Here is a 72,089-nt window from a genome sequence, read left to right on the forward strand (position 1 = left end):
CTTGAGCCTGGATTATTTTCCTTTACAGTTGTCTTGGTTATGTAACTAAGTGCCAAACGTTTGCTACTCATTGGTGCTTTTCTTTTTATACACAGTTAGTTTTTATTGGGATTTTACATATTTATTTTTAAGTTACTACGAAGTTATTATAGGAGAAAGGAAAACTCTTTTTGATGCTAATTTTTACTCATGTCTCAGTGTTTGGAACTTTGAGGCATAAAGTCACTGAATCAGTCTTAAGTGAAGTTGTCTGTCTGCCAGTGGAATTCAGGCTTAGCCTACGAAGAGGAGAGAATGTTGCTTTCATTTCCCAAACATATAATGCATCTTAGATAGAGAAAGTTAATAAAATCAGTTATGCAACGTGGAACTTTTCTGAATTTATCTTCAACATGTGTGAGCCTGTTTGCATGGGTTATTGAATGAATTTAGTGCTATCCATCATGTTAAAAGTTAGGGCTTCAGGATTTATTATTGTCTAAGAATGTCTTGGCTCGTCTTTTTCCATAATAACTTTTTATCAGTATGATTTCTATGTCCTGAAATCTATCTTAGCTGATGAAAATAGTTACACTAATTTTTTTTTAATGAGCAAATTCGTGTGTTAGTTTTCTTTTTTTTTCTTTTTGATATCATGACAATTTTATGAAATGTTACCAAGTTGGCTTAAAGTTTAGAAAATAAATGCTTTTATTGTTTTGGAATGTAAAGAAGAATAATGTCAAAAAGTCAGAAATTATTTTTAACCCGAAAATGTAAATTAATAAGACACAATTTGTAAAGAAATGGGCAGAATTGGGTTTAACTTGTGATATATTTTTACTGGATAACCTCCATGGGCCTGAAAATCCCTTTAGTTTCATTTTAATGGTTCTAGCCCGCGCCGTGTCAGTGTGTTAAAACAGACGATGGACACAATTCCCCTGTGATATTTAAGATGGGTTACTGTGCTTTTGCTGACAGGGTACTTCCTAAGAGTGATTTCTTTCCTGTGCACTGAGTCTCTGCCACCAACACAGACTCTTCTGCAGAGAGAGGTTCTAAACACATCACCCTTGTGGAAGTAATGAAATTCTGATGCTTCTAAGCTTAATGAAAAACATCAGTGCGTGTTCCATTTTTATGCTTCATGTTTTTATTCATTTGGTTCCTAATTTTTCAAGCTATAGATGTAATCCCCTTTTCCACAGCCAAAATACAATTGAGTCTTTAAAAGGTTTGGGGACCATAGACACTGTCAGTGTCACAGTGAGCAAAGATGGCCTGCCACTACTGAATCCATCCAAAGCCCTGACTTGTATTTTTCTTTTTATGTTTTGCTGGAATCTTTTATTTGTAGTGTTAATGGCAGTCACCAGTGCTCTTTGTCCTGTATTAGTTGGATATGATATGAAATTAATTTCGTAATTTTCTGGGTAGTTTTTTTCTGATTTTGATTTTGACATTGCTAGAGAACCCAGAGCCTTATGTATTCTGGGCTACTGAATTTCACTTTCAGCTCTAAATTACATTTTCTCCTCCTTCTCTAAACTACACTTTGTTGTGTTTTTTTTTCTGTTTATTGTTTGTTTGTTTTGAGATAGGGACTCATTGTGTATCCCTGGCTGGTCTGGAGTTCACTGTGTAGACCAGAGTGGTCTTGAATTCATAGAGGTCTCCACCTCTGGAGTCCTGGGATTAAAGGCCTGAGCCACTACATCCAGCCTCCTAAATAATTTATAAAAAGAACATAGATATTCTTTCTTGGAATAAAGTGTGTGTTCAGTGTGACTGATTTTCTTATTCTGTGTTCCTGGAATGTACCTTGTAAAAAATGGCAATTTTAGAATATACCTTTGTGCTATTTATATCTTCTTCCTGGAGATCATCTTTATCTCTCATACTTCTGCTTCTTCAACCTGATGACTGATATAAAAATTTTCTCCTTTTATAGAGTAAGGGGTAGAAGGATGCATGACTTTTCTGTTGCATAGCACTACTATAATTCCAATAAAAGATCATCTCATGGAATAAGCTAAAAGTTGGATTAGAAGAGTGGAAAACTTGCTCCAGTTCATGTAACTATTAACATGTCCTGGACCTCCTGAATAGCTGCGGTGGTATCAGACGAAACAGTAAGGAGAGTAGTTTGGAGCATCCATTCAAATTCACTTCATCAGATCCAGGTCCCCTGTGACATTGGACTTACTAAACTGTAGAGAAAATCTTCAAAGAAATGCTGAGTCGGTAACTGGCGAACTCCAGGGTGGTATCACTGACCTGTATTGCAGCAACAATGCCATGGGGATTCTAAGACAGTTTTATCCTTGATTCTATATTTGCTACTGTAGCCTAACTGACTTTTCTAGAAAAATCTAGACCTCTGTGTTGCAAAGTCTTAGGGATGGTCATGATACCTGTAACAATAACTACATTTTCTATTTTAAAAATTAAGACAATGGTCTTTCAAAAGGCAAATATATTTACAAAACCAAAGATGAACTGTGTTTAAAATGAAGATGGTCTGACAAAAATCAAGGTGAACAATGGTTCTATGGGTATGTATAGAGACCATAACGGAGACAGTGTGAAGAAATGATGTAGTAAAAGTAAGGATGGTTTAGGAAACAAAGGCTGTGTTGAACAGACTGTGTGATGATCGAGTACTCCTTGCGGTCAGTCATAGTTTCGATCTACCCCACTTTACAAATGTGAGGCTAAATGAGAATGAGTAAGTACAGGAACTGCATCTTGAAAACAGGTCAGCAAGGACCATTGAGGATAGAGTACTCCAAGGAAAATCAGGGCTATGCTCACAATGTGAACAGGAGAGCTCAGTTTTCCTGATATGTCAGGCTGAGGAAAATGAACATGTTCTGTATTGTAGAACCAAGAGGGCATGACCTCATCTCTTTTTGTCCCAAGTTATTTGATGGTTGCACACAAGGGTGAAGAAATGAAGCATTGAATTAATAATAATAAACAAACAAATGTGCTCTGAGATAATTTAACTCTTCGTTGACCTCTAGGCAATACTTGGTTTCACAATGGCCTCCCTTGCTGCAGCAAATGCAGAATTTGGCTTCGACTTATTCAGAGAGATGGATAGCAGTCAAGGAAATGGAAATGTATTCTTCTCTTCCCTGAGCATCTTCACTGCCCTAACCCTAATCCGTCTGGGTGCTCGAGGTGACTGTGCACGTCAAATTGACAAGGTCAGTGTTGGATTTTCCAATCATTCATAGGAGTAAACTGTCTTCTCCAAGAGAATAGTTCATGCTAAACACGGAGCTTCACCTCCAGGCCTTGGTTTTCAGTTGGGAAAAAGAAGAAACAGATCTCGGATGCTTTTACTTAACACTGCTTCTGAAAGTTCTTTACTTTGATAGTAGCAGCAGCATCACTTGGACAGCTTGGCGGGGATGTAAGTTCTTAGGCTGAACCACAAACTCTAAGTGGGGGCGTGGGTCAGCTATCTGGGTTTTAGCAAGCTCTCTAATGTTTGAGAGCCATTGAATGAGTATGTCGAGGTACCATTGAACTTGACAGAGCATTCCAGTTTTGTTTTGTTTTGTTTTGTTTTGTTTTGTTTTGTTTTGTTTTGTTTGTGGTGCTGGATATGGAACCTCTATACTTGCTTGACAGGTGTTCAACCACAGTCTGATGTCCTAGTTTAAACACTGGTTACCTGGACACAAATGACAGTGATATACACCAGATAATAGGAGGCTACCTAAACAGTGTTTGCAACCACCACCTTCTTTACGACCTTCAGAAAGTGCTTATTAACAAACCCTTGTACAGCTCTGAAGCACAATGGTCAAGGTTTATGTCCCATATGTTTATGTTTCCCTAGGAAATCATCATAAAAGTCCAGCCACTCAACAGCAGCTGCCATGCCAGGTCCAGCTGTTTCCACAGGCTCAGAAGCCACCCCTTTTTGATCCCATTTGTACCTACTGTTTTAACTCAGTACTGTTGAAGATTGTTTGCATATGCCATTTAAACTGCAATGATTCTTATCTTTCTCTACATAACTCAATGAGTCTGATGCTAGTGGGCATTTTTTTGAAATCTTTGTCTTGTGTGTGTTCATGTATGCAATACTGGTTCACACAAGCCATGGTGTGCATGTGGAGGCAGAAGATAACTTGACGTACTGGTCCTTACTTCCCACTTCTTTGAGTTGTCTCTTGCTTATTCCCACCATATCATGCCAGGTCAGCTGGCTGAGCTTCCTCACATTCTCCTGCCTCCACTTCCCAGCATGCTGGAGAAGTGCTGGCTCTATAGACTAGGAAGTCTCTGCACCCCAGTTTTACATGGGTTCTGGGGATTTACGTTCAAGTTCTCATGTTTGTGTGGCAAGAGCTTTATCCAGTGAGCCGTCTCCTTAGCCCAGCATTGCTGCTGTCTGTCACAGCAGAAACACCTTCAGTCAAACCTGTAGTGTCAGGCAATCTTTGCCCCAAACCCTAAAACGTATTTGCTTTCTGACACACTGTGTTGAGATGGACAGTCTTGGCTCATGGGAGGGCTCTGCTGCTCTTTAAAGAGGCCAGGCTTTTTACAGGACTAAAGTCAAGAATCAGCACACTTGAGGTTTTGTGGTTTAAATGCTCTGAAGGCTGCTGCCGTTCTATAAGAAAAAGAGAAAAGTATAATCATTTACAGAGTTGTGTATCTTGCCTCATGCTTTTCACTTAGCTCTGATCTTGTTGACCTTTCCTATCTATCCCAACACAGAAAAGCAGACATTTCTCTTCCCCTTTGCCTGATGTTGCTTTTTCCTCTCACAAGTTGCGTTAATATCCATTATGCTAGATTTGTATCTACCATAACCCACGAATTTCGGTTATACTATTATTTACAAGTTGTGTTTTCTAAGATGCAGTTGAGGTTTCCCAAAAGCATTTAAAATAGTCATTGTAGTATATATTCTGTTCTATGCCATGTAAGAAGAATGGCCGTTTCTTGATTGGCGTGAGCACTCAGGTGGGAGCTGAGGGAAAACGTATCCACCATTCCCTCTTTATCTAAAGCTTAATTTAGGGATTCAAAAACTCACAAGGCAGAGTTTTCAGTCCTAGCTGAATTAACTCGGTAACTAGTTATTAAAACTAAAAAAATCTCTGATTTCCCTTTATGTTCACAAGAGGCCATGGCAGCATAAACTAGTATTTCAGGTGGAAAAACAATGATTCCGATGGAAAACTGAAGGAATAGACTATGATAAAGACTTTGGAAATTCAATATTTCTCTTTATTTATCATTTTGCCCCCCTAGCCAGGGTAGAAATACTGTTGAACCAACAAATTCCTATGTTCAGATAAAAAGGCTGGGTATCCAGTCAGAATTACAGTGCTCTGTTTTCCACATGCTAACTATATCTGTCAGATCAACTATCAGTGCAAAAATGCAAATAACCACATTAAACATAGTCAATTGCTAAACTCTGTTTAAAAAATTAAGAGGAATATCTTCTGAAAGTTATAATTTTTTATAATTTAGCTTCATGTCATAAGTTTATTAGTAGCAATTTGAGTCCTGACATTTCACCATGGAATTTTATATTTTTCTTACACTTGCATATTTTCAAATAACAGTCTTCTCACACTGGCTTAAGTGACTATAATATATATATATATATATATATATATATATATATATATATATATATATATATATATACTTCACATTATTGATTAGCGTCTTTTTATAAGTAGTGATTGTAAAACCAATTAAAGCTCTAAAGAGCACAAATGAGTCAAATGATGTTTTACAATTTATACTTACATAAGTCTAAGAAACCATTTGCAGTGTTCTCAAAGAAGCATCATGGCATAACCAAATGTCACTCCTGGTGTATCCTTCACATTCTGATGGTTAAACTCTTTTCCTTTGACTGTTTGGAAGAGCAGAGAGCTACCCCTTCCAGCTTCAGACTTCTCCTTTTAGGAAAAAGAGATCCAAATGGATCCCTCAAGTTCAAGGTCAGTAGACACAAACTGGATTCTGGTTCTGTCTCTCTCCTTAGCCTGAGATGACCAGCAACTTTTCCTGTTCACTGAAAAGCACATGAATGATATTCCCACACCAATGGTACAAAGTCATAAGAACTAAACATTAATACTGAAACAGCTATAAGTTATAAGACTCATGCTTTTGTTTCCTCCTTAGAAGTAGCAAAAACAAACCATTCCATGGTGCAAGAAGTCTACTGAAAACAGACAGGTTGTATTTTAAAGGTCCAGAGTACCCTGGCATATTCTGTCTTTAAATTCACTTTTCCCACCAGTTGTAACAGGCAACTATTGTATTTTCTATGTCACTGAAAATTCATGTGTTTGGCCAAGTCTGAATGAGAAAGGAATCTGATGCTGTTCATCTTCACAGCACAGCTCCGGGGAGAAAACAATACCAGAGTTAATATGTATTATGAAGCTGCCATCTTGGTGTCTGCAGAGACACAACTTGCAAACTTCAAATAACTATTGATCTGTGTATCAAACCTGATTTGTTGATTTTGCTCTATCTACAACGTACCTCATGTTGCCATTCCAGATTAAGAGCAGGTTCCAATTGTCTATAGTCTGTTACAATGAAGGTTGCTAGAGTTTTTCTAAGGCTTTATACTTATTTCTGAGTTGTTCCACTTTCACCTAGTCAGTAGGTTAATTAAGAGTCTGATGATGAAAGCTTCCTAGAGACACTGACTAACACTGGCTGTTTTAGTTAAATTTCCCTCTCCAGCTTCAGAATAGCCTTCCCCAGCCTGAGAAACATGGACTTTTGTTGTTGTTTCTTATGGAAACACAATCAAGAGTCCAGGAGTCATGAGCTGAGTCTGTAGGAATGATCCACCACGTCCTAACTGTTATCTAACTTTTATATTAGCTATTGAAGGAGCAGAAGTAAAATGAGTCCAAAGCTGCCTCTGTGCTGTCCATCTATAGTCCCATAACCAGTTACCATGTGAACAGGACATTGTCCCACTTCTGAGGAGAGGGAATATTTTGCATCTAGGATGTCTAGACCTGAAGCTATAAAGACTTGGGTACAGTAGCAGTTGTTAAAAAGGTCTATGAGAGCCACACTGGGAAAGAAAAGAAATATAATCCTGATTAAGTTCAAACAGTTGTTAAGATCATAAACTATCACTCAAATTATGACTGAGTTTCAGATTTAATGTTTCTTAGATATTCGATGGCTGTTTCTCACTTTCATGTAATAATGCCTAGATAATTAATGCTATCCCTGCTCCCTACTTGAATAAATATATTTTTCAGGTATTTTTTTATTATTTTCAATATTTATATAAGTTGGATAGTTAATTATTAAGATGTTTTTCTAGAAAGTACAAAAATAGTTTAAAGCTTCTTTCATCTTCTTTCATCACGGAAGTTAACTCTAATTTCAGTTCATGGTACATATCCCAATGGGCAGTCGGTATCTTACCCAGCCCAACATTACAGCTCTCCCTGTCCTGGGAGCTGACAAACAAACACAGACAGCAAGTCTCAGTTTAGTATTTTATCTCATCAGGATTTCTCTTTGGTAAAGTAATTAATAATAATAATAATTCAACTTTAAAGTAAAAATTTTACCAAGAAACAATTGTTTCATATGTATATATTCATATATATTCATGAAACACAATATGATGTATATCTATGTGTATATTATAGAAAGATTATCAGACTAACATATTCATCACTTCAATAACTTGTGTTGCTTTTGTTTACTAGAGCCTTTCTACTTAGCACCAGTGGAGACAAACATTTTCTGATAAACTTCTATGGTCTATCCCTTGCGAGTCAAGCCCTCACCATAGCACCTTATCAAACCTATAGATTTAAGACAAGAAAGCCCTAAGAACTAACTGCTGAAAGAATTGTCTAAGGATCTGTGGCTCACAGGCCCCACAGGCTTTATTTAACACTGAGAATCCTTTATAACTGAGCACACGATGTATGATCACTCACCATTGAAACAAATTTCTCTTTGTGAGGATTTAAAGATGATCATAAGTGCATTGTAATCTACAGCGTTTTTTAAAACTTGACATCATAACAAACTTTTAACTGGGCAGAAGACATTATTTTTTCCAGCTTTGTTCAATTATAAGTACAACATAGTTTTATTCCAAATAAATCTACTTGATATTAAAATTTCTAAACTTGAGATATATAAGAATTTATAAAATTCTGTAGACATAATCTTGAATTATAGGGAGAAAGTCTGAGACTCCCCTTCTTCTGCCAGAAGCTACCAAAATGTGTCCTAGTCAAGATTCCATAATAACCCAGAAGTCAAGTTGTGGGGGGAATGGGGGCAGTAGGGATGATGGGCTTTAATAAAAGCTTTGTAGATGAAGCAGTCATAACCACATGTATACTGTCACAAAGCAATCCTCTATCCATCAAAAATGTTATTTATCAAATCAGAATCACATTTGATGTAAAATGCATTATTAAACTTGGTCAACACAAATGAATAACTGAAATAAATCTTTGTAGTATATGCATGGTGCAAGAGAACATGTAGCTATGAAGAATTAAAAAAAAAAATGTGAGCCCAAACATGGGTTTCTGCACTGAAGAGGAACTTATTAGGTAAAACAAGGCATATATTTAAGTAATTTTAAGTTTAGTAATACTAATAACTTGAGAATTGGCGGAAAGTCTATGTGTTGAGAATCTTATAAGACAGGGAAGAGCAGAAAATGATGAGGGGAAGGAATGATTCAATGTTCAATTGGTGATGATACTTTGGGGACATGGCAAATGAAAGTAAATTTTAGTATTACTTTATAAAGTAAAAATTTGAAGACAGAGATTACAGTTGATAGAAAATGCTAATGGATTTCATGGCTCCAAAATTCATTTAAAAAAGAGGAGGGAAGCCAGAAACTGGTAGGCCAGATTTACAGAAATACTACACAGACTCATGAATGGTGACCTAGTGAGTACTGACCCAAATGCTCCAAGGAACCCCCACGCTATTCCAAAGTAAGGCTTAGACGTTCCACGGGTCCCGGAAAAGTAAGGCTTAGACGTTCCACGGGTCCTGGGAAAGTAAGGCTTAGGTGTTCCACGGGTCCCGGAAAAGTAAGGCTTAGGTGTTCCACGGGTCCCGGAAAAGTAAGGCTTAGGTGTTCCACGGGTCCCGGAAAGGCGTATTTTGTATTGCGCGATTCTTGTAGTGAGCACTGGGGTAGCGCTTCAGTGGAATGCATTGAAAACTATTGAGTTTCACTCTGTGCACCTGTGTCAGGAACTTTCTGTTGCTGTGACAAGGCACCAGAAAACACTGGCCTTTAAGAATCAGGGTGTATTTAGGCTCACAGTTTTAGAGGTTTCCACCCATGGTTGCTCGGCTGTCACTCACCTCACTGCAGCGAGAGACCAAACTGAGAAAGCTGTCTCTTGCAACAATTTCCTTTCCCAAGAATCCACGAAACCAGGAATCCAGAACTAGGTAAGCCACTGAGGAAGGTCAACCCTCTAATACTTCAACCCCTTTCGAAATTTCCGCCTCAGGTCAAAGCACTGGAGACTAAGACTGCAACACATGAACTCTGGGGACTTTTAAGGCAAAATACGGCAATAACAAAAATAAGTGCAGTGAATGCCAATGGACATATTTGTGGGAAACAACATCACTGTGCTTTTTACTGAATTAATACAAATCCCTAAGTAAGTTAGTGTGTGGATCAGGAAGAAAATGTCATAAAGATGAAAACTAGTAGCCGTTTCTCTGTCTCACCCATTGACATTCATTTGGAGTCATGAGAAGAGTAAGCTCTCAGACACTGGTGAAATTGAAGGGACACCTGATGCGCATTTTTGGAAATAAGTTTTTATTTCAAAGCCTCTTGCTAACTGATCCCTCCACATGTCCTAATTCTGACAATATTTTGCATCATGTTTGCAGGCACTTTACTTTAATACCCCATCAAGACAAGGAGACTCCTCTAACAACCAGGTAAAGAGGACATGTTCCTTAAAGAAACAATTAGAAATTAAATTGAAGAAAAACCCTATCTTTTGAATATGTTTTAGTGCTTTCTATCTCATTAAAACAAAAAAATCCATTTTAAACTCCCAAATTTCAAATAAAATTACATAAATTATCAAATATAATTTTGATAATTTAATTATTAAATTACCAATTTTTTTGCTTACCAGGTTGTAGTAAAATATTGATGATCAGCCTTTATCTTCTGTCCTTTACAGTTAAGTGACATTGGAAAATTAATTTATTTAATTAATTAATAAATAAATAGAGCCAATCCTTAGCTAATTAATTAACTAATATGGATCTTGAGCTAATTGATAGTTTCTTATTGATAACTTTATTGCACTAAATTTTTCAGTTTGATCGCAGTTGAGGAAGGGTAAAAGCACTGAGATGTGTGAAGTTTTGCTTGCTGCTTCTGTAGCAATAATTTCCCATTCTTACATAGAATAATACACTTGATTTATTTCATGTGTAAGAGATATTATGCATTTTTGCAGTATGAGATTAAATTTCTGTCCCTCTGTTTGATAACAGCCAGGACTGCAGCATCAATTGAAAAGCGTTCTTGCTGACATAAACTCATCTCATAAGGATTATGAACTCAGCATTGCCAATGGACTTTTTGCAGAAAAAGTGTTTGACTTTCATAAGGTGGGTAAAACTGCTTGTCTCAGAAGGTTGCATCCACTCTAGACCTGAATCTTGTTCCATCTACTATATGAATAATGCCTTCTACCTTCCTATGAGACAGGAAAAAAAGTTATTTTATTTATTTATTTTTTTGCTGCTACTGTGGTCTTCAAAATATTACCTTTCGATCTAGTGTACCCACATACTCAGGGTGGCCTAACTGATGGACTTCAGATTTAGAGGCCATTGGCAGTAGCAGTGATGTTGAGTGGTAATGGGAAGTGCTATGGGGGATATGTGGGGGAGTCCATGGCCTCAGAGACGAACCACTTGAGACAATGCATCATTCCCAGTGAGTTGTCTCTCCTCACCATTTTTTTCAGCTATGCTCCTCATTTTTCCGTCTAGTTGTTTGTTCTCAATGAGATTGTACAAGAGGAAAAAAAAAAAAAAGAGATTGTACAAGAGTTCTTCCCAAGGAGGTGTAGCCAGATGAGGCAGCCTTTACAGACTGGACAGAGGAGAAGCTCAGACTCAACAAGAGTTAGAAATAGGTCAGTTGACTAATATTTCTTAATGACATTGGTAATCAGCGCACCATCACAGCATCCTGCTTACTGAAGGCCAAGAGGTCCAGACTGCATTCTCTAAGCTACTGCACTCATGACGCTTTGAAACCTTCGTTGAGTGACCACCAGAAGCTGGCCATTTGGTTAGGACTACTAAGCAACCAAGTGTCTGTATTTCTCTGGGACTTTATCCCCCTTCTACTTATCCACTTCTCAAACAACCATTCATAAAACCCTGTTAGTGAAATCACCAGGCTAATCACCTGCAACTTTGCCAACTCTGTGTTCCACCCAATCATTACTGTTCCCTCCAATTGTCACCCACTCAAATTCTTTGCCCCTCCCTAGCACCGCTCCCAAATCCTTTGGGATCCTGCCAATAAGGAAGTATTAGGCCACTTTTTGTTTTGCCACCATCTGAAGAGTTTTTTTTATGAAGTTTTAAGAGAGACATTCTGTGTGTATCGTATTTAATTTTCCTATTCTCGCACAAATTGCTACCTTATTCCTAAGGGAATGCTAAATCATTACACTTGGAGTTGGTTTGTCTACTGTGCTGTTATATACAGCAGATCCTCATGTTCTTCCTTTTCCTGACACTCATGGAATGAAAACACACTGCAGTAAGAAGTACAGAAAGCACAGCAAAGGCAAGATTTGATCAAGAACATGGACAACAGAGAGATAACTCTTTTCAATCAAAATGTAATTATGTCACATACCTCCTTCAGTTTCCTCCATTTGGCCCCTCCCAGGTCCCCTCCCTGCAACCCTCTTCCATCTTCCCCACTCTCGAGTTGATACCCTCTTTCTCTTTGATTGTTAGAGTTACACAGGTACACATATACACATATGTTGTTTGTGTGTATATGGTTTCAGGGCTGACCTCTATGCATTGGACAACCAATAAGGGGGATAATCCGTGAGAGAGGCTCATTTTCCTCTTCTCAGAAACCATTAATTGCTTATAGTTCTTTGTCTAGGGGTGAGACCCTTCAGAATTTCCCCCTTTCCAAGTTAACATACCCATTAATATTGCCATTGTTCCAATCTTTTTATGTAGCCATTTCTAAGAGACTATTTCACAAAATACTTCTTGGTATTTTGGCTCTTACAGTCTTTCCACCCATTCTTTCTAGATGTTCCCTAAGCCATGATATAGGAGCTGTTACTTAGATGTTTCTCTTGGGCCAGGGCTTCCATGACCTTTTGAGCTCTGTATTAATCCAGTTGTTTCTGTGATGATCTTCATTTGCTGTAAAGAAAAGCTTCTTTCATGATAGTTGGTAGTTACACTTATTGTATTATAAGGATAGCGTTTATAATGTAGTTTGGAATTATTTTGATGAGAGTTGGTAGTTACACTTATTGTGGGTGTAAGGATAATGTTGACAATGTAGTTTGGAATTATGCTGGCCTAGCAAAGTGGTGGTAATAGATTCTTTTCTAATGTCCATGAACTCACTAGCCCTGGGAAGCTGGCTATGTTTTCACTAGTGGGCATGATTTCACTCCTGCTGAGGGGTAATTAAGTCTAAGTAGGAAGCTCTTGGCTGCCATCAGCGTATGAGTGCCACGTATTGCACCTTTGTTGCCTTGCTGGTCACTAGCTTCGCTCATAGTTGTTGCAGCCTTGTCAGACTGTTTAATTTTTTTCCCTTCCTTTGGCAACTTGAATAGTATTTTCTGGATTGATGAAGCTTAGACTGTAGGAAAGAGGCCTTCCATTCCGATCTAGCTCAAATCATCCGAGTCCTGTGTCCTAAGTTTGGGGTGTCTTCAGCAGTAGCAACCCACCCTCAACCCCGAAAGACGAGCAAGGACTACATAAATCTTTAAAAAAATAACAAATTTAATTATCAGCTCAAAGATAGATAATTTCTAAATTTTCATTTATTAATATTCTTTTTATTGACATTTGAATATGGATAAAATATTTATCTGGTAAAAAAATATAAATTATCTGTATAAAGAATGTGGAATTTTAAAATATCAAATCATTACCCTGATTCTTTGCCTTCCTAATTTTTCCTATGTCTTGGGTCAGATTTCTGTAAACGACATTCCACATTCCCTCAAGTATTCTATGATTTAGATATCTTCAGTATTACTGTGGATTGGGACCTTCTACCCCAGTTGATGATCTTCCCACATGTCTCTGTATAGGTTCTCAACTTTCTCTCCATGCTGTTTTAGTAATTTAATCACCAAATCATACTTGAAACTCAAGAACATGCAAAGCTATCTCCCTTCTGAAATTTACAATATTAGGTTGCTATCTTCTGATTACAGAATTCCATGCTTCTTATTCTATTAACACTTCCATTAATTCTTCAGCTCTTGAAGTATTCAATCATTTGACTTTTCCCCTTTCTCAAATGTATTCATGGTTATAACTCACTCCTCATGGATCCGTTCTTTAACCAATCTTTAAACACTGTCATGTTCTCCAAGCAGTCTTGTAAAACCAGATCACTGTTGCAGACTTCCTCAGTGACTGTGCCAAGGCTACTAAATGATAACTATAGAGGACTTTAAATGTACAGTCGTTAAACACCAATGGCTACTGCATCTCCAGTCTCCAGTCTCAGCTAGGCCATCACGTGTGATCTATTCTGAATAGTTAATACACTTCCTAGAACTTTCCCCTTCCATTTTTTTTTATTGAAATAGATGCTTTCTTCTGATTTTTCATTCTTTCAGATTGCTTTATATTTGTCTTCTTGTATATCATTGTTTTCAATGATCCTTGAAATTGAAGTTGTTGAGGTTTCTAATTTTATTGCATTTATTTTCAATCTACTATCTTTATATAGAAAGAAGTGATGTACTCATGTAGTTTCTATGTCCCCAATATAGTCCTGCAAATCTTTGTGTTTTTTCTATAGCTGTGTGATGGATCATCCTTCCTCTCAGTGCCAAACTCTACTTTACACAGTGTAATCCCTCAAGTGAGCATCACGCTTTATGCTTCTAGACGCTCTCTTCTTCTTTGCTCTCTTGCAATGAGCAATACCAGTAGGTATTAGGTCATCTTTGATGCCTCATTTTCCCCACATTCATATTCCATCACTAAATGTGATCTATTAAGTCTTCTTCCTACTTGTCACCCTAATTTAAAAAAATAGGAGGACAAAAAATGAAACTAAGAAGGAAAGATTGGGAAGGATATGGGGCTCAGAGGGAGTGGGAGAGATACAAGAGGTAATGAAGTAAATATTGTCACGACATATTGTATACACAGGTGAAATGTAAAAAGAAAATTCAAATCTGAAATAGTTCCAGATATAACAAACATTTTCCCCCAAACCAAGAAGTAAAGAAAGAAATTAAAAATATGTTGAAACAAATGAAAAAACACAATACACTAAAGCTTATGGGCTACAAGAAGAAAAATTTAAGAAATATGTTTGTAGCAGCAAATACCTACTTTAAAAAAGGAAAAAAATCAAAACCAGATATTAAATCTAAATAAATTAGAAAAAGATGAACAGACTAAGCATGTATAGAAGGAGGTAAACAGGAATAATAGAACATGTAGAAATTAAATAGACGAAAGAGAAACAATTGCAAACAACTGTGAGCTGAAGATCAGGGGTGTTTTTGGTAGTGAAAAGCAAATTAGACAAATGTTTAACTAGATCAGCGAGAAAAGCAGACCTGATACCAGACGTGAAGAAGACAATGCACCTAACATTGCAGGAATCCAAACGGTGTTGAGACCTTCATGAACAGTTACATGCCAAAGAAGGGGGTAAACTAGAAAAGTGAGAAAGTGTTTGGAAACATACAACTTATAAATGCTGAATCAGAAGAACAGGAAACTTGAACAGAATTACAATGAATAATATTGATTTGTAAATAAAAAGTCTCTTTTCCAAGGAAAGCTCAGGAATCCTGAAGTCACCAGATAATTACAGGACTGTCAATCTTGATGAAACTCTTCCAAAAAATCTGAAGAGTAAATACTTCCAAACTTGTGTTAGAAGGCCAGCACTGCCATGCTGCACAACAGCACTTCTATGCTACACAACAGCACCGCCATGCTGCACAACAGCACCTCCATGCTGCACAACAGCACCTCCATGTTACACAACAGCACCGCCATGCTGCACAACAGCACCTCCATGCTACACAACAGCACCTCCATGCTACACAACAGCACCTCCATGCTGCACAACAGCACCTCCATGCTACACAACAGCACCTCTATGCTACACAACAGCACCTGCACAGCAGCACCTCCATGCTGCACAACAGCACCTCCATGCTACACAATAGCACCTGCACAACAGCACCTCCATGCTGCACAACAGCACCTCCATGCTACACAATAGCACCTGCACAACAGCACCTCCATGCTACACAATAACACCTGCACAACAGCACCTCCATGCTACACAATAGCACCTGCACAACAGCACTGCCATGCTGTACAACAACACCTCCATGCTGCACAACAGCACCTCCATGCTACACAACAGCACCTCCATGCTGCACAACAGCACCTCCATGCTACACAACAGCACCTCTATGCTACACAACAGCACCTGCACAACAGCACCTGCACAACAGCACCTCCATGCTGCACCACAGCACCTCCATGCTACACAACAGCACCTCCATGCTACACAACAGCACCTGCACAACAGCACTGCCATGCTGTACAACAACACCTCCATGCTGCACAACAGCACCTCCATGCTACACAACAGCACCTGCACAACAGCACCGCCATGCTGTACAACAGCACCTCCAAAAAACAAAAAGCCCAAGAGTCCTTTAGAATATGGACTCTAAAATTCTGTAATAAACTATTAGAAATAAAATTCAGCAGCATATTAAAAGCATCATTTACCATGGCCAAGTAGGATTTAGATGTGGGATATAAAGATGGTTCAGTACATGGAAATCGATAAATATAATATGTCACATGGATAAGATGAAGGGTTAAAAACATATGGTAACTTCAATATATGCAGAAAAATTATTCGAAAGACCAAATGTGCACAGTAAGAATTCTCAGTGAATTATGGAGAGATAGGATGTACATTATTGTCACAAATAAATATACTCAAAGAAAATTGAAAGAATGTTGTCTGAAATCAGTAACAAGACAATATGGCCACTCTCGTCACTTACATTTAATATATTAAATACAGAAATAAAAGTCTAAATGAGAAAAAGATATAAAAGATATTCAAATGAGAAAGGAAGCTGAACTGTCCAAAAGGATGGTGATCTATCATGTCTATATATCAATCATCTATCTATTATTTATCTATCTATCTATCTATCTATCTATCTATCTATCTATCTATCTTATCTATCTATCATCAATCAATGTATAATCTACATGTCATCTATCAATTATCTATCAACTATATATATAATATCTATTTATCTATTTGTCATCTTGCTATCTATCTCTGAAGGCTCCATCAAAATCTATTAGAACTCCTAAACACAATAAGTAAAATTACAGTTTTAAAAGTTAACTTAACAAAAGTAGCATCTTAAATACTACCCACAACTATCTGGAAAAGGAATCCTCAAAACAGTCCCATTTAGAAATAGTTACCAAGTGTAACATTTAGGAATAAGTATTATCTTTGATCTCTGCATTAGTATTCCATTTTTGTGAAGAGACACCATGACCAAAGCAATTATAGTGAGAAAACATTTAGTTGGGGGCTTGATTACAGTTTCAGAGGTTTCAGCTTCAGAGTTCTACTCCATTGTCATCATGACAGGGAACATGGTGACACGCAGGTAGACATGGTGCTGGAGAAGAAGCTGGGAGTTCTACATCCAGATCCAAAGGAAGCAGGAACAGATAGTCACTGTGCTTACCTTGGGCTTCTAAGACCTCAAAGCCCACCCTAGCAACTACACTTCCTCAACAAGGCCACACCTCCTAATCCTTCCCAAGTAGTGCCATGCCCTAATGACTAAGCATTCAAACATATGGGCCTCTGGGTGCCATTCTTATTCAAACTACCACAGTCTGTATACGGAAAACTATAAAACCTTAATCAAGGAGATAGAAAATAAAAGAAAGTTTATGACCAAATTTTCTTAATTTTTTTAGATAATAGGAAGTGTGGGAATTCTGTTGTCTCTGGAAAGAATGTGACAGAGGAGTCGGGAAAGACAAGGAGAAAATATGTGAATGTCATTCTAGTGAGTTCTTCAGCCAGGGTTCTCTAGAGGACAGAAATTACAGTCTACAGAGAGGTTTGCTATAAGGACTTGACTCACTTGACTGTGGAGGCAGAGAAGTCCTAAAAGCTATAACTGACAAGTCAGATGGCCTAGAGGCCCTAGGTAAAAAGTTGTCAGTGTCCAGACTCAAGAAAAGCCCATGTTTTAGTTGTTGACCAAAGGTCAAATTGTCATTGTCCTAGCTGTAGCAGGCAAGCTGCATAACCCCCTCTCACGTTGCTCCTACTTGTGCTTTCACTGATGGGAGCTGGTTGGAGGAGGCCACCTGCAATGGGGCAGACATCTTCTGTCATCAGTCTGATGCTTCAATTTCACACACCCTCCCAGATATATGCTAAGTAAAATTTGTCATGTTGACACATGAAGTCAGCCATCACTGAAAAGGTTAGTGATAGGAAGTTTCTCCTGGGAAATGGATGGGACGCTTCTGTTTCCAAGACAAAGGAAATAATCTGGAATGATTTGTGTCACAGACAAATATAACATCATTAGCTCACAATGATAGATGTAGAAGAGTTTGGGACCTGGACAAAAAGATTAATTTGTTTGGACAACCAATATTTTCTTTTTAAAATGCGGTACTCTTGAAAAGAGATTGGTACAACATGTTAATTGAACTTAAAGAAAAATGTAACACCTAACAGACTGTAACTCTTCCAGGGCTGCCTGGAGGTGGTAGACTACAGTAGTGTCTATGTAGTTCTCCAGCCCCTGCCTCTCTTAGCCTTCTTTTTTTCTGAAAGCTTATGTTTAATGATATTAACTTCTCTGAATGTGAATGGAGTTTTAAAACTAATCTTTGTAATTAGTATCTGTGAGTGGATAGGTAGAAGGGTAGATGGATGGATGGATGGGCAAATGGAAGTTAAGTAATAAATGAAGAGTCTGATCCATAAGCAGATAATCTCATCCTGTAGATAGACAAGAGATTGCTAGTCAATCCTCACCATTAGTACAGAACATTCCATAAAATTTTGCTGAGATAATTACTAGTAAATGTAGATCAATATAAGTTGTATTGAATATTTTTCTAACAAATACAAAAATTTTTGTTCCAAAAAAATTATGCATGTGTTTGCTATATTTCTATAATATTGGTAAATTGAGTAACTATTTTATTTTTATTAAAAATAAGTACTTTTGAACATTCATTAGGTAGAAGTAAGTGTGTTTTGTGCTAGGAAGGGTAATAAACAAAGCATGTGTGGTCTCAGCATCACAGAATTTGGTGTCTTAAGGAGGAATTGGAATATCTCAAATGCAAGCAAAATGCATTATGATATCTGTGATTACGTTTGAAGAGATAGTGGTGCTTATAACCAGGATTTGGTAATTATATGTTAAATATATGTATGAAATTATCATAATGTCCTCTCTTCAGGTGTATTTTTTAAATTAATTCTTCATTTCCACTGCCTCCAAAATGAGAAAATATGACCAGAGTTATAGCAACAGGCTAGTGGTGAACTTGATGTTGAATATTGATTTTACCTTGTCTGGATTGGGTTGGGAGATGATGGTTAAAGCTTACTGCCTTGGCTTTAGCCCTGACTTCTCATCACAAGTATTTCAGTGTCCCATTGTCTCCCTTCCAGCTAAAAGCCTTTCAAGGCCACTTACCATACATAAGCGAAGGCCCCAAACTCTGGACAGAGCCAGAAAGGTTTTACACCTCATTTTCCTAGTTTCTGTTTTTTTTCCCTCTTCACAGTATGTGCTCTTGTCACCCCAGATTCCTTTTAATTCCTCCAGAGTATCATCTGTGTACCTGCCTGATTTCAAACCTTAGGTGTTCAAACACTCATTTTTCTTTAAAATGAAAAATGAAAGTGAAGACGTTGTTATGAACCGCAGGAGGGACCTGGGAAGGATGTCTCTCAAGGAGAGACAGTAAGTAATGCTTGGAACACCAGTGGGACAGTTGCTGATAATAAGGAACATTAGAGTGGAAGAGAAATTGTTCAAAGGTTTGGAATTAATTTAAAAACTACATTGATTTTGTACTTGGTTGTGCTATTTACAAATACAAAATCTATATTCTTATTTGCAGAATTACATTGACTGTGCTGAAAAGTTATACGATGCCAAAGTAGACAGAGTTGACTTCACAAATGATATAGAAGAAACCAGATATAAAATTAATAAATGGATTGAAAATGAGACACATGGCAAGTAAAATGCTTTATTTTCTACACTGTCAGTTTTATGTAAATATTAAGATCAGTGTACTTAAAAGATGGGAATTTTTATGCACATAAAATATAGTCCTTCCTAATCCAAAGCAATTATTGCTGTTATTTAAGACTATTTGCTTGGTTGATTTAAATATTTTTAAAATACTCTTTAGCAAGATAACATATTTGGCAAAGGTAGTACCTTCAGAGAACTGCAACTCTTTATGCTGCTTTTCACAACTAAAATCTGAATTCTCGACAATGTTCTCCTCTAACACAAAACAAACATATAAATCATTTAATCTTTTGTGTTGCTAATCAACTGATTCCAAAGCTAATATTGCCCATTACCTAGTGGTGGGTTCTGATTTGTACTGTGAATATTATTTATGTATTCGTGTTTTGCTTTACCTCAGAACTATGAGCCATATGACTCACACTCCATTTAGCAGCAAGTACTCCTTGGAAGAAGAAAATGATTTCTCCATTTCCTTTGTTCATTCACCATTACATAATTACCATGTCTTTGCTCACTACTCATTACAAGCCTCAAATGTAACACTTATAATACTTATCAACCAAAAGAAATGACATAATTGGTTTTGGAACAACAGAGTGGCATTCTGTACAACAATATTCAAGAACATTTGATTAGCCCATGTGCAACACTTACATATTTCTCATCCTTCTTTTTACATGCAAATATGTGCATCCAGTGCATAAACTATACTTACGATCTAAAAAGACTATGCTCAGTACTTCAAATTGTCTTCATTACTCCAGGTATTGTTTCCCACTTCCTTTATACAATGCAATAGTCACACTTTGTAATGACAAATTGGATCATTTATCACTTTGTCCTTCCTTTTACATTGAAACCCAATAACAATTTTCTATCATATTCAGGATAATCCAAAAGTCTTACAAAGAATCAAACTTTCTCATATTCTGGGTCTTGCTTCACACCTTTCCAGTCTCAATCTAGTTGATATTCTCTAATGGGGCACATTTCTTTACATGTATTTTTCTTTTCCACATTCCTATATTTTGAATAGTCTCTGCTTTGTGGACCATCTTTCTGCTCCCTAAATTCTTGCAGCTTAAGCAGATAGCCCTATTCAATTTTTCCCAATCTGTGCTCCTTTAGCACACCACACTTCTACATTGCTGCAGCACTGTATACCAGAGTGGCTTTCTTGGTTCTTGATGCTATCGTGCTATAGTTGTAGAAGATTGTGGTGATATATCGTGTACCCTAATAAACTTGCCTGAAGATCAGGAAACAGAACAAGCCACTAGATTAAACATAGAAGCCAGGCAGTGGTGGCACATACCTTTAATCCTAGCACTTGGGAGACAGAGATCCATCTGGATCTCTGTGAGTTCAATGCCACCCTGGACTACGTGAGATTGACTCAGTCTAGGAGAAAAACAAAGTCAGGCAGTGGTGGCACACACTTTTAATCCTAATACTTGGGAGTCACATGCCTTTAATCCTAGTACTAGGAAATTTGAGACAGGAAATGATATGGGTGGGCAGAGAAAAGTATATAAGGTGTGAGGAGACAGAAACTAAAGCCTTTTGACTGAGGAAAGCTTTTCAGGCTGAGGAGTCCTAGAGGTAAGGGGTGGCTTGTTCCTTTTTCTCTCTGATTTTTCAGCATTTACCCCAATATCTGGTTTCAGGTTTTTTTTTTTTTTAATTAAAGGACCCATTTAGCAATTTGAATTACAGGAGATCATTTAATATTACCTCCATGTAATGTGGCTAGCCAGCTAAGTGATTTAACTCCTGTTGAAATAGCAATAATTGTTGTGGCTAGTGTAAGTAGAATTGGCCCCGGGAAGCCAGGTATGAGTCATGTTGTCATTGTTTTTTGTTTCTTCAGTGATATTCCCACTTATTTTTACTTTCAGTAATATATTTTTATCTCTCACACATGACTGGGACAATTTTGTGTTTAAAACTATGTCATTAATAGATAAATTGGTTTATTGGTCTAGATAAAGTGACCAAGCACCTTAATCTTAAGATCTCCACAAATGTTGGTCTTATCACTTTTGCTGATCAACAATTGATTGATTGATAATAATATTTGATTATTTCTGGGAAACACTGAGTTGTTTCCATTCATCACATAGTTGTGACATCTGATGTTGTCAGGAATTTAAAATGATGAATCATCATTTCCAGTGCAGCTGCAGCCGATAGTGTTTCAGGAAGTCCATCCATCAAGACTTCCCTGTCGTTGGCCAATGAGTCCTGCTCTGGCTGTCAGGGCTTCATCTTCTGAGAATGATATTTTTGAAAACTCACTGTGATTTTTGGAGTCACTTGAAAGGTTTTCTGTAAGCAGTGCTGAGAACAGGGGACCTCTTCAGGTTTCCCTTTTCTTGTGAGGTCTTTTACCACATCAAAAAGTAGGTTTTTATAAGTTTATTACTAGGAACTTCTCAAACTTTCTTCTCATCTGTTGTTTGTGTGGCCATATTCTTTCAGTATAGTTATCAATCATATTTTCTGATATCCAAGTTTCTGTTTTGTTCTGGAAATGCAATTCCCTGGGCTTGGCTTGAGTGTCTTTTGTAAGGCTTGATTTCTTCATTGCAGGATTGGCTGTATGAGGCTGAGTCCACAGCGCTGTGGTCTCCAGGGCCACAGTGATGACTGCAGTTGCTTTCTTGTTAAGTAACTGTATTGATAATCTAATGTCTTTGTGCTTCAGTTCCCTTAACAGGAAACCAAAACAACAGCAGCACGGATTTCATAAAGACTTTATGAGGGTTAAACAAATACTGTCCTTAAAGGGTTTAGAAAATACCAGGCATATTCCTTACTAATACGTTTGTACTAATTTCATAATTAGTTGTATAATAATGATCTAGGAAAAAAATCATACCGATTAACAATGTGTGAGCATATTTAAAAATTGTTTCAGTATAGATGAGCATTATTCCCTTCAACTTATTTTCAAAAGGAAAAATCAAGAAGGTGTTAAGTGGAAGCAGCCTCAGCTCATCGGCTGTCATGGTGCTGGTGAATGCTGTTTACTTCAAAGGCAAATGGAAATCTGCCTTCACCAAGAGTGAGACCCTCAACTGCCATTTCAGATCTCCCACGGTATGTACATATTGTTAAGGGATTTCCCCCCAATTAACCCTTTGAAAGAATTGTGGTATTTGCACAATTTTCTTCATATTGTCCAATGTGGTAAGATCCATCTCTTGCTTTATAGAAGTGGCATTATTGTCTTGGACAAATCTAATGTTGTTGGACTCCCCACAACTTGAAGTGATTAAGTTAGATAAAATCTAAAATTTATTTTAATCACTCAGTATTTTATGTTAAATGCAGAGAAACAGTGGTGAGTAGATTTAAATTTAAGCCTTAGTTTTATTTGTTACATATAACAAAAACAGACTGAAATCATCCTTATACATCAAGAATTTTAGACGTGGAAGTACTGATCAGATCATCATCATCCGTGTCTTGCCTTTGGTGCCTACAGGCCAATCCCTATGTGAAGTCAAAGCTGATGGAGAAAGGTCCTGGTTTAAGTGTCTCTGTGAGGCAGAAAGAGATGAGCACAGAAACACTCTGGAAATTGTTCATGGACAACAAGAAAATACAATAAATCGTAGTAAAACACAACTTGGACTTTGACTCTCTTGTACTCGCAGTACAAAACATATTCCAGAGGTCTTGTTAGCGCTTCTGTGGCTGAGGTGGTCAGGATTCTGAAGTGAAATTTTGTCCTGCATTTCTTCCATCCACTTTTCACCTCACAGATTGTATGGGTTGCCTCCCTTTTAATAATAAGGACACAGTAAGCAGCATTCCTGCCTACTGGATTGTCTTTGGAGTCTATTTAAAGAATGTATTACCATATAACAGCCTCTTTTTAAAAAGCTTTCCTGCTGGTCCACATACCCTTGATTGCTGATGTCACAGTTGGTGCTGATAGTTTAAAAGTTAGCTAAAGAAGAGGAATTTTTAAAAAGGAAAGGGACAGGGGTCATGTGGGTCTTTTTTTTTTTTTTTTAACACACAGAGACTCTGCTTGCCATGTGATCGGGATTAAGGGTGTGTGCCACCACCACCTGACTTCTGTTTATAGCTCGCTGTGACCTCTAATCTCCAGGCAAACTTTATTTATTAACATACAAATGAAATATCACATTTCAGCACAAATAAAATATCACCACAAGGAATAGTAGAACATGCATAATAAAAATAAAAAACAACCCAAAAGTTAGTGAAATACCTGTAAGATACGTGACTCCTTTGCTGTGTCCATATAGAAACAGCATTCTGTGGCTGAGTCTTCCTAGTCCCTACTTGCAACCAGCCCTCTCTGACTTCTTTGTATGGGTACATGGGTTATTTGTTGCTCCCTGTGTGCTCTTTCTGAAGCACAAAAGAACAAACTAGAAAAAGAGACCTTTGGTTCAAGGACACAGAACTAACTGTCCTCCCATGTGGAAATTTTGCCCTAAAAAAAGGATATTTGACAATTTTGTCTGTTTTAATATCAAAAGGAAAAAGAACTTGTTATACCTGTGTGGTATTTCTAAATCTATGAATGTTATCTTCAAGATAAGAATTAAAACGTTCCTTAAGTTAATGAGGTATAATCTACCACTTTACAGAAATTTTAAATTTTTCTAAGACATCATTCTGAAATTACATGATTTTGATAGGTCTAGTCTGTATTTTGTTTCTGATGTGAGGATAAAGCTAAGAAATTCACTCTTCATTTATTAAGCTTTCATAATCACTCATTATTTACTAGAGACATTTCAGCTAAAACACGAAGTATAAGGCAATTTTCTGCCTAGTAGCTCTATTAACCCACAGAATCCTCACTACCCAGTGCAGTAGGTGGGATTGTTGCCATTTCTATCATATAGATGAGGATCTGGAAGTAGAAATGTGAGGTACCTTACCCAAAGTTACCTAGCAGAAATGTTTCAACTAAACGACTAACTCAAAGTCTCAATCTTTATAATTAAGATGAATGCATCTTACAACTAACACTTGCAACGTATCAGAAAAATCTCCAAGGTCTATTGACCAAACCCATATTTTTATGTGTACTTGGCCAATGAGTGTGATGATATGGGATTGTAAACACCTCTTTGTGACCTGACTTCCAGTGTCCTGACAAAGCAGTTGCTATGATGCATCAAGAACGGAGGTTCAACTTGTCTACAATTCAGGACCCACCCATGCAGGTGCTTGAGCTCCAATATCATGGTGGCATAAGCATGTACATCATGCTGCCCAAGAATGACCTATCCCAGGTAAGTTACCATTGTCCTTTTCCTACAGGGAATATTGTACACAGAATACTCTTGGTTATTTGTGTGTGTGTGTGTGTGTGTGTGTGTGTGTGTGTGTGTGTGTGTAACATCATGAGGAAGTTGACACTACAGAAGGCTAGAATCAAGGAGAAAAACTTAAATTCAGAATAAGAAGTTATAGATCATTTACAAACTAGATTATTTAAACACAGAAATTTTCAATGAACTAAATTGGACTATGTAAATTCAGGTCTTTTATAAAAAAATGTAAGTTTGATGCATTTGAAAATTATTTAGAATCCAGGGCATCTGAATTTAAGAAATATCCATATGTAGAATTTCTACTATTTATGAAAAGTCCTTCCCATTATAAAGCAGGCCAGTTTGTTTGTGAACCTTTTGAAGTGGCCCTGATGTTGGAGAGAAGTGCTTACTCCAGGTGCACAGTAGAGACTGCTCACTTTGCACCCACGTGCAGCTCCTGTTGTCCTCTGAGTTTCTAGTTCTCATCTGTTGGGTAGGAGCTGTGAGTCCAAGCTTCTTTATGAGGAAGGGAGAGATCTTCATCTCATTCCCCAGAGCTAGGATCCTGGGTCTTTTGCCTTAGGCCACCTAGGTTTATTTATTATTTTATTTTTAAATTTTATTTTATGTCTGTGGGTGTTTTGTCTGCGTGCATGTCTATGCACCAAACACAGGCCTGTTGTCCTTGGAGCATGAAGGAAGATATCAGATTCCCTGCACTGGAGTTATAAATGGTTGTAAGCCACATGTGGGTGCTGAGAATTAAACTGCTGAGCCAACTCTCCAGACTCCACTGGTTTATTTTTTAAGCTATTCAAACATTTATACTTTGTGTCTTTCGTGATGGGAAAATGCTAAGCTCTGTTTTTCTCTGATGAGCTCTCATTTCCATATTCGTTTTTATGTCTACTCCTATTTTATTATAGTAACTTTAAAATACTTCACAGAAATAGTAACTCTAATTCCATTTTTTTTTTTTTTTTTTTTTTTTTTTTTTTTTTTTTTTTTGGTTTTTCGAGACAGGGTTTCTCTGTGTAGCTTTGCGCCTTTCCTGGAACTCACTTGGTAGCCCAGGCTGGCCTCGAACTCACAGAGATCCGCCTGCCTCTGCCTCCCGAGTGCTGGGATTAAAGGCGTGCGCCACCACCGCCCGGCTCTAATTCCATTTTTAAAAGATATTTCTTTTTATAAATTTTAATTATTTTTGAAACTTTTGAAAGTATAGTATAATTACATCATTTCCCCTTTCCTTTTCCTTCCTCTAACCCCCCTCTCACCCCCTGCACATACCCCTCTTGGTTCTGTTTTTCCCCCCATTATTCCATATTGCCTCTGTTTTTTCCATTGTGGGCAGAGATCAGACATGTCACCACACATAAATCACACATCACACATCACATGTAAGTCATGGCTTGTCATGGCACAGTGAGTTAAACAGGCAACTTATTTAAAAGTACTTGAACTATTCTTTTTTTAACTATTCTTTTCAATCATTTTCTCTTTGAGATTCTGTCCATATCTAATTTGTATACTTAAATAGAAAAACCCAGAAGGGTGGCATTACAGAAAACCATGTGTTTCTGTAGTTCCTATTTCATCCTTTTTCTAACAGTATGTTTCTAAACTTTTAAAAAATTTCTACAGATTGAAAGCAAGCTGAGCTTTCGGAATCTAATGAACTGGACCAATAGGAGGAAAATGAAATCTCAGTATGTGGAGGTGTTTCTTCCTCAGTTCAAGATAGAGAAGAATTATGAAATGAGGCGCCATTTGAAATCCCTCGGGTTGGAAGATATCTTTGATGAGTCCAGAGCAGATCTCTCTGGAATTGCTTCTGGAGGCCGTCTCTATGTATCAAAGCTGATGCACAAGTCATTCATAGAGGTCACGGAGGAGGGCACCGAGGCCTCTGCTGCCACAGAAAATAACATTGTTGAAAAGCAGCTCCCTGACTCCACAGTGTTCAGAGCTGACCATCCCTTTCTGTTTGTCATCAGGAAGAACGGTATCATCTTATTTACGGGTAAAGTCTCTTGCCCTTGAAAGTCCCATTGGGTTCCCATAGAATAGTAAGGATCAAATAACATCTTCAGTGGATAGAATTTTAATTGGAAGTGCATGGCTTTGTTTTATTTTGTTTCAGTTTATCGATGCTCAGCAAATGATATTGGTGATTTGACCCTTTTCAAATACCTGGTTGATAGTCTCAACCTCTGCTTTCATCATTTCTACTTCTATTTACTTCCCTCTGTCTAATTCCATTGGCTTTCTCCCCACAATCTGCACTACCATTATTTCCAAAGGCACGTCTGAAAACGTAGGTTCTGCTCCACTAGCAAGGAGAATGCAGAAGCTGCCTGGAGGGTCTTCTGTTCAAATGCTTCAGGTGTAGAGACATCCCTGCTTCATGATACAGTGATCTGAGAAGTAAGCCCATTTGTTTCCTAGAAATCAGTGTGAAGGTAACTCGTTCTTGCTGACCAAAAGGCACTAGAATTTGCTTTAGTACACTTGACTTCCAATCACTGTATAATCCAGAGGCTCAAAAATGCATAATTGAGATTGATAAGCGACCAAAATGTCTCCTTAATAACCTTACATTTATAGCCTTTGGCTTTCCTTGATATGACTTAATATGTACATAGTTTTCAAATATTAAATACTTTTTAAATGTTGGCTGTTGTTATTTACAGCATATTATTTCATATGCTTTCAAGTTTATGAATTTTTCCATATTCATTATAATAAAGATGTACAACACCTACACAGTGTGAATGTTCTACTCTGAACAATTTTGAGTCTTTCAGCTCTTTATTTTCTAGACCATGAAAGGAAGCAGTGAAGGAAAAGGATGCTTTTGCAACACCAAGACTAATTTGACTCAATGTTGCTTATTTATGACACATAATATTACTTTTATACACACACTAATGAGATAATTGTGAGTATTAGAATTTAAACTTATAAGTGAGAGACACAGATAAATCCAAGTAGGCTACCCATGCTTTCACTCTTCTCTCCCTCCATCCCATTCTGGTCACCTTGGTCAGTTGGCTCCTTTCTCTTGAGACTTCCCTGTTCCCAACCCTCCTTGTTACCAAAAACTCTGTAGCCACCTCAAGTGGGTGGTTCAGATCTTGGTAGGCTACCCTTACTGTTCCTCCTTTCGTCCTTCATCCCAGTTGTCCCAGACCCAGCCCCTTGTTGGGACAGGCCTCTTCCCTGAGGCCCTCTCTCTCTTCCTTAGGATATTGCTTCACTCCAATCCCACTTACTACCAGGGACTCTGTAGCCACCACACGTGGCACAGACCCAAGTTGGCTACTTTCACTTTATTCCCCTTGTTCTCCACTTCAATTGTCTGTGCCAAATCCAACCTCCAGTCCTTGCCCAGGTCTTACAACCCTGACCGTGTCCAATCTTGTAAGTTTACCGAGTGCTAGCTCCCTTGAAACCTTTTCAATCCCTATAGTTAGCCTGAATTGGATACTCTGTGTACCATCCCAGTATGATCAGTCTTACTCAAGCCCTTCCCAACACCCAGGGTTTCCCCCATCTACTATCCTGTAGGTCAGCTCAATCAGGTGAGTCCCTCAGACCCTAGCCTACCTATAACATATCCAACCTCCAGATGTAGCCCAGGTTATACACCTGTGCACAGATCCAGCCTGGTGAGTCCTTGGAAACTCAACATCCTGCACCATGTACCACTCTCAAGACTTGTCTTAGCTGCATAGCCTACATGGCTTTCTAGGAAGATACACAAAAATCCACAAGAAAACTTTTAGAAGTGACCAGCAAATCAGCAAATTGGAAGAACATAAAATCAACTTAAAAAATCAGTAGCCTTTCTATATACCAAAAATTAACATGTTGAGAAAGAGATCATAGGAACACTCTCATTTACAATAATGCATATACATGCATGCACACATGTGCACGCATACACACACACACACACACACACACACACACACACACACACACACGAATGAATATCCCTAACAAAAGAAGTGAAAGATATCTATGATAAAAACATTAAATTTTTGAAGAAATAGATAAAAGAAGACATTAAAAATGGAAAAAATCCTCATGTTCATGTTTCAGTAGAATTAATTGTGCCCAAATGACAATACTACCAAAAGTTATATACAGATTAAATGCAATTCCAATTTTTAAATTCCCATAATATTCTTCACATAAATAGAAAAAAATTATAAAATTCATGGAACCACAAAAGACCAACTACAGCCAAAGCAATGTCTAAGCTAACAGGACAATGTTGAAGGGATTACCATTCCAGATTTCAAGATATATTATAGAGCTATAGCAATAAATCAGTATGGTATTGGCATAACAGCATGGTATTGGCATAAAGCACACATTTGACCAATGAAACAGAATAGAAGACCCAAACATCAGTGCACATAGCTTAAGCTATTTAATAGTTGACAAAGCTGCTAAATACATACATTGAAAAAACAGCATCTTGTTAATGGTGTTAGGAACACTGGAAGTCCACACATAGAAGAATGTAATTAGGTGAATATCTATCACCCTGTACAAAAATCAACTCCAAATGGATCAAAGGCCTCAATGTAAACCTGAAACACTGAAACTGCCGGAAGAAAACAGGCTGCACCCTACATGGAAGAGGATTGGGAAGGACTTCCTGAAAAGGACCACTTTCTCTCAGAAACTAACTCCAACAATTGAAAAGTGGGACCTCATAATACTGAAAAGCTTTTGAACAGATGAGAAAGTAATCAGTTGAGTGAAGAGCAAGCCTGCAGAGTGGGAACGAATCTTCTCAGCTATACATCTCATAAACGTGTGGCATCTAGAGTATGTAAAGAAATCAAAAATAAACAGTTAAGAAAACAAATGACCCAAATAAAAATGGGCTATGAATCTGAATAAAACTGTCAAAAGAAGACATAAAGGTAGCTAAGAAATATCTCAAAATATGGTCCAAAAACAGTGGCCCTTGTGGGATCATCGATGTTCATCGCTGAATGCTATAAACAAATCTTGGGCACAGTGGTAACAAAGGTATAGCTGCTGAGTTCTGCTCTCTCTGTTGGCTTTCATGATCATAGGAGCAGCATCTGAGTGGCTCACCACTGGATCCCACATCTCTAGAGTGACAAGGCACTAGAAAACACTTAATATGCATTTACAATGAAATAGTTGTCAGGCCTGGGGATATATATAGGAAGATAGGGCCTATGAGGCCAAAAGATGAGCCAACCTGGAGTCTGCCTGAGGGTCTAGCAACAGGCACTGTCAGAGGTCCTGACTGTGCCTAGCCAATGAGGGGCAACTATGCAATGTCACCGGATCAGGATGCAGCCTGGGTGCTTGGAGGAGGATACATAAGGCTCTCCCCATTGCTGAATAAATGAGTCTGCTGTTCCTTTTACCTGACTCCCAGTGTCTGTACCATTGACATTGCGCCACACCTTCTCACCCCCTCCCCTGAGGGAGCCATTAGGACCCAGCACCATCTGGTGCCTGAACAGGTTCTGGTCATCTCCCTCGCCTCACATGGTACCGGACAGCACCTCCAAGATGGTGTGTTTTGGTGAGAAGACTCCTCAATGCTGTGTTTTGAGTCCCTTCAGCATGTAAGTGTTGGGACCCCCTTTTCTTTCCTTCTTTTGTGTTGTCTCTCATGCTTGTCTGCCTGTCCAGTCAGGAAGGCACATTTTTCTGCTTTGGTTAGCCTAGTGCCTCCACATAAAGGCTGACCCCCCTCCCCCACCCCGCCAGGAGGCAGAACCAAGGTTCGGCTCCTGAATGCTGGCCCTCTTCTGGAGACACTGTGGGCATAACAGCTGTGGCATAGCAAAGCATGGAAGTCCCCCATTAAGCATAAAACATAAAGGTCCAACACAATTTTCCACCTCTGTTGATTGCCATCTTTTCTCTGACTGTTGCTCACGTGATGTCTCCCTCTGCAAAATGAGTAACCTCTCCATTACCTCCACCCCTTCCATGTCTGATCTCTCTGTGATATCCAATGATGAGAAGGCAGACAGTTCAGGCCCCACAAAACCTCCTGAGGAGTGCACGGCCACAGTTAAGACCATATGTGCCGTTCCCAGTCAGTCCCACTCCCGCAGTAGGAGGCTACACCTCCACTGTGGTACCCTTGGAGTGAAGTCTAATGAGTCAGGCCCAGATTCACCTTACTTCAAACAAGTCCTCACTCAATGGGCAATGCAACTGCAGACTTACTTTGATTGGTATGGTCTGCTCAAAGCTGTGCTGGAGCCAGTTGCCTTTCTTAGCTGGAAATTGGCTTACAATGATCAAGCAGAAGCTCAAGTGTTGCTGGGTCCCTCCTCCTAGCAAACAGGCTGTGTCCTGATCTGGTGACATTGCCTGGTCATTCCTCATTGGCTGTGCATGAACAGGAACTCTGATAGCAATCTGGTGACATTGAGTGGTCACCCTTCCTTAGCTGGGCATCATCAGGACAGTGCCTGTTGCTAGGCCCTCAGGCAGACTCCACATGATCATGAACTCTGACAGCACCTGTTACTCAGGCCCTCAGGCAGATTCCAGGTTGGCTCATAAGGAAGTACATTATGTGAATGCCTTGGTACTGGTTTGAGCCAATTTCCTCAACTCTATAGGCCTGTCCTACTATGAACAAACCTCTTGATTAACATTCCAGTGACCCTTGACATGCTAGCTGGATGAGGTAACTTTGTCCATCCCATCCATCAAACACAGATTGGCCATAAAGCTTACTACCAGCAGGTTTCTGACCTGGCCTTCAAAGCTCTTAAGGCATGCACCCCATGGGACCCTTTAGCTTACTTCTGCAATCTTATTCAACAGCCAGGGGAACTTTTTACTGATTTTCTGGCATATGTAAATGAGGCAGTGGAGCAGAAAGTAGACCCAGGCTCCACTAGGAAAATGTTGATCAAACAATTGGTTTTGGAAGGGCTTAATGCCCCCACCCACAATGTGGTTGCAGCAGTCCACAATGAGGACATTCACAAGTGAGTACTGGCCACAAGAGATCTTGACCCCACTAAAGGTATCCCATCACTGCCCTTACCACTTCCCTAGATGCCTTCCTTGGAGACCAGCAGCACACCAACAACACACCCAAAGGCCCCCAAATAGACAGATCTTGCTGGGGATGTGGCAAACCAGGCCATTTACAGCATGACTGCCCCTGGACAAAGCCTAGAACCTGATGCCCCAGATGCAATAAGGTATTTCATTGGGCAAAGAATTGCAGATCACAGCCTGCTGAAGCACCAACCCCTTTAAATTCCAGGTGGGGCACTCCTCAGCCCCTTCAGTAAGAAGAGGCTCTGGTAATCAAAAAATCTATTAGACAATGCTCATTTTTCCTCACTTCCCAATGCTGACCATCTATTTTGATGGACAAGCTGTTAAAGGTTTGGTGGACATGGGTGCAGACATCATCATATTAACAGAAACAGAGGTTCTCCACTTCCCTCATTGGAAATTAGACCTGGCCCTCCCATCAGTGAAGTAGAAGGTTAAAAATATTCAAAAATTACCACCTGTCTTGTCCATAGGGAAGACCTTGATGGCAACAAGGGAGCCATTCACCTTATTGCTTCTACAATACCAAGAAACCTCTGGGGCAGAGACATCCTGGAGGATGTGGGTACTGTCCTAACTACTGACAATAGAGCTTTCTTTGATGACCTTAAGGTCCATGAAAAGACAGGTTTGGCAAATCATGATCCTGTGCATGAGTTGCACTCCCAATTCTAAGGGTCACTGTCCCTCAGAAATCCACCACAATCAAGCCTCCTAGCCCCATTCCATTGATGTAGCTCTAAAATCAAGATGTCTGGGTGAAACAGTGGCTTATAATTGAACCCAAGCTGTCAATCCTAAAGAAATTAGTTACAGAACAGCTAAGGATGGAGCACATAGAACTGACCATAAGTAAATATAATACCCCTGTATTTATTATTCCCAAGAGATTGCAATGCAACCTACTGCCTCCTACAGGATCTTCATGCTGTTAATGATCAAATGGAAAAAATGGGCTCCACACAACCAGGCCTTCCCCACCCTAGCACTATTCCTCCATCTTATTATATTTTAGTTTTAGATATTAAGGATTGCCTTTTTCAAATTTCCCTGGCACCACAGGATCAAGTCCACTTTGCCTTTACAGAATGGGAACCTAATATGCGTAAGACAGCCAAGAGGTATCAATGGACTATTTTACCCCAAGGAATGAAGAATAGCCCCATAATCTTCCAGTTATATGTTTCTCGGGCCTTGATAAATATCTCCAAGGATGTCCTTTTAATCCATTACATAAATGATCTCCTTCTGGCACATCCAGATGCAGTCTATCTGCAAAGAGCTGAGGAAGGAGTGTTAAAAGATCTTGTGTCATTACCATTGATGGTGGTGTCAGATAAGGTTCAAATGATGCCTTCCCCTTGCCTTTTTGGCAAGCAGACATTGCTAAGCAGGTCTGCCCCTTTTCTTTAAATTGGAAATGAAGGAATTATACTCACTTTCAAAATTACAACAGTTACGTGGCAGGGTTAATTGGCTTAAACCCTTTGTGCCCATCCCTGACCAAGAGATGAGACACCTCTTTTACTTGTTGGAGAGCCCCATCTGTCCTTCCATTAAGGTTAGGCTTACCTAAGAAGCTAAAAATTTGCTACAAAAGGGTTTGGCAATTTGAACCACCTCCAGCCTGTAATGCCATCATCCCCAAAGGCCCTTATTGGCAAGGGTTCTCTGGACACCCAGGGGATTCTTGGGAGTATTATGGAAATCTGGGCACCTTCTATAGATATACCAAGCACATTCTGACCTGCACAAAGTCACCTCTAAGTTTGACCAATCCTTCTAACTCAGCCTTAAGGCATGAATGCTGACATGGAGAACATATGGACGAGAGCCAAAAAAGCTTGTCTCCCCCTTTTTTCTAAAGAATACCCAGTCCCTTTCTATCTCATTCTGGAAAATTGTTGGAGGATTCACAGGCACTATAGACAATCATTTGCCAAAAAATAAGATCTTAGCAGAGCTCCCCACACATCTGATAAAGATGCAATCTCATGCAGTCCCCTCCTCCATTCTTATCCCTTACTCCACTCTGGCCTTTTCAGATTCCAATAAAAACAGAAAAAGTGTTCTTATCCAGTGTCCTGGATCCAAAGATGTTACATGTGTTATCCCTAACCCTGGTTCCATTCAATTGGGTGAGCTATTGGCCCCCCTAAAGGCTCTAGTAGAGTGCCAGACCAAGATCATTAATATTTTTCTGATGTAGCCGGGCGGTGGTAGTGCATGCCTTTAATCCCAACACTCAGGAGGCAGAGCTAGGTGGATCTCTCTGTGTGAGTTCGAGGCCAGCCTGGTCTACAGAGCAAGATCCAGGACAGGCACCAAAACAACACAGAGAAACCCTGTCTCGAAAAAACAAAAAAAAAATTTTTTTTTTCTGACAGCCAGTATGCTGTACCGGCAGTTTGTGTGCTGACCTTTCCTTGAGTCAAAGACTCACTGACTCCCATTGCCAGCACTATGCTGCTCATACAAGATGTCTTAAATCAGAGGACTGTGCTGTGGGATGGTCTGTATGTCAAATGTGTTGTTGATTGGTCAATAAATAAATCACTGATTGGTCAGTGGCCAGGCAGGAAGTATAGGCGGGACTAACAGAGGAGAATTGAGAGAACAGGAAGCTGGGAGAGGAGACACTGCCAGCCGCCATGGTGACAAGGAAGATGTAAAGTACCGGTAAGCCACAAGCCACGTGGCAAGGTATAGATGAATAGAAATGGATTAATTTAAGATGTAAGAACAGTTAGCAAGAAGCCTGCCACGGCCATACAGTTTGTAAGCAATATAAGTCTCTGTGTTTACTTGGTTGGGTCTGAGAGGCTGTGGGACTGGCGGGTGAGAGAGATTTGCCCTGACTGTGGGCCAGGCAGGAAAACTCTAGCAACAGGACTGAGCCCTGGTACCTACCACATGTTAGATCCTACTCCAAATTGCCAGGAATATTGGCTCAAGGAAATGAGGTTACAGATGCCATCATATTAATAGCTAGTATAAACCTCCTAGAAAAAGCCAGGGATCTTCAACAGCAATTTTACCTGTCTCCACAGAACCTTCATAGTCTTCTACCTGAGCTGCCATTTTTCCAGTGCAAGTATTTGTCTCAGTCATGTGCCATCTGCACCCCTCTTGCCCCTTTGGGGCCACTTCAATGTGCGGGAGTCAACCTCAGTGGCTTATTGCTCAATGACATTTGGCAAATGGACATTATGCATTTTGTTCCTTTTGGCAATGTTAGATATGTTCATGTGATAATAGATACATGTTCCTCTCTTGTGTATGCTCTTGCTCTTTCTGGGGAAAAGACTGTTAATGATATTAAAGCCCTTAAATTGGCCATGTTGGTCATGGGGGTGCCTTGGGCTATAAAGACTGACAATGGCCCTGCCCATACCTCTCAACAGTTTAATGACTTCCTGGGATCCTGGCAGATCTTTCATATCACTGGCATCCCCTAAAATCCTCAGGGACAAGCCATTGTGGAAAGAGCCAACAGAACTCTTAAAGAATTATTGGCCAAGACCATCTCACCAGAGACAAAAAGGGACCCCCATCTGGCCCTAACTGAAGTCTTTTTCCATATAAATTTTCTCAGATTTGATGAGGTATGACTCAGTCCAGCATATAAACATTGGGTTTTCCTGCCCCAGTGCACACCTCTACCCCTAGTGAGATGGAAAGACACTATTTTCCTCTAATAGCAGTCACCAGCCCCACTGCTGACCTGTGGGAGAGGGTATGTTTGTGTTTTTCCTCAGAGTTCAACTATGCCAACATGGGTCCCAACAAGAGATGTACATCTCACCATGGACTAGCCCACCTCCACCAAAGAAGAATTGGCCATGGATGGGTAATATACATACTCATCACAATTAGCCCTTTTATTCCTTCAAAAGCAGAGGATGTATGGGCTCTGGTCCCTTACCTCCCATTCTGTTACCAATGACAATTAACTCCTCTGCTTTCTATATGATATTTACCACCAACTCTTCCCTAGGCCTGCCCTTTATGGACCTGGTGCTGACCACCAAAAACTTGGAGGGTGCCTGGTCTGTGGAGGAAGCCCTTTTCTTTACCCTCCCTTTTATCTTTATCTTGTCCATTATCTAAGAAATAGAGCTAGTAAGAAACATGTTTCTACTGGCCTGTGATCCATGTTTTCAGTCAATTTGCTTCACCCCTTAATTAGTCCATTCTACTCCTGGAACAAATATCCCTTCTCAATATTACCAGAGTCCTGGCAATGTTATTGGGCACAGATTTTTAAATAAGGTCTGTGACAACTTTAAAAGGCTATTTGATCCTTCCTGGATGCTCACTTATGCTTTGATTGGCAGGGTAATACTGTTAATCCTTATTCTCTTTATATGCCTCCTGCAGCACATCCAACAGCAGCAGACAGTGACTAAGACGACTCTTCACATTTTAATGGCTCTTAGATATCCTGCTCATTGCCTTCCACAGGAGGTTATGCATGCCTGGTTCTCTGGAATTCAAAAGGCCTAATCCTCTCCACCCAAGCGGCTCTACGGGAATGGATATTCTTCCAGGGCTGGTAGTCAATGACAGGTAAGAGCTTGCTTAGGCAAGCCAACCTAAGACAGCACAGTCCAGTTGCTGAGCCCTCCTGAGGCAGGGTCAACAAGGCCTGAGCAAAGAACTCTGGCTCCTGCTGAGCACCCATGTAATAAATAAAAAGGGATGGATATGTAGGAAGATAAGGCCTATGAAGCCAAAAGATAAGCCAACCTGGAGTCTGCCTAAGGGCCTAGCTACAGGCAGTGTCAGAGGTCCTGATCATGCCTAGCCAATGAGGGGTGACCATGCAATGTCACCAGATCAGGACACAGCCTGGATGCTTGGAGGAGGGTATATAAGGCTCTCCCCATTGCTGAATAAATGACTCTGCTGTTTGCCTTTTACCTGACCCCTGGTGTCTGTGCTGTTGACACCATGCCTTCTGACCCCTTCCCCTAAGGGAGCTGTTAGGACCACGCAACAGATGTGATTTGGAAAAAAGTGTGGCCTTAGGAACATTTTAGTATCAAATAAAGTAGCTGCTTCTGTAATGGAGTTCCCTGAATGCAAATGTGGAATTTTAACTTTTAGGTTCATAATTATCTATTCTGCTTTTTAACTATAAGTATCTCCTGAGCACTTTCAAAATTATCTCTCTATATATGATAGCATCTAGTGAGGTGACCTTAATGAATGATTATGGAACTTATCTACTCAGTTTCTTTACTCAAGTTTACAACTACCTCTCTAAAGAGTCCATCTGCATAACCTAGAATGAAAAACATCCATTTCTAGTATGAAACACTTCTGTATCCTTCCTTGTTTATGTTACACTTTCTTGGGTACCTTCTTTTAGTTAAGATAGATATAATCTAAAATCCCAATAATAAATAACCTTGTACCTTCTTCTTCACATTGGAATTGTTACTTGACAATTACCACTAAACTGCCTCTTGAATGTCCCAGTTCTCCTTTCTTTTTATCACCTCTGAACCAGTTTGCCTCCTATAACCTGTATCTTCTCTGCTTGCAACTTAGTCATTAACATATTATAAGATTGTATGCTTATCTGTAAATACAATTCTTTTTCTGAAACAAATAGGGCCAAGTCTTTTTTCATGGAACATGGAATGTATTTAACATCTAAGGACAGAGGTGGAACTTCTTGCTGTGATACTCAACATTGTATATAGCTTACTCTACCTCTCTTCCTGCTTGTTTTACACTTGCAAAGAGTGTAGTGTGTGTGTGTGTGTGTGTGTGTGTGTGTGTGTGTGTGTGTGTTCCAATCACTAGATCACTATTCTTATGTCCTATATCTCATTTGACTGACACTCTCCCTTTCTTTATCTAATAATTTTCACTCGATTGTTAGAGAAACTGGTTACACTCAAGCTTGCCATGTTGATTTCTTCTCAGTTGGATTAAAATAACAAAACAAACAGACAAAACAACAGAATGCATCCTTTATAGGTAAGGAATTACACATTATAGGGATGTTTTCCTTGTTTTAAATCCCTTAAGATCCAAAGAAAGTGAAAATGAAGATGGTGCCCAGATACAAGAGCTGCTTTCCAGCACTCATTGCCACCTTCCCCAGTCACGTCTTCAGAACTCCTGTGTTCTGCTGCTCACAGGCCAAACACTATTTAAAGGCATGATCTGCAAAGTGGAAGAAAGTGCACTTGTAAATTGTATTTCTACTGGACAAGGAAGAAGCACTTTACATCAACTCTTGAGTGCAGGGCAGGATGACTACCTCTTCATCACTGTTATGTCTCCTGTTCTCCCATTTAGAAATACTTCCGCAGACTTTCAGTTGTCACCACTGTCTTGTGAGGTAGAGATTACTATGGTTATTATCACTATTTGCACATTATAGGAAAAATAAGAGTCAGAGAGATTGGCCATTTGCCATATCATGTGTTTTTCTATCAGAATGTGTTGCATTGAACTTCACCCCAAGTCTGACTTGGCCTTGGTTCTGTTCAGTCCCTTCTCAAGCCTCCACCTCTTGTGGCTCATTCCTTGTGCATCTGCCTTCTGAATTTTGGTGATTTCATACTTTCCCAGAATTCCACACCTCTTATAAATGGGAGCCAGTCCATGATTATATGGCCATGTGCTCTTATGCATTTGCACAACATTTAAGTGGTTCCATGTGTCTATGTATCATTTATAATAGTGAACTTTCTGAGAGTTTTTGTAACAGTAGCTTACTTAATGAAACCTAAGTATTAACTCTGACAAAAGGACAGGTATATTATGCTCAGTGAAAAATTTCTTTCTATAATAGTCTAGAATCCTTTCTCTAACGGATTCTACTTATTCCCAGAAAAAAAAAGCAACACACATGTCTCTAAAATGAGTGTCATCTGACATCTACCTCCTGTGTTTCTTCCTACAGACAGGCTGGTACAACTAGAATATCACTCATGAATGGAAACGTTTTTTTCTCAGAAAGACTGCCCTACTAACCCAACTTAGTCGTCCTTTTGTACTTTTTTCTTTGACTATAACATTGTCAGCCAATAACAAAAACACTACTCTACTTGAAACATGAGAATATTTTAGTGAAACTTAGCGACTAATCATTTATAAGTAGCTTGTGTTTTGGGTAATTTAAACAAAGTGAAACAGCACTTTACATCTCTTTGTCACTGGTACATTGGAAGGAAAAGAAAAATGATCAAAGAGAAAATGAAGTGGGGAAGAGAACAGAAGTTTCTTCTAGACATTTTGTTTTGTTTTCTTTTTGAGACAGGGTTTCTTTGTGTAAGCCTTGGCTGTCCTGGAACTCGCTCTTAGACCAGGCTGGCCTTGGACTCACAGAGATCTGCCTGCCTCTGCCTCAAAGTGCTGAGATTAAAGGTGTGCGCCACCGCCACTTGGCTTTTCCAGACATTTTAAAAACCTGTTTTAAAGTACTAATTAATTTCCAAGTGTGACTCCTCAGACAAGACTGTCAACGCTGGTGCCTGATTCTTAGGTTCCATTTCTAGGGGTGAAGAAGCATTATTAGACTATCAGTGAGGTTCAAGTGGGTATAGAAGCATGAAGCAGACGTTTATAAATCAGTAGCAAGAATGTGAAGAATTCCTGTGGGAAGAAATGCTTTAGGTCAGAGTTGGAGCAATGAGCAATTATCATGCCACATAATACAGCTTGTAGAAAATACGAACAGTACAAGGTAGACTGGGGCTAGAGGACAAGCTGGCTGTACAAGACCTTGTGTACCCTGGGGCTGGCCTCTGTTGTAAGGTTGATACAAATGTATTAGAAGGCTATAAGCAGGTGAGTGACTCTTAAGTTGTGAATTCTTGAATGATTGTGATAATTTGTGTGGTTCTCTCTCTCTTTCTCTCTCTCTCTCTCTCTCTCTCTCTCTCTCTCTCTCTCTCTCACACACACACACACACACACACACACACACACACACATACACACTCCTAAATATATAAATACAACCTACTCAGTAGGAATAATGTTACTTGTATGTGTGTTTTCAGGGATGACCATTTGATATTGGGTAACCACCACTGGTGTACTATTCCTGGGGAAGACTTTTTTCCCACCTTCAGCACTCCTTAGTTACTTGTAGGGTTGAGACCTCATGTTCTTTTCCCATCTAGGCCACTTCAGCGTGCCTGTCATTGTCCTTGTTCAGCTCATGTTTAGGTAGTCATGTTGGTGAGAATTTATAGGTGTAGCTTCTGACATTACTAGGAGACTCTGTCTCACAAGAAACTCCCTGATATTCTGGTTCTTACAATCTTCCCACACCCTCTTCCAAAATAGTCCCTGAGCTTTAGGTGTGAGAGTTGTTTTAAAGATGTATCAGTTGGTGCTGGGCCCCAGAACTCTGCATTTCGATTTGTTGTTGGTTCTTGTACTGCATCCCATCTGTTGCAAAGGGAAGTTTCCTTGATGAGGGGTGTGAACTGCACTTTTCTATGGGTATAAAGACAAATACTTGGGACATAGTTTGGGAGTATGCTGGTGTAGTAAGGTGAAAATCAGTTTCCAGAGTATCCAGAAATGCACACATATAAAAATTTATGTAGATAATTAAGAAACTTGAAAATCTCCTGAACCCCATGTATCTTTAGATGTTTACTAGTTACTGCAAACAACCCTCATTAAACTCATTGGTTTACAGACACACAGAGAAAAAAAGGAAAAGAAAAAAGCATAGAAGAATTGAAAAGAAATGAAAGAATACAGGAGACTAGCTGAGAAGAGGAAGGGAATTGGAGAGGTCAGTGTGAAGGGATCAATAGAGGATGATGGGGGCTGAATATTACCAAATAGATCATGCACAGCAATTAGAACTATATCCAGCATTTATAATTAATATATACTAGTAAAACATTTTAAAAATCATTGGAATGTATACATTAGGGCATTGTAAGTGGAAGCCACCCACTGGAATGGGAAGAGAATCAAATGTAACAGCTCGAGACCATGAGATGAGTACAAACTCTTTGGAGCCAGTCTACAATATGCATTGTCATGCACCATTAAACCTCTCAGACAGTTGCAAAGACATACCCACTCACTCTTAGCCATTAACTAAGGTTTACAGATAATAGACCTCACTCCTAGCTCTTAATATCTTTCTAGACAATAAACATTATAGGCAAGGGAAACTGGTAAAATGTTCTTGTGTGAAGACTGTTGTCATCATGGATAGGGAAATTTCAAAGGCATCATCTAGATGAAGAGCTATGGGCAATCAATGCCTGCTGAGTGAGAACTAGTTCTCTCCAGGGAGAGCTCCTGATGTATTATCTAAGCCCAAGTGGTCAGCCCTAAAACATATATACAAGTAACATTATACAGACTGAGCAGGTTGTATTTAGGTATACATATTTAGGTGTGTGTGTGTGTGTGTGTGTGTGTGTGTGTGTGTGTGTGTGTGTGTATGTGTGTGTGTGTAGGTATGTATGTGTATATGCATGTCCATGTAACAACAATAAATAGCATAAGGAGCCATGAATTTAAAAGAGAGCTGGAGGTGGGGGTGGTTTTGGGATTGTTTGGAAGGAGAAATGAATGGGAAGGGGGAAATAATCTCAGAAAGCAATGAACATGGACATACAAAATGAATAAGTAAAAGGAATAGCATGAGAATCACATCCAAAAGTTTATAATTGTATTTTTAGGTGTTATTCAATACAATAAAATGAATGACCTTCTCTCAAAGACCATTAATTATACATCACTAACAACACCAGCCCATGTTGTTACCAAAAACCCTTTCTGTCAGCAGCTGTCTAGTTCAATATGAGCTTATGAAGAGATCTCTGTTGCTTGGATCTTGGAAAACACCTCTGAGTGAAGCAGATGGAGTCCATTTTTCAAAATCAGCTCTTCTGCTCTCCCCATTTCCATGAACCCAAATCGTTTGCATTAGTGGACAATGTGATTGAAACTATGCTTCCTTGAGAACTTGAGATTTTAAGAAATTCATCTTCAGGGATCATGAAACTATGTGGAAGAGGAGGCAAAAAGATTGAAAGAGCTGATGGGGATGGAAAACACCAAGCAAACGAGGCCTTTTAGACACAACAGTACTGCCGCACCTGTGAGCTCACATGTGGCAGCCTGCACAGGGCCTGCACTGGTCTAAGCCAGATGGGGTCCTGGAGCTAAGAAGGGAAGTGGACACAAGTCCCCATCACTAACCTAGAAGCTATCTCCAATTGATAATTGCTCACAAAGGAAATATCTGCTTTCTCCAACAGTCTCACTGCATACAGGAACCACACTTAGGAGCAGGCCCCATGCCCAAAAGTAGATGACCAACACAAAAGAAACTCAATGATATTCTTAGAGCTTTTTGTTCATTTGTTTTTGCCTCATAAAGTTTTGTCTGGGCATTTTGTAAAAACTCTACAGGTCTGCTCATATGTTATGGATTCCAACTTTGTGTCTTTGTGGGATTTCTCTGTGTATAAACGTGTGTCTGTGAATCCCTATGTGTTACTCATGCTTTTTCTTTGGCTCTTTTTTGTTGTTGTTCATTTGTTTTATCCTATTCAGGTTTGTTTTTATTTTATCTTCTTCTCATTATATATTATTACTATTTTAAGATGCCTATTCGTTTTCTAAAAAGAGAGAGAGAACAAGAAAAAGTGTGGATTTGGGTGGGGGAGAAGGTGAGGAGGATCTGGGAGGGGCTAGGGAGGGGAAACCATAATCAGAATAGATTATATAAAATTTCTTATTTTCAGTAAAAACAAGTGAGAATTTCTTAGGCTTAGGGGGGAAAAATCACCATTCTCTGTTTCCTAGAGTGTTTAAGTTGTTATGTTTCTTGTTTATTATCCATTGGCTTCTTTATCCTTTTCAAAATGGTCTCATTAGTGTGGGCTCACATTCTTCACAATACTGTGATTGAGCCAACAAGGAAAGATGAGCTCTGTAGACACTTTTCACATCAAGCAATTGTGACAGCAGAAACACAACAGTCTTGCTCCTTAGAGGTTCTTTGTGATGGCTCTAGAAAGAGAAGAAAAGGACCTCTTTAAAAACAGACAGAATGAGTTAAAATCCTGAATGTGATTAAACAAATTATGAGTTCCTTCATTCTGAATTAGGCACTTCAGCCTAGCTGTTTTCAATTCCGAGCCTTGCTTTCTTATTTTCAACTTAGCAACTGTTCACAATTCACTGAACCCTTATCCGGTTTCAGTGAGAGTGTAACTAGAGGCTGCAGTATATGGGGAATCTGAATGAAGAGGAATCAGCCCTGGATGCCCACCAATGCACAGTGTATGCAACCACAAGTGGGGAGTTAAGGCTTGGGGTCATGAGGCTTGAGGACAAGACCCTCCCTTTCCCCTTCCCCTTCTAAGCTATGTGATCCTAGGTAGAAGATCTCTCTTCTAACTCAGTTCTTCATTTGAAAAGTAGGATTATCTTATACTGAATCTGAAAGAGTTGCAGATAAAAATGATAAAATACATGTAAAACGTCTGATAAGTTATAACTGCCCAATAAACAGTATCTACATTGTGATTTTCACCGAGTAAAACTGTGTTACAGAATAGAGTAATGGATGCCCTGCCCGTGCGCTGAAATGAATGTGTTTTCTTGTATATTACAATGCAAGGCCATTCTTCATTTTAAATTAATTTGTTACTCATGTAAATATGTATTGGATGTTCACAATATTTGAAAATAATAAAGCTTACTCTTGTTGTTTTTGTTTAAAGAAGGAAATTCGTTCTCTCTGAAGTTTCATGCCATTATCACCTTTCCCTAGCTGGACTTTTCCTACACAGTCCTCATACTCAGCAGACGACACCCTGTCTCTCCCCTGCTTTAAGAGCTTTTCTAGAAGTAGTTCTCCCCGGAGTGTTTCTGTAGGCTGCACTGGGCAATTGGTTGAGCTAGTTTTCCTTGAGAACACAGTCCATCCTCCTGGATGTCTGTCCTTAACATCATGCACGAGGACTTGTGTCACTTTTTGTGGAAAATTTGATAACCCAGCAGAGTCATCTTTCCTTCAACTCCTGCGCCATTTCCCTTCCACAAATCTTAGGGGAAAGTCAAAGGCTGCCAAATTGTCTTAGAGGTGGGCACCTTTTCTCACTTTTACCCTGTGAAAATTACAATCCAAGCATTAACTCTCACGTGTAGCATGGTTTCATAAGCTCCACTATCATTTCAGTATAGAGCATGTACAGAGAACTACTGACTGTTTCCGGTTTAACTCTACTTTTCTGCTACTTACATATCTCACGGGACACTTTATGAAAATATAAAGCCCCTTTGCTTTTTTATGCTTGAAGCCTTTTCTCCTTTCCTCTCTCTTTGTGGCTTGGACACCTGAGCTGGATTTCAACTATGTCCAACTAGTGTTACCTAATGCTTTGTTGGAGGAGATTCTTCATAAAAAAAAAGACAAAATGAATCTTTATTGGTCAAAAAATGAAGGCACAGTACTTAAATCTATAGTGATAAATGAAAAATTCAAGTTCTCAGGAAATCCATACAAAGTGAATTAACTATACCACGATTAATAGAAACACAGAGATAAGATTTCTGAGAGTTAAATGAACAAAACCACAAAATTATTGTCATAAAAACTGCATTCATGTACTAAAATTGCTTAAGAAAACAACACAACATGCTACATGAAATTGTGTGCTCAGTGCTCAGACTCTTCTTTAAACACATGAGAAAACTTCTCTGTAGCAGTGTTTTATAGCCATTAGGTGGGATCTTTTAGAGTGTTCTAAAAGTTACTTAGTGACCTTCCACAAATAGTTAATTACATTTTCATTTATTTAGTACATGTTTGTATATATATGTTTGGGGAGGCGCACTCATGCAAAGGTGTTGCATGTGGAGGTCAGAGGACATATTAGGGTAGGGTCAGTTCTCCCTTTCTATACATAGCTCTCAGAGATAGAATTCAAGTTGTCAGGCTTAGGAAGCAGATACCTTTAGGTGCTGATCATTTGCTAGCCCAGTATTTATCTTCAAAATTAAAAAAAGATAGAATAAGAAAGGCATACCATTTGTAGAAATAATGGCTTGCTTCATGAAAATCTTTCTGTTTTTTTTTTTTCTATATATATATTCTGGATTAGAGTTGTCAATCTCTGAAGGTACGCTTTCCAATATCCCTCAGACATTACTGTCTACGATAGTGTCTTTGTTTCTCTCAGAGTTGGCACTACAATTAATTTGAAGGTCTCTTTGAAGAGAATGTTTCCCAGGATGCTTCTTTGTTAATTCATCATACTCATACTGGGATTAGGTTCCTAAGATACAGTTCTGCCTTCCTGTCTTTTAAGTGTGAATTATATGCTGCCATAGGTAAAGAGAGTGCATAATATATTTACAGATGCAAATTATATTTAATTTTTTAAATATTGAGTATATGTTATAATTGTAAAATAACATTCCATTATTTGAGTAGGATTTTGTTTTTCTATGTCTCTTGGATATACCCAACAAAATGGTTTCTTCTAATGCCCTTATCAGCTGGCCCCTTGCTAATCTTTTGTATAAGTACTTAAAATAACTTCACAGTCCAGGAAGACGTGACCTGTGTGAACATTCAGTTCTTAGAGGACAGTAGAGGAGCTGAGTCCAACTGTTCCTGGAATTAAGGACACAGCTTTGGCCTGACCAAGCAGAATGCTGGATACATTGAGATGAAAAATCTGAAAATATTGACTGCCCTCTTGACACAGTTTCACAACTGACAGCACGGTTGTGGCCCACAGACAGCAGTGGGAAAGTGTGTATCCAAAGCAGAAGGGGCGGGAAAGGCACAAGGGCGTGGAGATGAGGAGGGCAAGGAGTCTCAGACTCACAATAAGACAGAGTGGTTCTCTTCCCACGTATGGCTACTGAGTGAGCTTCTCAAAGACGTTTTCAGGCGTCGCAGAGAGCTGTGCTATCGGTGCCTTTATTCCTAGATTAGAGCAAGGGTTTTACAAGGGCAGAACTAAGGCCAACTGAATAATTTGTAAGTACCAAGGCACATAAAACCGTGGAGGCATTGTACCAACCCTACTCTGTCTAGATTAGGTCTTTCTCCAGTGGATTAGGAAGAATGATGCTTGGGTGGTGAATTAGGGAATTTGGGTTTTAATTATGATTTGGGCTTTAATTCTAGATGTCTAGACCCAAACAACTCAGTAGGCCTGCCAATCACTAATGCCACCTCAGTTTCCCCATTTGTAGAATGAACATAGAGAAATATACTTTGCTTGTCAAGTCTGTGAGTCTTGCTTGAGTTAAATTCATATTTCTCAGGAGCGTGGGTGTGGCTAGCATTTTGAAAATGTTTTCTATTGAGAGACTTCATATTTGCTGTCACATTTACCACACATGACTACTGTGTAAAGACTCTTTTATACACTCAGGTAGAAGTAAAGTACTTTACTATCCACAAAATCTAGGGTTCATATTAGAACTCAAGCCATCTGACTTAAAAGTGATCTGCTGTAAAGTCACAGCCAATCATTTCAACTGAGTGCCTCCTTAGCAAAACAGAGGTGTTCCTTCTAGCCTGTGGATGCAACTGGAATGAGCTGAAGTGCTCAGTGGTGGTCTTCAGTTGTGTGACTGTTTAGTAATGGCACAGGCTTCCTGAACAGCTGAGTGAGGATCCTTATCTCACAAATTCTCAGAAATACATTTTTGTGTTTCTAGGCATCCTTTCATTTCCTTACATGTTCTTGTGCTGTCAATCTTGTCAGACCCCCGAGTGAGGTAATCCAGGCCTAGACAGACAAATATGGTATGTATTCACTTATATGCAGATATTAGCTGTTAAATCAGTGATAACCAAGCTACAATCTGTAGAACCACAGAGATAAGATAGAGAGATAGGGACTGGGGTGTACAGATAGACCTCATTAGGAAAGGGAAATAGAATAGATAGTTATGGATGGACAGGGTGGGGCTGCTGCAAAGAGAAAATCAAGTAGGGATGAGGAGGAAATATTGAGAGGGACAGCTAAAATCAAGTACCATTTCAGGCATACATACAGTAGAAGCTTCCTAAAATATATACATATATGATGGTGATCTAAATGAAATTGCCATGTAAAAGGGGACACAGAGCCCCCTTGGACATCTTATGACACCAAATGAAGCTTCTAGTACTGGGATTGAGTTATATTTAACTGAGTTGTTGGCCAAAGTCCCTATAAAAACTACCAAATAACCCAGGCTGTTACTAAGACTCTAAGTTGCTCTCCACAAATTGACAGCAAGTCTCCATTGCTGAGGATGACATCTACACAATTCACTGAACATGGAGATGTTGAACTGGTGCCTACATAGAGCCTTCACCCCTACTGCCTAGTGTCTTTGGTACAGGAAGGCACTCTGCATGCTACCAAAGGAGAAACGTAAACAGGAAGTCAGCCACAAATCTTTTGATCTGCAGTGCTGTCCTGCCTGAGAGATACGCTAGTGCAATGGTGACAAAAGGTTGTGTGAGTAACCAGCCAATATCCGGTTTGACGTAAGGTCCACCCCACAGATGGAACCCAATCCTAACACTGCTTGGGTGAGCAAGAACTTGAGACCAGATAGCTCAGAGACCTAGGGTAAAACCAAATACTACTAAGAACACAAATAAAGAAACAAAAACATAGTAATAAAATGACTTCTAATGCTATTCTGCTATAGTCATGTATCAGTGCACTGTTCAGCCATCATCAGAGAAGCTTCCTCCTGCAGCAGATAGTAACAAATACAGAGACTGTTGGCCAGAGAGTTAGAGAACTTGGAACACTCAGCCCTAAACAGGATATCTCTATCAAATCCCTCCCCTCAAATCTCAGGGAATCCTGGAAGAGGAGGTGGAAAGAGTTTAAGAGTCAGAGAGGATGGAGGACACCAAGAAAGCAAGGCCCTCCGAATCAACATGCTCAACGTACATATGAACCCACAGAGACTGCAGCAGCATGCACAGGACCTTCATGAGTCTGCAGCAGATGGGGCCTAGAGCTCAAGGGGAAGCAGACATATGCCCACATCCCTAACCCAGAAGCCATCTTCTACTGATAACCACTTGTAAATGGAAATTCAGTTTTCCCCAAGGGAGTCTCACTGGGGAAACAAGCTACTCTTCAGAGCAGGCTGTATGCTCACGGTAGACGATCAACAGAAAACCAACTCAGCTGCGTCTTCGGAGGTTCCTTGCCTTATGTTTCAGGAAAGGAACCTCCAATTTTTTTTATCTTATATTTTATTTTTTATCTTATAAAATTTTTATCTTGGATTTTATTTTTTTATTTCATGTATATATATATATGACTTCCAGTTTAATGCTCTTATGAGATTCCTGAGTGTGTTAAAGGGTTGAGTCTCTGTGTCTATATCTGTTTTCTGCGCCTTTTCTTGGGCTCATATCCTTCTGTTTGTTTTTTTTTTCCTATTCTAATGAATTAATTTTTATTTCATTTTATTAAATTTTATTTTATTATCATCTCCTAGAAGTGTATTCTATTTCTGATGAGAAACAGAAAGAGGTGTTGATCCAGATGGGAGGGGAGGGGAGGGGAGGAGGAACTGAGAGGGGTAGAGGGGGAGAAAGCCATAATCAGGATTGTAACTGGAATCTTAAATTGTCTTTAAACAAAAAACCCAGAGCCTTTAAATAAAATACTGAGAGCCAGATATTGGGGTGAAAGCCGAAAGAACAGAGGAAACAAGTCATAGCCAACCTCACCTCACTAATTCCTCAGCCGATCCTGTCTCCACGAATCTTCTGACTAAAAGCCTCTGAGTCCTCAGCCAAAACGCTTCCTCAGCTGAAAAGGCTGTAGTTCCTGTCTCTGCATGCCTCATACCTTTCTTCACCCAGCCATATCACTCCCTTCCTAGTGCTGAGATTAATGGCGTGTGTGCTTCCCAAATACTGGTAGCAAAGACATGAGATCTCAAGTGCTGGGATTAAAGGTGTATGACTCCCAAGTACTAGGATTAAAGGTGTGTGCCACCACTGCCTGGCTCTGTTTCTCTCCTAGACTGAGTCAACCTAATGTAGTCCAGGGTGGCTTTGAACTCACAGAGATCTAGACTGATCTCTGGCTCCCGAGTGCTAGGATTAAAGGTGTGTGCCACCACTACCTGGCTTCTGCATTTAATCTAGTGGCTGGCTCTGTCCTCTGATCCTCGGGAAAGCTTTATTTGATACACAATATATCACCACACAGGATATATTATGTGAAGGGGAAAATGTTATTTTCAATAGGGGGAAAATTAAAAAATCAGTAATTAATAAGTAAGTAAATATTTCTCTTGTCTTAACTTGAAATAAACTACTTAACAGTTCTGTTTCAGCCTGATCCTATGTCATTATTATAGAACAGAAAATTTATTGGACACACTGGAAGGAAGCAACCAAAAGGCTTGTGGTGTCATTATCGATTGTTTTGTGTCTGAGCCCTGGGTGGAGGGGCAGGCTCTCTCTGCTGCAAATACAGAGTCTTCTTTTGTCTGTAAGACTGAGATCTCCTCTTTTCTCTCCTGTCTCGCCTGTCAGCCCTGGTTGTAGCTCTTCTGGGGCCAGAGGTCACAGTGTCTCTCAAAGGGAAACAAACAAACAAACAAAAAACAAACAAACAAACATATGTCAATGGCATTTACAGCTTGCCTGTAATTCCTAGTACTGCCGTGTTATGGAGATTTCACAGACGTTGGTAAACTGGAATTATCCATGTTCATCTGAGGTTTCCTGGGGAGTTGTCTTCTTTACAAGAGATGTAAAAGGTCAGAGTTCCTTTAGTTCTGTTCTGCAGAGCAGGGGAAGAGGGGAATAGGGAGATATATTCAAAGAGAGCAACCTAGTCTTTGGGTAATTGGCAGTTTTCATTTCCGCCCATGTCTGTTCATTTTTAGCTTTCAAAGATGGGCAAACATAGGTTTTGTGATATAGAACAGGTGTCATGGATTAGCATCTTTACATACTCCCCAAATAAGACCTTTTAACACCCATTTTTCCTTAAGTTTTCTCAAATGTAAACATGTGCCTCCTGAAATGTTAAGTCATAGATAGATAAGAAGAATGAGAATGTAAGTGAATATGTTTAGTTGGTCCTTTGCACAGCAAAGACCCAGGGCTTCCAGCACCAGCAGTCAGAAGTGTTTCAGATACTCTTTTTGACTGTTGAATAAAGAATTGTTTGAATAATTGAATGGCTACGGGTCAGTAAGGGGTTCGGCCACCAAGAAGTTTCTGATCCAATGGCAGAATTTACATTCTACCCAATCACTTCATAAGAAATTCACTAGTGTTTTAAAATCAGCTGGGAATTGCAGGCAAGTCTAAGAAATTTGTCTTAGTAGGGCTCTCTCAATATGATTTAGTCATTTCTGTAGGAGGAGATAGATGGCTCAGAGGGAACGATTCATCATTATAACAAAGTTTATTCTGGCTTGTAGTTTAAAAATTAATTATAAATAATTAATATAATCAACATGTAAATATGGGATCCATGTCTGTATTTAATGTTGTTAAAAAGATTTTGGGGCTGGAGAGATGGTTGGGTGGTTAAGAGCACTCGCTGTCCTCCAAGGGACCAGAGTTCAGTTCTCAGCACCTCTGTCAGATGGCTTACAACCAGCTGTAACTGTAGATCCAGGAGATTTGACACACCTGGCCCACGCACATGCCCACATGCAGACACATACACTTATGCATAATCAAAAATAATGAAAACGAATCTATTAAAATGTTTTGAAACTTTAGTAGCTTAAGAATCCCATTTGTTCCTTTCTTCCCTCGTCATAGCCATAAAGGTTCCAAGTGACTCCTAGGAATCTCATAATCATAGCTTGTGGAGCTGGAAGCACCCTTGAGGATGAGGAGCTGGAGGCATGTTCCCAGGTGTGGTGGGATGTGGGTGTTTAGGGAGAGTCAACCCTCTCTTGCCCCTTCCCTCATTGTGAGAGACAGCCTGGTGGCTCTCTCCTCACCTAAGCATGACTCTGCTTATGTAACCAGAAGGGCAGTGCCTCCCAAAAGGCTGAGGAGGGAAGTCAGATGCAGAGAGTTTAGAGTGGGAATAATGCTTTGACTTTGCTACAGCCAATCTACAGGAGTTACTGGAGAGCCAAAGAATTCAAATCCTTCTTTCACTGCCTCCCCAAGATGTTTGTCCGGGGATTCCAATGATATCAGTTGTTGCTGTTGCCATGGCTGCCTCCCACAAACTGAAGGTTACACTATAATGGTGCAAACAGCACACACGGACACACAGGACGTGGATGAACTGACCTAGAACTGACTTGGAAGCCGCCTCCTTGAGGAGGACCTCTCATACTGTTCAAGCTGCCATGGGGAAAAAGGCAAACAATAGACCTGCTCAGTTGTTAAGCCCTCGAACCATAACAATGACCAGCAGGATATACAGATACGTGTGTAAGTGCATATGTATTTGTAACAATTACTAATGAGGTTGAAAGGTTGTTGGAGGACACAGGAGGAGTTGGAAGGAAAGGGGGTGAAAATATGTAAATATAACATTCATGTATGGAATTACCAAAAAGTTAATTAGAAACAAAAATTTAAATAAAAAATTTGAAGTATACTAAACAACATCTGCCTAATATAACCTTCATAATTACATATGAACACTGTGTATTTCAATATACTTGAGTCATAAAATTGGACAATTTGGAATAGTTTTAAGATCTTTATAAATGAGTGCCATTATAGTTTGATTATCTGATCATTAGTATAATGAAATGGGTCTAAACATCATATTCAACTCATTTCCCCTGTTAATAGTTAACATTAATCCAACAATGGGGATGAGGGTATTTATCTCTGATTTCCTTTTTTTTTTTTTTCTATGCCTGGTTGGCTGGCATCTGCCTGGCTTCTTGACCCAGGCATGTCCCTGGTTCTCTCCTAGTTTTTATTTTATTTTATAATTTAATTTAATTTTACATATCAGCCACAGATTCCCTTGTTCTCCCCCTTCCTGCCCCCTTCCCTTCCCCCCATCCCACCCCCCATTCCCATCTCCTACAGGGCAAAGACTCCCCTGAGGATTGAGTTCAACTTGATAGATTCAGTCCAGGCAGGTCCAGTCCCCTCCTCCCAGATTGAGCCAAGCGTCCCTGTATAAGCCCCAGGTTCCAAACAGCCAGCTCATGCACTGAGGACAGGTCTCGGTCCCACTGACTGGATGCCTCCCAAACAGATCAAGCTAATCAACTGTCTCACTTATCCAGAGGGCCTGATCCACTTGGGGGCTCCTCAGCTATTGGTTCATAGTTCATGTGTTTCCATTCGTTCGGCTATTTGTCCCTGTGCTTTATCCAACCTTGGTTTCAACAATTCTCGCTCATATAAACCCTCCTGTTTCTTGCTAATTGGACTCCCAGAGCTCCACCCGGGGCCTAGCCTTGGATCTCTGCATCCAGATCCCTCAGTAGTTGGATGGGGTTTCTAGCACGACAATTAGGGTGTTTGACCATCCCGTCACCAGAGTAGGTCAGTTCGGGCTGTATCTCGACCATTGCCAGCAGTCTGTTGTGGGGGCATCTTTGTGGATTTCTGTGGGCCTCTCTAGCACTTTGCTTCTTCCTATTCTCATGTGGTCTTCATTTACCATGGTCTCCTATTCCTTGTTCTCCCTCTCTGTTGTTGATCCAGCTGGGATCTCCCCCTCCCCCAAGCTCTCTTTCCCTCAAGCTTCACCCTTCATTACCCCCACTCATGTCCAGGCTGTACATGTAGATCTCTTCCCTTTCTCCGTCATTGGGCGATCCCCATGTCTTTCTTGGGGTCCTGTTTTCCAGGTAGCCTCCCTGGTGATGTGAGTAGCAGTCCAGTCATCCTTGTTCCACATCTAGTATCCTCCTATGAGTGAGTACATACCATGTTTGTCTTTCTGAGTCTGGGTTACCTCACTCAGGATGATTTTTTTCTAGATCCATCCATTTGTCTGCAAACCTCATGATGTCATTGTTTTTCTCTGCTGAGTAGTATTCCACTGTGTATATGTACCAGATTTTGTTTATCCATTCTTCAGTTGAAGGGCATCTAGGTTGTTTCCATGTTCTGGCTATTACAAACAATGCTGATATGAACATAGCTGAACAAGTGCTCTTGTGGTATGATTGAGCATTCCTTGGGTATATGCCCAAGAGTGGTATAGCTAGATCTTGGGGGAGATGGATTCCCAATTTTCTAACAAAGCACCATATTGATTTCCAAAGTGGTTGTACAAGCTTGCATTCCCACCAGCAGTGGAGGAGAGTTCCCCTAGTTCCACATCCTCTCCAGCATAAGGTGTCTTCAGTGTTTTTGATCTTAGCCATTCTGACAGGTATAAGGTGATATCTCAGAGTCGTTTTGATTTGCATTCCCCTGATGATTAGGGATGTTGAGCAATTCCTTAAATGTCTTTCAGCCATTTGAGTTTCCTCTGTTGAGAAGTCTCTGTTTAGCCCATTTCTTAATTGGACTGTTGGGCATTTTGATGTCTACTTTCTTGAGTTCTTTATATATTCTGGATATCAGTCCTCTGTCAGATGTGGGGTTGGTGATGACCTTTTTCCATTCTGTAGGCTGTCATTTTGCCTTGTTGACCGTATCCTTTGCTCTACAAAAGCTTCTCAGTTTCAAGAGGTCCCATTTATTGATTGTTTCTCTCAGTGTCTGTGCTACTGGTGTTTTATTTAGGAAGTGATCTCCTATGCCAATGCGTTCAAGACTACTTCCTACTTTCTCTTCTATCAGGTTCAGAGTAGCTGGATTTATGTTGAGGTCTTTGATCCACTTGGACTTAAGTTTTGTGCACAGTGACAGATATGGATGCATTTGTAGCCTTCTACACGTTGATATCCAGTTATGCCAGCACCATTTGTTGAAGATGCTTTCTTTTTTTCCATTGTATAGTTTTGGCTTCTTTGTCAAAAATTATATGTTCATAGGTGTGCAGATTAATGTCAGGGTCTTCTATTCGATTCCATTGGTCTACATATTGGTTTTTATGCCACTACCAAGCTGTTTTTATTACTGTAGCTCTATAGTAGAGCTTGAGGTTAGGGATCGTGATGCCTCCAGAGGTTGTTTTATTGTACAGGATTCTTTTGGCTATCGTGGGTTTTTTGTTTTTCCATATGAAGTTGAGCATTATTCTTTCCAGATCTGTGAAGAAGTGTGTTGGTATTTTGATGGAGATTGCATTGAATCTGTAGATTGCTTTTGGTAAGATTGCCATTTTTACTATGTTAGTTCTGCCTATCCATGAGCATGGGAGATCTTTCCATTTTCTGACATCTTCTTCAATTTCTTTTTTCAGGGACTTAAAGTTCTTGTCATATAGGTCCTTCACTTGCTTGGTTAGTGTTACCCCAAGGTATTTTATATCATTTGTGGCTATTGTAAAGGATGATGTATCTCTGATTTTTTCTCAGCCTGTTTGTCAATTGTATATAGGAGGGCTACTGATTTTTTTGTTGATCTTGTATCCTGTTACATTGCTGAAGGTGTTTATAAGCTGTATCAGTTCCTTGGTTGAATCTTTGGGGTCACTCAAGTATACTACCATGTCATCTGCAAATAGGGAAATCTTGACTTCTTCCTTTCCAATTTGTATCCCCTTAATCTCCTTATGTTGTCTTATTGCTTTGGCTAGAACTTCAAGTACTATATTGAATAAGTATGGGGAGAGCGGACAGCCTTGCCTCATTTCTGATTTTAGTGGAATTGCTTTGAGTTTCTCTTCATTTAATTTGATGTTGGCTATTGGCTTGCTGTAAATCTCCTTTATTATGTTTAGGTATGTTCCCTGTATTCCTGATCGCTCCAAGACCTTTATCATGAAGGGGTGTTGGATTTTGTCAAATGCCTTTTCTGCATCTAGTGAGATGATCATATGTTTTTTTTCTTTGAATTTGTTTGTATGGTGTATTACATTGATGGACTTTTGTATATTGAACCACCCTTGCATCCCTGGGATGAAGCCTACTTGATCATGGTGGATAGTTGTTTTGATGTGTTCTTGGAGTCTGTTTGCCAGTATTTTATTGAGTATTTTTGCATCAATGTTCATGAGGGAGATCGGTCTGTAGTTCTCTTTCTTTGTTGTATTCTTGTTTGGTTTAGGAATCAGGGTAATTGTACCCTCATAGAAGGAGTTTGGTGATGTTCCTTCTGTTTCTATTGTGTGGAACAATTTAAAGAGTATTGGTATTAACTCTTCTTTGAAGATCTGGTAAATTCTGCGCTGAAACCATATGGTCCTGGGCTTTTTTTGGTTGGGAGACTTTTAATGACTGATTCTATTTGCTTAGGGGTTATTGGACTATTTAAATGGTTTATCTGGTCTTGATTTAACTTAGGTATGTGGTACCTATCCAGAAAATTATCCATTTCTTTTACATTTTTCAGTTTTGTGGAGTAGAGGTTTTTGAATTATGACCTGATGATTCTCTGGATTTCCTCATTGTCTGTTGTTATGTCCCCTTTTCATTTCTGATTTTGTTAATTTGGATGCTCTCTCTCTCTGTCTTTTGGTTAGTTTGGATAAGGGCTTGTCTATCTTGTTGATTTTCTCAAAGAACCAACTCTTTGTTTCATTAATTTTTTGTATTGTTCTTTTTGTTTCTATTTTATTGACTTCAGTTCTCAATTTGATAATTTCCTGGTGTCTATTCTTCCTGGTAGACTTTGCTTCTTCTTGTTCTAGAGCTTTCAGGTGTGCTGTTAAGTCACTAGTGTAAGATTTCTCCTACTTCTTTTTGTGGGCTTTTAGTGCTATGAATTTCCCTCTTAGCACTGCTTTCACAGTGTCCCATAAGTTTAAGTATGTGGTGTCTTCATTTTCGTTGATCTCTAGAAGGCTTTAATTTCTTTCTTTATTTCTTCCTTAGCCCATTGGTGATTCGGTTGAGCATTATTCAGTTTCTATGAGATTGTAGGTTTTCTGTAGTTTTTGTTGTTGTTGAAATATAACTTTAAACCATGGTGGTCTGATAGAATGCAGGAGGTTATTCCAATTGTTTTGTATCTATTGAGATTTGCTTTGTGGCCAAGTATGTGGTCGATTTTTGAGAAGGTTCCACGGGGTTCTGAGAAAAAGGTATATTCTTTTTTGTTAGGATGGAATGTTCTATAGATATTGATTAAGTCCATTTGAGTCATATCATCAGTTAAGTCCTTTATTTCTCTGTTAAGTTTTGATTTGGGAGATCTGTCCAGTGGTGAAAGTGGGGTGTTGAGGTCTCCCACTATTAATGTGTGGGGTTTTATATGTGGTTTAAGCTTTAGCAATGTTTCTTTTACACATGTGGGTGCCCTTGTGTTTGGGCCATAAATGTTCAGAATTGAAACTTAATCTTGGTGGATCTTTCCTGTGATGAGTATGTAATGCCCTTCTTGATCTCTTTTGACTGATTTTAGTTTGAAGTCTATTTTGCTGGATATTAGGATGGCTATATCCTCTTGCTTCTTAAGACCATTTGATTGGAAATTCTTTTCCAAGCCTTTTATTCTTAGGTAGTATCTATCTTTGAATTTGAGGTGTGTTTCTTGTATACAGCAGAAAGATGGGTCCTGCTTTCGTATCCATTCTGTAAGCCTGTGTCTTTTTATAGGTGAATTAAGTCCATTGATACTAAGGGATATTAATGACCAGTGATTGCTCATTCTTGTTATTTTTTGGTGGTAGTGTGTGTGTACTTCTCTTCTTTGGGGTTTACTGCTGTGGCATTATCTATTGCCTGTGTTTTCAGGGGTGTGTCTGACTTCCTTAGGTTGGAATTTTCCTTGTAGTGCTTTCTGTAGGGCTGGGTTTGTGGATAAGTATTGTTTAAATCTGGCTTTGTCTTGGAATGTCTCATTCACTCTGTCTATGATGATTGAAAGTTTTGTTGGGTATATTAGTCTAGGCTGGCATCCATGGTCTCTTAGTGTCTGCATTACATCTGTCCAGGTCCTTCTGGCTTTCAAAGTCTCCATTGAGAAATTGGGTGTTATTCTGATGGGTTTGCCTTTATAAGTCACTTGGCCTTTTTCCTTTGCTGCTCTTAATATTCTTTCTTTATTCTGTACGTTTAGTTGTTTAATTATCATGTGGTGAGGGGACTTTTTTGGGGGGGTCTAGTCTGTTTGGTGTTCTATAGGCTTCTTGTATCTTTGTAGGCATTTCCTTCTTTAAGTTGGGAAAGTTTTCTTCTATGATCTTGTTGAATATATTTTCTGTGCCTTTGAGTTGGTATTCTTCTCCTTCTTCTATCCCTATTATTTGTAGGTTTGGTCTTTTCATGGTGTCCCAAATTTCTTGGATATTTTGGGTCATGACTTTGTTGGCTTTAGTGTTTTCTTTGACTGATGAATTTATTTATTCTACCGTATCTTCAATACCAGAGATCTTCTTTTCCATCTCTTTCATTCTGTTGGTTATACTTGCATCTGAAGTTCCCGTTTGTTTACTCAGATTTTCTATTTCCAGCATTCCCTCTGTTTTTCTCTTCTTCATTTTTTTCTATTTCCCTTTTCATGATTGGACTTGACCTTCATGACAGGTCTTAGACTGTTTCCTTCATCTGTTTCATTGCTTTTTCATGATTTTCTTTCAGGGATGTATTGTTTTCTTCTGCTTTATTTGTCCTTTCTTCTAGTTTTTTATAGTGTTCTTCCCATTTTTTGTTTGTCTTTTCCTCAATTTCATTTTTGGTTTCTTCTATATAAGGCTCTAGCCTCTTCATGATGTTATTCATAAGGTTGCTTTCTTCTGCTTCTTCCATTTGTGATGTTCAGGTCTTGCTGTTGGAGGAGGGCTAGGTTCTGGTGATGCTGTATTGCTCTTCATTTTTTTGTATGTACTTCTGCCTTGACATCTGCCCATCTCCTTGTGGATTTGTTCTTGCTCTTATCAGCACTTGGTCCAGACAGAGCTGACAGATTCAGGAAGCCTCTCTTGTCCAGATGGGAGGTCCGGGGCAGGAAGGGAGCTGGGGGCTGGTCTCTAAGTCTCAGGAAGTGGCTGGAGTCTTGGTGGATGGGCTTGGGGGTGGGCCTGGAGATTGCAGTGTTTGCCGGGGGTCTTGGAGAAGGGGAACTTTCCTGGTTGGGGTGGGGGTGCAGGTGATCCTGCCTGATGGCCAGAACCTGAGGCCAAGTTGGGCAGGTCTTCCCCGGAATGGTTGGTGCTCAGGGATGGGATCTAGGGGGAGGCCTCTCTGGGTCTGAGCCCAGACACTCACCTCTTGTCCAGATGGTAGATCCTTGGCAGGAAGGGAGCTGGGGGCTGGTCTTATCTCTGATTCCTTAAACTGTCATCCACTCAGTGGGATATGATGAGTCTGAATTTTTGTGCAAACATAGTACTTTTCCCCTTGATATTACGTTGGCTGTTGTACAGGTTGTTTGTGTTCCCATGGATTCTGCCTGCAAAGCAGTTTAACGGAAGTGCTGTAAATTTCAACCTTCTCACAGTAAGGACAAGCAGAGTGAAGAGAAGAAGACAGGAAGAGTGTGGTGAGCAATGGCTGAGAAAGGGGCCCTGAGTTAGAGCGTGTTTGACTGGATGAAATATTTGGCTGACATCTGGAAGGAGAGATTGGCTAACTTTGTAGGATTTCTGGAGGCAAAATGAGGCTAGTAGGTGAAAATAAAGGATTAACAGATTTTTTTTATCAAAGTAGTTTGAAATCTGGGGGGTGCAGACTGTTTTTTATAAAGAAATGAGCTGTGGATAGAGAGGATTTCCTGGGCAGAGGCTGCCTTGATGTCTTTGACTGTGGGGCTGGCCTAAAGCTAAGAGCTGATCGAAGCATACCTAAAACCCCAGATTTTCTCATTCTGAGAGCAACAGGCATTTGACTGTTCCTCTGCCCTGCTCAGGTGCCAGCAGACTCCACCCTGCTCAGGTGCAAGCAGACCCTGGCAGTTAGGCTTCCCTTCCACCCTGTGCTGATAAGCTCATAGGTCTCCATAGGAGACTGGTTGCTGCTTATCAAACTTTGAAACATCCCAGGCTGGACTTCCTTTTATTTCTATAAGATATTATAAGGTTCCTTCCCCTAGCCCCTGCTGCTCCCGAATATGCAGTATGTTCTTGCCCCAACCAATGATATACCACCACATGGATCCAACCAGCCAGCCATTCTTCCTGGGGTATAGTTGTCCCCTGCCCCCTCTGAATAAAAGAGCTGTCCACCAACATAGCCTCCCAGCTTTCCCATCATACTTGCCTCTGCTCAGGATCCTCTTTCGGCCCCAGCTGTCCTTGGCCCGGCTCCCCTCCTCCCCTCCCACCCTCCCACGCACTCCCCACTTCCCCCACTCCCTCTATTCCAGATATGGCTAGTGCACAATAGTCCAACCATGCCAGATGAAGCAGGACTCGAGCCCAGCACTTGAGCCCAGCACTTGCCAACCGCTGTTGCTGCACCATTAGAGGACTCATTTGTCGGCCATCATCACTAGAGGACCTGTGGCCACCATGATCATCCTCAAGGCTGAGCTGGAGGTTGCTGACTCTGGTGATTCAGAGTCCTCAAGCCCCAACTAAGAAAGAGGAGTGTAAAACCCTGGTATTTTCAAGACAGCCCATCTTTTACCCTTCTTTATCTCACACAAGAGCATCAAGGGCATCCTTTTGTACAGCAGTCTCCTACTCTGGAGTTTATGTTGAAATCTCTGTATATTCTTTAATTCATCTGGATTTTGTGAACTTGTAGAATTTGTTCACTGTAGGTACAATAAAGAGTAGGACATCCAGCCCTTTAATTCTTTGTCTTTCATCTGTTTCCTGTAGAATATCCATCTTGTTCCTGCTGAGCTCAGTTGAAATGGTTAAAGCTGTAAAATGCTATTAACTGTACTTAGTTAAAAAATTAAGAGCAATAACAATTGTTTCTTAGGCAGCTTCTGAGCTACTAGGAATTTGATTAGTAAGTTTTTATGACTAAGATTGCCTTTTTCCTAAGAAGCAGCTTTATTGAAGAGGACTAGTTACCAAGTTATTTCTAAGATCTGTCTGTCTCTTCCAAGAGGGAGCAAGCCTTCTCAGGGTGAATTGTATGTATAAGGCGTCCTGATAATTTAACTCCCATGGAAACCCCAAAAGGTGCTAATTATTATTTTCTCCATTTCATTATCAAGTTTCCCTTTCTTCTGGCCTCCAGGTATGCTTCATATGAAGTCTGAGTTTGGAGGATCCCATGAGAATATAAAGGAAAAAGCACTAAATTGGGTACTGGCAGACCTAAGTAGAAATTCTAACTTAATAAACACAGAAGCTGACAATCTTTGTCAAGGCAACAATACCTAAGAGCTCAGTTTCCTTCACTGCAAAACGGTTTCTTCACGAGGCTCTAAGAAGAATCCAAAGTTAACATCAAAGGAAGTAGTAGATAAATGGTTAACTTTATACTTACATGTAGCAGACCTGTGTACCTGTTTAATCAAGGAGCAATGTACCAAGCATGCTCTGGGTCCTGTTGTCTTTTGCTGACCTCTCTATTTTTTATTCTTTGCTTTCTGCCTTGAAGAAAGACAGACATTTATGCCTTATTTAATTTGTCTGTAGAACTAGTTACCAAATGTTTCTTTTTGTGGTACAATTTTACAGCCTCATTACACCTCCTGTTTGATTTGATAAGAACGATCTAGAGAAACAGTTTGAATGTGTGCCTTATAGTTTTTAATATTTTAATTATATTGCTAATTTGTGTCAGGGAAACAATACAACTCCCAACTAAGTTCATCTTCTGCTCATGCCGGAATTTGATAAACATTTGTTCCCATACAATTTTAAATATTCTAACAATATATTGAATATTAATTACTTCCCTCAACTGTGTGTGTTTCATCACTTAGTCAAGTGAATCATTCCAAAGATACTTGTTCCCTATAATTAGATTATTTCTCAATCTCTATAACCTCAAAATTTAGATTTATTCATAATAACTTTAGGTAGCATTCAGTAATCACATTTTGATAGAAGTGAACAACAGTCAGTGGTACATGCTGAAGGACATAGTATGCAATTAAACCTTTACTAGTTAATTGGAGATTTCTTTTTGGTAATTCTATAGGTTCTGTGTTGTGCCGGGTACACCCTAGTAACACATTCCCAGATTTGTTATAAATTCCTTCCACTGCCTTAGCTGACAACTGAGTCATTAGTTCCTAAATTAAGTAGTGCTGAGAGCAGCCAAAGAAGTACAAGAAGACAATACTGGCTTAGTATGAGGGTAAAAGATGAATGAATAAATGAATGAATGAATGAACGAATGGAGTGCATTGGAGAACAAAGATGCTGTACAATTTATTGTACTATTCTGTGGTGTTGAAAGACTTAAGCTTGTTGATTTTCTCATTTCAAAACAGGGCATTTTTCCTCTTCTTGTTTTAAAATCTTTTCATCTATGGTCAGAAGTGGGGGTGGGGTGGGTGGATGGGGGTGTCCAGGGAAGAGAGACGTAAAGTTACAAACTACTTTCCATAAAAGTAATATTTCAAAGCTCTAAGGTTATTTTTAGATGGGACGCACAGAGGCCATGCACCAAACCATCCTGCTCCAATTCAAGTGGACCATACAGAGAGAACAGTCCTTGGAGGAGCTGAGTGTTACTAACAAGTTTCCCTCTGTAAGTATGCCAGGTACATGCTTGAGGAGGGTGTGTCAGCCAGCCCTGCTGATGGGAAGATTGCTGGTCATGAGACACCAGCCCTGGCACCTACCTGCAAGTACAATCACGAACTTGAGTTAGCTGAGACTTTTTATGGGGTGCCTTTGGAATCACTATTGCTAAAAGAAAATCTGTAAGAATAACTGAAGCCCTTCCACAAATGGATTTGTCTCTGAGTGATTGCATTGATCATGGTCTTTAGGAATTCCACACCTTCCTTCTTCGACCAGGATTTTCTTTTCTAAAATTCAAGTGATTCTGACTTTTTCCCTGTACTTGAAGTTCAGTGTTGTTTGGACAATTTGGAGTTTTAATTTTGTCTTAACACTCACTATTTTACTCCTCTAGTTCTCTGTCTTGTACTTCAAACTCCATGTCACCTTACCTCTTGTGATCACACAAGTCTCTCTTCTTACTGGGTCTCTCTGCTATGCACCACTTTTCCAACCCATTCTCTTTGCTGTGGTTCTTTCTGCTTCTCCTTGAGGGGAAGAATCTGTTCTGAGCTAACTGGGAATTCACTGTTTACCTTACATGTCTATTGAAATACTACAATAAGCAGTCTAAGCCTTATTCAAGAGTAAGACAATGCCTTTCTTCTGTAATGTGGTAGAGTTTAGCTTTAATATAAAATGTTTGGTGGATATGTAAGCACGCTAATGTCTATAAAATGACTGCTGAGTGTGTGAGCACATTTATGTCTTTGGTTAATATATTTTAGTTTCAACAGTAAAGTATCTGGCTTAATAGAGGAAAATACAATGGAGTAAAAATTGGACTAGCATTTATACTTCTTCAAAAGTGATACATGCAGCCGGGCGGTGGTGGCTCACGCCTTTAATCCCAGCACTCGGGAGGCAGAGCCAGGTGGATCTCTGTGAGTTCGAGGCCAGCCTGGACTACCAAGTGAGTTCCAGGAAAGGCGCAAAACTACACAGAGAAACCCTGTCTCGAAAAAAAAAAAAAGTGATACATGCATATGTACATGTCAAAAGTCCCCTGTCCTAACCACCATCCACCATGATACATTTCCTAACCAAAGACTGACTGTGTAAATAGAATTCTATTGTCTAATAAAGACAAGGAAAATAACAAGAAAGGAAAGGGGATAGGCTGAGGCTGGGAGACAGGAAGGAGAGAGAGAGAGAGAGGAGAAGGAGGAAAGGAGGGAGGATGAGGGGAAGAGAAAAAGGGATGTATCTGTGTAAAATTCAAAAGAATTCACCCCAAATGCAATTGGAAAAGCAATAAAGAGAAATTATAATTCTCAACAACATTGTAAGTATCCCTTACAAATTGAGTTTTTTTAAAAAGCTAACAATAGATTAAAAGGAATTAGCACAAAGAAAAATTTCTTCATTTCAAATAATTTTTTTCAAATAAAAAATATATATTTATATATTTAAAAATTCTGAAATGTATGTGGAATACATAGATAGGTATGCAAAGTTACCATAAAATTGAATAACACCATATTGTCTTCATTTTGACACCTTTGGTTTTAAAATTTATTCTGTACTTAATAAAAATATTACTATTTATCAACATCTACATTTTTTAATGCTTAACCTTAGATATAATTTGTTTCACTAGAGAAGATTTATTTTGATGTTTATTATGTCTGTGTATGTAGTGTGTCTGTGTGTAGCACCTGTGGAGGCTGGAAGGGGCTGCCGGATCCCCGGAGCTGAATTACAGTGAACCACTTGATCGTGCTAGGTACCTAACTTGGGCCCTTTGGAAGAACAGAAATTGATCTTTGCTGAGCCACTGCTACACTGTCATTACTTTTAATACATCATGTGTAAGATGAATTGCTAAATAAATTATTAGCAATTTAGAATTGCTTATAAATAAAAAAAAAACCCAGAGCCAGGTATTGGGGTGAAAGCCGAGAGATCAGAGGAATAGAACAAGCCACAGCCAACACTTCTTACCCTAGGACATCCTCAGCCCGAGAGCCCCTTCCTGTACACCCACGCCTGTATGCCTTTCTTTGTTCTGCCTTCTTACTTCTTCTCTCTGCCCAGTCATATCACTTCCTGTCTGTCTGTACAGACCTCCATCCACTATGGTCAACTAGTGCTGGGAATAAAGGCGTGTGCCACCACACCTGGCTCTGTTCCCAGTGTGGCCTTGAACTCACAGAGATCCAGATGAATCTCTGCCTCCTGAGTGCTAGGATTAAAGGCCTGTGCTACCATTGCCTGACTTCTGTGTTTAGTATAGTGGCCAGCTTATTCCTCTGATCCTCAGATCAGCTTTATTGGGGTGCACAAAGAAAATATCACCACAGTTATGTACAGGGATATTTAAAATGTGATGAAAGAAGCCTGGCATGATGGTGCCCATCTGTAATCCAGGCTGTAAGGAGGCTGAGGCAGGAAGACTGAGAATTCTATGCCAGTCTTGAGTATATACGGAGTGACAGCCTCAAAGCAAACCCAACCAAACCAGACAACCCAAACAAAACAGCATACAAACAAAGAAAAAGGAATAGAATATGATGGGACTCCCTGAAACTGAAAAGCTTCCCTAAGGCAAAGGACACTGTCAGTGAGACAAAATGGCAACCTACAGAATGGGAAAGATCTTCATCAACCCATCTTACAGATACCCAAGATATATAAAGAACTCAAGAAACTAGAAATCAAAATACCAAATAATCCAATTAAAAACGGGGTACAGACCTAAAGAGAGAATTCTCAACAGAAGAATTTCAAATGGCCAAGATACACTTAAAGAATTATTCAACATCCTTAGTTATCAGGGAAATTCAAATCAAAATGACTCTGAGATACCATGTTATACCTGTCAGAATGGCCAAGATAAAAAACACTGATAACAATCTATATTGGAGAGGATGTGGAACAAGGGGAACATGCCTCTACTGCTAGTTGGAGTTCAAACTTGTACAGACACTTTGGAAATCAGTATGGTGGTTTCTCAGAAAATTTTAAATCAATCTACCTCAAGATCCAGCTATACCACCACTCTTTGGGCATATACCCAAAGGATACCACAAAGGCACTTGCTCAACTATTATTCATAATAGCCAGAACCTGGAAACAACCTAGATGCCCCTCAGCCAAAGAATGGATAAAGAACATGTGATACATTTACACAATGGAGTATTACTCAGTGGGAAAAAATGACATCATGAAATTTGCAGGAAAAAATCATCTTGAGTGAGGTGACTCCGACCCAGAAAGAAAAACACAGTACGCACTCACTCATAAGTGGATACTAGATGTAAAGCAAAGGATACCAGACTACAGTTCTCAGCCCCAGAGAAGCTAGGTAACAAGGAGGACCCTAAGAGGGATGCCTGGATCTCCCTGGGAAGAGGAAATAGATGCGATGTCTTGGGTAAACCAGAGGTGTTGGGGGGGGAGTGGAGGGGAGGAGATGAGGGATGGGAACATGAGCGACCAGGATGGTAGAGTTGGGGGCAGGACAGAGGGGGAGAGCAATAAAAGATCTCTTGATAGAGAGGGCCATTAAGGGCTAGAAAGAAACCTGGCACCAGTGAAACTCACAGGAAGCCACAAGGATGACCTCAGCTAAGACTCACAACAATAGGGGAAAGGGTGCCTGAACTGACCTTCCCCTGTAATCAGATTGGTGAATACCCTAGTTGTCATCATAAAACCTTCATCCAGTGCCTGATGGAAGCAGATGCAGAGATCCACAGCCAAGCACTGGACTGAGCTCTGGGACTCCAGTTGAAGAGAGGGTGGAGGGATTATAGGAGCAAGGGAGCATCAAGATCATGATGGGAAAACCCACAGAGACAGCTGACCTGATCTTGTGGGAGCTCATGGACTCTGGATGGACAGCTAGGAAGACAACATGGGACCGACCTAGGCCCTCTGCATCTGGGTGACAGTTGTGTAGTTTGGTCTTTTGTGGAGCCACTAGCAGTAGGGCCAGGTCCTGTCCCTGATGCATGAGCTGGCTCTTTGGAACCTATTCCCTATGGTGGGATGGATGCCTTGTTCAACCTTGATGCAGAGGGAGGAGCTTGGTCCTGCTGCAACTTGACATGCCATGCTTTGTGGATTCCCAAGCCAGACCTTGCCCCATCTGAATGGAGAGAGAGGAGGAGTGGATGGAGACAGAGGGTAGAAGGGATATGGGGGTAGGGAATTGGAGGAGAGGAGGGAGGGGAAACTGTGGTTGGTATGTAAAAAAAAAAAAAAAAAAGAAAAGAAAAGAAAAAAAAAGATGAGCATATTGATGAAGTCAGAAGATTGATACCCAGCACCTGTTTTCAGAGTGTCTGTGGAAAACATGGCGCCACCCACAGATTCCAGGCCTGCAACAAGCAATAAAGAGGTCTATTGCTGAAGGCAGCTTGGCTCCTCATGCAGCTTTCCTTACTCTGGGAACAGGGAGGCTGCCCCAGGCTGGTTCTGTGCACAGTCCCATCCTAGCAGAGGTATGCTGAATCTCTGTTTTAAGAAAATGTTGGCAAAAGATGAAAGATAAATTTTGACATGAGATGTTATGAATTAATCTTTTTGATCTCAACATTTAAAAAACTTACAAGGAATGAGAACAGAAAATATGCCAAAAATAATGAATAAAACATTAAATTGAACCCATAAAGTTCCCACCTTTGGTTCTCTGTCAGAACAATGGATCTGGAGAAAACCTTCTAGTGCATGCGTTTTACAGGGTAGCTAAACACCCACAGCAGAGAGAGAGATGCATCTATATGTGAGCTCACATTTTCCTCCACTTAAGTATAGAACTTTCTGGAAAAGAAACATGCTTCCTCACTCTCAGAGCGGTTCCACACCATGAATTTATGTTTGTCTGGGTCATGATTTTCTCATGCCTGAATCTGACACTGGTATCTTCCAAGGCAGTACAGGGTTTTGAGCCTTGCAGAGGCACAGGGAGTGGAGGGGGGGGTTGAAAAGGAGACAGTGCCCAGTGCCAAATTCATACAGCTCCCAGTAGCCGAGCTGAAGAGCACTTCCTGAACGGGTGGTTCTCTCTCCCCAACTCTCTCCCTCTTTCTCTTTTCTTTCTCCATCTCCTTCCCTTTCCTCTCCCCTTACCTTCTTCCTCCTTCCTTGTTTCCATTAAAAAATCAAACAACAAGACAAAAACAAGTTAAGTTTGACTTCCAAACTTCCCCAGGTCATTATTTAAGTTGTAAAGTTCTCTTTTGTTTTAACTCCAAGTTGCTAGTAAAGCAAGGAGAGGATTATGAAAGAGTTAATATTTCCTTTAGAATACAAGTGTCAGAGAATATACTGAATTCAGCAGTTTTTGTGTGAAGTTTTTGGCTGAAACAGCCTCCAGTAGAATCTGTAAAAAAGGAATCCATTGCAGAGTCTTGTGATAGTATTACACGTTGTTATAATTATTACCTGAATTGTTGGTTCACATTATGCACATTGTGTTACTGTATTTTGCCAGACTAGTCACAGACTCAGGTGGAACCACTCAGGTGTATAAACAAAAAAGAAAGAATGAGGAAGCCAGTGGATTCAGAGTATTTGTTCCCAAGGATTTACATAACTTTGTTTATTCCTTGTAATCCAGGTGACCACTTCCATTTTTTTTTTTTTTGGCCATGGTAAAATTCTATTTTTAGTACAAAAACATCATTTCTTTTAGAAAATGTGGGGATTGGAATTTGGAGAGAAAATTTCAAATACCTCATTCAGATTCTAAGTACTGTCGACCTGTGTTTAAACATACCTTTCAATAATCAATCAACTGGTGTCATGAAGCTGTCCATCAGCCTATTTGCTAATCAGAAAGATTAGGGAAAAATCATGATGAGTCTGAATAATGAGCATACTTCTCCTTAGTGACATAGTCTTCTTACTGAGTCTATGCCACAGCAAGAGGAAATTATGTGTGTGAGAGATTTCTTCTGGCTTTCTCAGACTCTGCACTTCTTCCATCACCACATGGAAGCTAAGGCTCTAAGGACCCAAGTTATGAAGCCAGATTGAAGATGCACTTGGGTTTCAACTAAAACAGGAGGGTTAATGTTAGCCCACTTCCCTGGACGTGAGCACACAATCCTATTGAATCAAAACCACAGGTTTTCTCTTCTTTGTGCTTGGAAAATGCCAGATACAGAAATGAAGTCAGTTTTGTTTAGTTTTATTTTTTATCTTGGATTCAGATAATGAGAAAGCAGGACCCTGGCAGTGAGAGTGACCTTCTGAAACAATTCCTCAGTTAACTTGATCCCAAGGATTCTTCCAAGTCACCCAATCATCAAGAAGAAAACAACAAGAAGGGTGTGGCCTCTTTCCCTATATGTAAACATTTATTTTCCTTCTTGTGCCTCATTACTCCAGCTAGTGATCTGAGCACAATGTTGAAAAGGAGTCAGGAGAGTGGACATCCCTGTCTTCTTCCTGATTCCTGTGGGATTGTATTCATGATGTTACAAAACATAGATTTAGGATGATGCTGGTTGTGTGTTTCTTGAATACAGCTTTTATTGTGTGAGATTGTGTCTCCTAGTATTATCAGAAGCTACACCCATAAAGTCTCACTAACATGACTGCCCAAATGTGAGCTGAACAAGGATAACATCAATGGACGTGCCAAAGTGAACAGGAAAAAAACTATAAGGCTTCAACCCTACACAAAGAACTGTGGCCAACTTTTTAAAGCAGGGAGCTAGACAGATGCCCCATGGAAGAGCACACCAATTGGTTGGCCATTGCTAAATGTTCAGCTCTCAATAATTATGTACAAAGAACATTATATGAACAGAACAGGAGCAGATTATATATAGGAATATATATGCAGTTAGTGAAAGAAGAGGCCATGAATTTAAAGGAAAGAATGGAGAGGTGTATGGGAGTGTTTTAAGGGAGGAAAGGGAAGGAGGAAATATGTAATTAAGTTATAATCTCAAAAACAAAATAAAAAAAACAAAAAATGTTTGTTTGATGGAAAATGGATTATATCAAGAATACAGAACAGAACCTTAAAAGTATTTCTATTGTAGGAAGAGCAAAAGACAAAAATGACTTAATGTTAGTAAGTATCAACAGTTTCTTGCTGGAGTCCAGCTCTGGATAAGGGCAGGGTCTGAAGATGGGTGGATGCAAGAGCGGCAAGAGGAGGAATCAGACAGGGTACACTTCTTAGTTTCATTTCAGGAGAGATGGACAGAAAGGAAGCACATTTTTGTGTGCCTTGTCTTACTCTGATGGGAACCATCCCTTGTGGGACAGGTTCTAGCAGAGGATGTAAGGAGTTGGCGAAGGAAGGAAGTGAGCCAGGCCACACAGGTCGGGAGAATCTTGCAGCCTGACTGACGAGCAGCCAGAGTGCTTCTTTATTTATACAGAATTTAGTAAGCAGGGATAGATTCATGATGTTACAAAACATAGATCATATCATTTTTGGTTTTGGACATATGTTTCACTTCCTTTTGCTCATCTTTTAGTCATCATTGATAAACCATGACAAGACAGAGTTATCATTTCCAGTCATTTCCCCCCAAGTTTTGACATCACTAATAAACAGAGTTATCATTCTTACTAATTAGCCCAATAACCCAAATTTTAAGAATCTATAGACATATGACATTCTGTTCTTAGGCTAGTAGCTTTGGTTGCTTCAAGGATGCTAGACCAAAACAAAATTTCCTAGCCAGCCTGGGTATGTTGTCATATTCTATGTAGTGTATTATTAACTTTTAATAGTCAAGATGCCCAGAAAAAATTCTCAGGCTAATGCTGCTGCAGTTATTATTCAAATTCTAGCATAATACAATGTTTATATTTTATAGAATTTGTCTATGTGTCTAATCCTGCCATTCTGTTGTTCCTTGGTCATATGACACCACAGTGGCTCTGCATGTGCTAACTTTTCTAAGAAAGGGAGGTCCTGACGTCTCATTCTTTTATCATCTTTCTGCTCTATACTTTGCTCTTCAATAGTCCTTGTGTAGGGCTGAGGTAATCAGCTAACCTAACTTGGTTGCCATATATGCCATGCAATTGCCTGAGTGTATAGTGGGAAGAAGCTTAAAATCTGAACTGTGGTCAACTCCTCTAGCCCACAAAATATTGTTGACTTTTTTGAGTTTATTTTGTTTTGAATATCTTAATACTGTGTAAGTACAGGAAAATATGTTTCAAGAATGTCTCATAGCCTCTCAAAGAGACCTTTAGCTTCTTTATGTGTCACAACCTTTAAGGCATAAGGAAGACCTTCAAGTAGATAAGGATATCTCCCTCAAAGTGGGTGGGTGGGGGGGAGAATAGTATATTCAGGACTTTCCTGGGGAAGCTTAGAAGCAATACTTCTGGGAGAAGGCATAAATGATTCATAAGAAACTTTCCATCAATCCAATATCCCCAAATTGTATAAATATTAAAAGTGCCCCAAGTATGTAACAAGTGGAGATGAAAACCAAAGGTGGCATGGCAGCCATCATGTGGCTCAGCTCTGCTGGATCTTTGTCAAGCAGCTGTGCTGGCTTTATGACTTCTGCCATTCCATTCAGATATGGCTTGCCAGTTTCTGAGAATGAAATACAGCATCCTTAAACAGAAAAAGATACACAGCACAAACCCCCATGGCTGTGCTTTGAAGAAATATCCTCTGTCCAGTGAGCTTCCTCCATAGGCTTTTGTTAGAGTCTCATGAAGGCTGTCCACCCTTACCCATAAAAGACACACACACGCACACACACACACACACACACACACACACACACACACACACAGAGAGAGAGAGAGAGAGAGAGAGAGAGAGAGAGAGAGAGAGAGAGAGAGAGAGAGAGAGATGCATAGGCACACACAGGAACATATGTGTGCACACACAATGCACAAATGTGAACAATGCACACACATATACAGACACAGAGAAAGAGAGTGAGATGCACAGGCACACACACACACACACACACACACAAGGACACACACAAAAGCACACACACAAACAATGCACAAATGTGCATCCAGGCATAAACACACATGTGTGCACACACACACACACACACACACACACACACATGCACACATGCACAAATGTGCACCCAGGCACACACACCTTTTCAGAAACTGACCTTCCAGATCTCTTCAAACTGAATGAATGGATTCAAATGAATCCCGGAAGTAGTGGCTCTCAAGCCCATCCTGGTGTCAGCACGCCTGAACATGAGGATCCTCTCTGTAGAATGTTTATTCCATCATACACTCCAGGAAAACTGTATCCACATAGCCACATGAATGTTCATGTGTATTCATACTCAACATATCATACACACATACATGACTATATTACATACTGCTATATGTTATAGCTGTATTATATGAATATAGTATATATGGCTATGTATTATAATGGTGTGCTTTGACCATATATATCTTTTCCATTACTAAACAACAATACATACAGTTAAATACAGTTAACTACCTCATATTCTTCTTTTAATAGCTTTCAGATTCTTGTTTAGACCTTTAATGAAACGTTCAAAGTATGTGTTGCTACATGAAAATGATTAAAATTATAGAGTTTTATTTGTAATTTAGAGTGTTTGCTGGTTTGTTTTCTGAATGTTTTAAAAAGACTTCCAATTTTCTACCCAGCACACTGGTCCAGTTTTCAGTGAGATGGTCTATGAGAACATGGCTGAGGGGAGTATAACTAATGTGGAGGAACAAGATTGAATTTTGAATAAGATCATATGTTATTTTGCTAACCATCCTTGAATTCCAGTAGTTTCACCTGATCCCAGTGGCTTGGCTACTGGAACATGACTTCAGTATTTGGGACAGTGAGAGATCTGGGATTTGACCTGCTGTCACCTGGGTCTGAAGTGCAGGGCTTGCTGTTTGTTACAGTCTGGAGTAAGATGACAGCCCTCTGCAATCACTGAGTCTACAGGAGCTTGTTCCTGCTGAGTTCCAGGCCTGCTGGGCACTGAACACAGAGCCAAGTGACCCAGCCCCTTCCTGGTGGAGCTCAGAATTATCTAAAGAAGCAAATACAGAAGCATGCATACAATTATGTATTCTGAAGATTCCTGTGAGGGACAAGTGTGGTGTGTTAGGTAAGAAATCAGATAAAACCTCAAAGTGAATTACCAGAGGGGACTCTCCAAGGAAGAGTCAGGAATGGGACCCTAATATGGTCAGGCATAAAAATTCTGACTTGTGCAGTGTGTGAATGTTCCCACAGAATTACTTCTGTTGTATGCTAAAGGGACTGAGCCAGCAAATAACTGATTTACTTAACTCATCTGAAGCTGTTTGTGTCAAATCTACCTTGAGTTAGGCATAAATTCTGACTCACACAGGTGTGCCTGTGGCTTCTGGAGCTTCCTGGACGTATCCTTCCTTTTTTTTCAAGACAGGGTTTCTCTGTATAGCTTTGCCCCTTTCTTGGAACCCACTCTGTAGCC

At 39.7% G+C, this 72,089-nt stretch overlaps 1 protein-coding gene across 2 annotated transcripts; it reads left to right on the top strand.

The window, feature by feature from the left end:
- Window positions 1-3,026: 3,026 nt before the first annotated feature.
- Window positions 3,027-26,971, top strand: Serpinb7 (serpin family B member 7). 2 transcript variants are annotated; one of them, XM_059281159.1, is made up of 7 exons: window positions 3,027-3,194; window positions 9,916-9,966; window positions 10,537-10,653; window positions 19,477-19,594; window positions 22,579-22,721; window positions 24,758-24,904; window positions 26,573-26,971. In XM_059281159.1, exons 1-7 carry the CDS (start codon window positions 3,027-3,029, stop codon window positions 26,969-26,971), a joined length of 1,143 nt encoding a protein of 380 aa, XP_059137142.1. The 2 variants fall into 2 exon arrangements, with proteins under 2 accessions (XP_059137142.1, XP_059137143.1); XM_059281160.1 differs by lacking the exon at window positions 9,916-9,966.
- The last annotated feature ends 45,118 nt before the right edge of the window (window positions 26,972-72,089 follow it).

This window comes from Peromyscus eremicus, chromosome 15 (assembly GCF_949786415.1).
Source record: "Peromyscus eremicus chromosome 15, PerEre_H2_v1, whole genome shotgun sequence".
Lineage (NCBI taxonomy): Eukaryota > Metazoa > Chordata > Mammalia > Rodentia > Cricetidae > Peromyscus > Peromyscus eremicus.

Coding starts and splice junctions, on each gene's coding strand:
- Serpinb7 (XM_059281159.1), top strand. CDS start 3,027: ATGGCCTCCCTTGCTGCAGCAAATGCAGAATTTGGCTTCGACTTATTC. Junction 3,195..9,915: donor GTGCACGTCAAATTGACAAG/GTCAGTGTTGGA, acceptor TCATGTTTGCAG/GCACTTTACTTTAATACCCC. Junction 22,722..24,757: donor GCCATTTCAGATCTCCCACG/GTATGTACATAT, acceptor CCTGACTTCCAG/TGTCCTGACAAAGCAGTTGC.